This window comes from Sebastes fasciatus, chromosome 8 (assembly GCF_043250625.1).
Source record: "Sebastes fasciatus isolate fSebFas1 chromosome 8, fSebFas1.pri, whole genome shotgun sequence".
NCBI classification, from domain to species: Eukaryota; Metazoa; Chordata; class Actinopteri; order Perciformes; family Sebastidae; genus Sebastes; species Sebastes fasciatus.
Genome location: NC_133802.1, coordinates 12832950 through 12893897, shown reverse-complemented (window position 1 = coordinate 12893897; position 60948 = coordinate 12832950). Strand labels below are relative to the sequence as shown.

The 60948-nt window shown below is 43.6% G+C and overlaps 2 protein-coding genes across 5 annotated transcripts in view; both read right to left on the bottom strand.

The window, feature by feature from the left end:
- Positions 1–857: 857 nt before the first annotated feature.
- iqsec2b (IQ motif and Sec7 domain ArfGEF 2b) lies at positions 858–34283 on the bottom strand. 4 transcript variants are annotated; one of them, XM_074643518.1, is made up of 14 exons: positions 33627–34283; positions 10647–10944; positions 10179–10496; positions 8938–9992; positions 8689–8850; positions 8249–8371; positions 7955–8121; positions 5905–6044; positions 5697–5822; positions 5507–5606; positions 5249–5410; positions 4928–5113; positions 4663–4712; positions 858–4357 (listed from the first exon to the last, which is right to left on the bottom strand). In XM_074643518.1, the coding sequence occupies exons 1-14, from the start codon at positions 34136–34138 to the stop codon at positions 3170–3172; spliced, it is 4587 nt and encodes a 1528-aa protein (XP_074499619.1). In that variant the 5' UTR covers positions 34139–34283; the 3' UTR covers positions 858–3169. The 4 variants fall into 4 exon arrangements, with proteins under 4 accessions (XP_074499619.1, XP_074499622.1, XP_074499620.1 ...); XM_074643521.1 differs by lacking the exon at positions 33627–34283 and adding an exon at positions 18387–18526; XM_074643519.1 differs by lacking the exon at positions 33627–34283 and adding an exon at positions 11943–14468.
- A 6970-nt stretch (positions 34284–41253) lies between these two features.
- The window catches only part of magixb (MAGI family member, X-linked b), a 41243-nt gene continuing 21548 nt past the window's right edge, over positions 41254–60948 (bottom strand). The window contains exons 5-18 of the mRNA XM_074643514.1: positions 58711–58884; positions 55738–55933; positions 54389–54459; positions 53277–53438; positions 52066–52591; positions 50796–51354; positions 50429–50492; positions 49914–50327; positions 44593–44793; positions 44431–44507; positions 44167–44313; positions 42443–42581; positions 41971–42074; positions 41254–41453 (exon numbers count right to left, since the gene is read on the bottom strand). Coding sequence (XP_074499615.1) covers positions 41385–41453; positions 41971–42074; positions 42443–42581; positions 44167–44313; positions 44431–44507; positions 44593–44793; positions 49914–50327; positions 50429–50492; positions 50796–51354; positions 52066–52591; positions 53277–53438; positions 54389–54459; positions 55738–55933; positions 58711–58884 — 2903 coding nt within the window. The 3' untranslated portion in view covers positions 41254–41384. The remainder of the gene's footprint in view (positions 41454–41970; positions 42075–42442; positions 42582–44166; positions 44314–44430; positions 44508–44592; positions 44794–49913; positions 50328–50428; positions 50493–50795; positions 51355–52065; positions 52592–53276; positions 53439–54388; positions 54460–55737; positions 55934–58710; positions 58885–60948) is intronic.

Sequence of the window (60948 nt, the reverse complement as noted above, 5' to 3'; positions counted from 1 at the left end):
ACTCATTTACTGCATGGCTGATTGACAATGTTTGGTGACAAATGACACTAACTTAATCAGTCACACCCGATCAATAACCTTCTAACACCAAATATCCGCTGCTGCTGTTATAGATTATAATTCTTCTTTAATGCATTTATGCATATTTTTGCACATTTTTATTTTATAATTTAGTCTTTAATGCACATTTTTTGTAATATGTACATATCATCTGTCCCTTTATGTACATATTGTAATATGTACATACCTGTCACTGTAAATATAAATCCTACTCACTGGACATACAGTATATAAACATCTCCACATGCTGTACATAATCATCCAGTCCATGTATATCCATCTGGTATTTATTTCTTTGCACAACTGTATTGTATTGTTTACAACTTCCAAACACTTGACTTGTATATAGACATTATATTTTATTTTTGTATTCTTTTATTCTGTTAGGCCTATTTATATTCTGTGTAAGTGCATTGAGAGAGCTGCATTAAAAACAGAGTCAAATTCTGATAAAAACCATTAAAAACAAAAATATTTTCTTTTTTGTACCCAATAAAAAACTAATGAAATAGCCTACTGGGAAATTACGCTAAATCAATTGATTACAGAGTAAGAAGCCCCTTAGAAACTGTGGGTCTCCCTCTGTTTTCTGGTATTTTGCAGCATTTGCAATCATAGGCCTACTGATATTATCATCTTAATTTTTTATATGCAGCCTGCATCTCATCATATCTTATCTTTAATGTATCATGTTCCCCTTTATCTTCTGTTATTATGTTAGAAACAGTTCATTATTAAGAGCAATTTAATGGTGGAAGCAGATGTTACGTCATATTAAAAGTACACACAGACCAGTTCACTGCAAGGACACTTTAATTTATCAGAAGCAATAAATATTCACATCTCAATTCTCTATTCTTTCAGTACACATAATACATACACAAAGAAAAAAAATGTAAATCATTTGCTTTAAATGATATCAATAAGTGCACTGACATATAAACTTCTTTTAGGCTTTAATTTATATCATGGTAGCTCATTCTCTCACCTTCAGTCAGAAATAATAAGAAAAGAAAAAGAAGTCAATATTCCTTGTGGCCAACATCTCCCATCCCTGTCCCTCTTTTATATGTACATACTTAGTGGCACTCACATGCACGCACCTGAATACGGAATGGGAGTCGTTCGTCCCATATAGTTATGATAAGAAGCCTATGTATAGTATAATATGTACATTCAGATTTATACAGTACAATCTATTCAATAAGTGCAGATATATTCATGCAAGACGAGTCAAAAAAGGACACAATAAAAAGAAAAGGCTAGCCAACACACACTTATAAAATCTTCATCTGACATTCTCGACTTTCTCCAAACCTCCTTAAAATCCTTTTTGTTGAGGATTCAGATCTTGAACTTTTGCCATCTCTTTCAGTAGTTTGTTATACTTTGTCATCGCCCATTCATTCTCTCCTAAATCTGAATAGTTTTCCCTTGGTAATCGATCAATGGCACTGAAGGTAAATGACATCAGTGCTCAATTACATCCTCCAAAAACTGCAGTAGCAAAAGGGGTAACACTGACACAAGGCCCACAGAAATAAAAGGGGAAATACATTATGTACCTGTATAGGCTATTTTATATTCTTGAATCTTGTTATGCCGCGGCATCAGAAAAATTTAATAAGAGATTTCTAAAAGTGGCAGAAAAAGGAGGATCAGAAGAAGGCCATTTCTGACTTAAGACATCACGTGTGCAAAATCACAAAACCTCATGTAAAAGCGTGCTTCTTCAAAACAGAAAAACAGAAAATGACTAAATCTGATGACTGTGAGGAAGTGAGCCATGTATAATTATGAGGGACTGGCATCTTCCACTATGCTTTTCCAATTTCCGCAACCATATTTAAGCCTTTTTCCAATACTGGGAGCCTCATAAATATATATAAATAAAAATGAAACATGAACTCAGATCCTTTCTTTCAATTCAAGTTTTGTTAGTCACCCCATTTAAGAAATTGTGCCCCACCAAACAAAACAGAATATTGTTGGTGTTCAAATCAATTTGAACAAAACTAAACCTCATTCATTATTTTCAACAACCAACAATACTAATTATCAAAAAAAGATGAACTCAATGGAAAGCATGGTACTATGGAAATAAATCACACTTCACATATCGCAACGCCCTCTAGCGGTTATGGCGAACTGAGGGGATTTATATGTGCATATACTCTCTATAACCATGTACAAACATCTGCTGATATAATTAATCACTGATCAAAACAAGTATCGTACAATATTCATCATACATAGCAGGTATATCATAATATCGATAAAACGGCAAGAAGCTTCAGAAACATTCAAAATATGTTATTGATTGTATCGTTAATTTCCCATATACCCCACAAGGAATGCATTATAAAGCCAGGCGGCTCCTGTTGACATGTAAAAGACCATTAAGCAAAAGACTGTCAGGAAACCGTGCACTGGTTTTTAGAAGTTTTAAGACAAAGCAACATATCTGAGGTCTTCTTTAGAAAATAAGATGCCTGTCAGCAAAGCGGAACCTGCAAAAATGGACAGAGACATTGTGAAGCCAAGTAAATTATTGCAAAGTCAAGGGACGTTTTTTGCAACTCTCTGCTCTTTTTAATGCCAAACTCCGCCGGAATGCATTTAGTCGTTATTTGTTATTTACATCCCCATGTAAGCAGCTGGATTTATATGGTCTCCATTTTTTTCCAGTGTCACATTATCACATCTTGGTACTGTACATATAAATAGTCTCATACAGCCTCAACTAGACTTCAAACAATTAAAACTGAGGCAATATATCTAGATATAGATTTAGTTTTAAATTATATGGCTATAGATTTTTCTTGATATTGTGTGTGTTTATTCATATGGATGTGTGTGTCTTTCTGTGTGTGTGCAGGTTTCAAAGATGTATGCACATACTATTTAGCTGTAGCCGTGCTCTTTATCTCCACCTACATGTGTGGGAAACGGAGGTGAAAGTAACAGAGACGAAGCAAACTGCGTTTCCTCTTGTCACTAGCGCTGCTGCTGTTACTCTCTGTCCTGGCAGACTTGGTCCTGGACCTCGCTCTGCCCACCTCCTCCACTCTATAATCTGACCTCTGACCCCTGGGGCCCCACATCCGGCTCACACCACGGTACTTATCCGGTTGATAGGCTTGGACTTGGAGCTGCCCCCTGTACCTGTCGCTCCAGCCCCCGTCACCTGCGGCCCCTGCTGAGGCAGCCCGGGGTGCTGGGGGGGGAGAGGGGAGAGAGGTGTAAGAGGGGTAAGGGGGGACGAAGGGGGGGGTAAAGGGGAATGTGGTGGGGGAGGGGGGATAGATGAAAGAGGAGGGTACTGGGGCAGATACGGGCCGACGGTAGCTGCGTGATGCGCATTGACGGAGGCGGACGGAAGGTTGTGGGGCAGTGTGCCGAATATGAAGTGTGTTTGGTGGGTAGAGTGGTTGGCTGGGTGTGGTGTGTGCACGTGTCCGGGGTGGGTTTGGGAGTGTGCGTGGGGGTGCGGGTGCGGGTGGGAGTGGGACAGGGTTAACGGGAGTTTGGTACCAGGGACGGCACCCCCTCTGATAGAGTGTGTAGGCTGCGCGTGGTACAGGGTGAACTGTGGGTTCTGGGAATGTTGGGAGAGAGGAGAAAGGGGGGGGGGACATCCCACCACCATGTTGGCGTAACGAACCGGAAGCCCATGCTGGGAGAGCTGGGAGAGATGGGCCAGCTGCGGGTGCTGGCCGTGCAGGGGGCCAAGCGGTGCACGACAGGGAAGCGGGCCTCTCTGTACAGTATGAGGGGGCACCCCTTGCAAGGGAGGAGGGATAGTTTGGACGTGGTAGCGATGGTGATGGTAGTATGGTGGCGGGGGCTGCGCGGTGGCCACGTGACAGTACTGTGCGTGCAGCGCCTGGATCTTGGAGGGTCCCCCGTCCAGCTGGCACAGCGATGATGGGGAGTGAGGAGGGGGCCCTCCCGTAGTCGGTGGGGGTACAGGTGCGGGGTAAGGTGGCCCCGGTGGAATAAGGGGCCCTGGTGGTTTGGCGCGTTTGCTGCCAAATAGGGAGCCCAGGAAGGAGCCGCTGTTGTTGCTGCTGCTCCCCCCAGGGACACTCCCCGCTCCTGCTCTCTCTACACTGCTGGAGACTCCCCCCACTCCTGTCCCAGCAGTGGTATGTTGCTGCCCCGGCCCACCCCCCACCCCCGACCCGGGGCTCAGGATGGGGCGGTGAGGCCGAAAGTCTTCTGTTCCATAGCAGCCAGGCACCACGCCTGGCACTGTGTAGCGTTGGTGAGGCTGTGGGCTGCTAATGATGGAGCCCTGTGAGGATAAAAGCATCAGCATGTTTTAGAAAAATCACTGAAGGATTGCACTAAAGCCCCACTTACATCATCATCACACACAGGACATCTGGAGGTGGAGGTCATGCTTGGGCAAGAATGAACACACACAGCCATGCAGAGGGCGTCAGTGCAGGACAGATGTGGACACACGCATGTAGACGCGCACACCATCTATACGCACACTGTACACACAATGAGCGTGCTCGGGAAGATGAGGCACCAGTAAGGGGAAATGAAGGTCTATTAAAGGTTACAGGTCAACATCTAGTCTTTGAGACTTACTTCCATGGTACTGTCCAGAGAACCAACACTGTTCCTGCGACCACGTTTCCCTGCACCCCACCAGGAAGAGTCAGGTTAGCAAAGAGCGCAAGATTGGAAAGTTTGTTCACATGTGTTTTTGGAAAAAAAGATAGGAACCGCATAAGCTGAATGTCAGCGAGAGAGAGGAACAGGATGTAATAGAGATAAAATCATTGTGGAAGCTACCCGAGCTGACAGAAAGGAAGTGGAATTGAACCCCGTCTCTGAGGTGCTGTTTCCTCACCTGCGTCTGATAGGTCCCTGAGAGATGAGCTGAGCGCCGTGCGTTTGAGACCCTCGCCCACTGAGCAGCTGTCATCAAAACTCGTCCGTCCCAGGGTGCCGTTCACAACATCGCCCTTCACGCCTCCGACCACACCTCCAGTGAGCAAGCTGGGCCGCATCACACCTTTCTGTTTCTCCAACTCCGCTGTAAACAAACACACAGGGCACAGGGGGATTTCAAATGAGAGGCATACCAGCACTCCATTTCTTGATGTTGAAAGCTGTACAGAGCATCACACCCACTGAAGTTACAGTAATGACCAGTAGATGGGGTGCTTACATTCCACTCTGTATTTCTCCATCTCTTGCACTTCAGCAATACTCTCCCTGAGGTCGCTAACAAAGCGGGTGCGGTCTTGCTGACTGGGTGCCATAAAGACGATAAGAACCTTCCTGTCCCCGCCCAGGACTGCTGAGGTCAGGCGGATACCATGAGGGTAGTCTAAGACATGCAAACAGAGAGAAATAACATACTTTATAATCATACAGGGGTAATTAAGAAGAGTTGAAATGTGCAAACGGCAAAACGTCTTCTTACAGGAGTTCTGGAACATGTGCACTTGCATCTCAACCAACGGGAAAGATTGTCTGAAACTATAAGTCACTGAGGTTTTCTTCTTCTGGAAGATTTTGGTCACCTGATGGGATGGATAGATAGGATTTTTTTTAACATGGTCCTTTAAATCTTATGTGCCATGTCTTTAAAAAGTGATGAATGTGAGTCTTACCACCAGAAGGTCGTTAAAGAGGAAGACCTCTCGCTGGTGCACTCCTGTCCTCTGAGGTCTGTTGGGGTCAGGGACCTCGTAGAGCTGGCAGCAACACACCAGCCTACGATGGGGAAGGGACAGCACCTATATGGACAAATACAGTACAAAATGAATAAACCTTTAACTCGTAGTGGCAAGATATTGTAAAGCCCTGTATTTTGCTCACAGGCTTCTTGCCCACAATGACTCTCTCCACTGCCTGCACTTGGGACACGTGGTCATCGTTGGTCCGCAGCTCCCATTTCTGTATCCGCTGGTAGATCCCAACCAGTAGGTCCCTGGGTATATCCTGACCATTGTCTACGCCTTGGGTGGAGACACGGAAAAGGGAGGGTTTTAGGAAATGATACACACAAAACGGCCTGATTATACTGATGCAAGCATTCTTGTGATATTAACAGTTTTCACACACAAGAGGCAGCATTTGATAGCTGACAAAAAACACTTAAAGTTCAACTGAAATCCCATTTAGTCATCCCTGTTTGTAGTCCAAAATATATATATATATTTTTCTAAATGTATTGTCAATAGTTTTTTAATATTAAAAGGAAGAAAAAAGGGTTTTGGGGAAATATAAGAAGTACTCCTTTTCATCTGAATGGGTGTTTTGGCGTCGCTGTGTTTGATTGACAGCAGCCTGGCAGGCTACCAGAGCGGCGGTGTTCCAACCGAGGGAACAAGAGACAAAGGAGACAAACTTGCTCTGTAGCCTACATGTCATAGGCAGACAGCATGTTGTTAGTGATACTGAAGAGTAGAAGGACCACACCAGATCAAACACGTTGTCTAATGTGCTTCTGCTGAGCAGTTAATTGGCTATCCAGCCTGCAAACTGACATCAGCAGAGCACTTCTCCACTGTGAATGTTTGTTCGGTGGCTCGTTCAACAAGCTGAGGGGCAGGATGTGTTCATGTTTGTACGTTAAATAAGAACGAGACTGTAGCAGGAAAGCTAATGGGGGTTGTTGTTCAGAGTCTGTGGCTATTGTGTTGTGAAGCAGGCTGCTGTCCGGCTCAATTCTGTCAAATGTGTGCATGGTTGTATGTAAGTGTATGGCTGTATTTGTAAATGTGAATGTATGAGTATGTATGTTTTTAATTTCTATGATGGAAAATCATATATAGATCTCTAAGTAACACTTTATAATAACCATCATTTATAAATGGTAAATTGATAGATCATTAAACTTAGTTAATAGTTATTTTTCTGTTCACAAACTAAACTAAATTAATAATTAATAATGTTTACTAATTCTTAGTAATGATATAATTTATATTCTTTTAACAGTATATTGTTGCAAACGTATAAAAAATGTATATACTATATACAGTATATAAAAGTAACCTTTAACCTTGTTAAATGGTTGATAAATAATTTGTAAAGCATCTATAAACAATATTTATATAGATATTTAATACTTTAATATTGTTAATATGTAATGTTTATAGATGCGTTGCAAATGATTTCTTAAAGATTTACAAATCATTTGGTAATTATTAATACTTTATACAGTATATAAAATGTTATAATGTGTGCAACAATAAACTGATAATAAATTGCTTACTAATGTAATCAGAATGTAATTGTTATCGTCTCTCATCAGCTATGATACAATATATAATTTATAAACAAATTATTTCATATTACACAAACTATTGATAAAATAACTTAAATTATAGAATTACTAATAATTATCAAATATTATTATCATTTCATTGTGTGAACAGTAAAATAACTATTAACTAAGTTTAATTATCTACAAATTTACCATTTATAAATGATGGTTATTATAAAGTGTTAGTGATTTCTATTTTTATCAATGTAAATTCTGCTTCTAGTCAGTTGTCAAGAAAAAAAGTGACCATCTGCTCTGCCTGTGATAGCTCGCTGACGTTACTGCTTTATGCAGGATTTGATTGGCTGTATCAAAAATAAACCAAAACCAGTGGGCGCCATCATGAAAAAAATATCAAATAAACAATTCTTCCTTTTGTTTTCTGATTTCTCCTCAAAGGAGAACACGTAACAAGTGATGTACAGAGCAGATATTTATCGTAACAGACAAAAACAAAAGCTATTTAATTTCAGTTGGACTTCAACACTTCTCCTTCCTAATATAATGCAACATGTCCATAAAGACAACATGTTAGAAAGACAACATTAATACTGCCTAATGTGTGTATCAAGTGTATGTGTCTTTTGTGTCTGGTAGCACCTCTCAAATTCTTGATGAAATCCTCTAGCTTCATCTTCCTCTCAGCTTTGACATTGGGACTGTACATGTCCGTGTTGAGGAGGATGATGGCAAAGGCCAAGATAAAGATGGTGTCCGGGTTCTGGAACTGCCGGACCAGCGTTGGATTACACACACAGTATCTCTGACTGCACAAGAGACAGAAACAACGTGTTCAAACATTAGATGCTGCAGCCATGGCTGTTAATATTCAGTGCATCTTTATCACTCAGGCCTTTCTCTATTGTAAACCCACTGTGTCCAACACACACGAACCTGAAAGCCTCTATGAGCCGCTCCACTTTCTGGGCTTCTCCTTGAACTTTAATCTGAGCCTGAAACTTCCTGAGAGCGTCGTCCAGGTCCATCCCTGAGAAGTCCATCTCATCCACCACACAGCTGAAACACATAAAGCAGAGGTCACAGTCTAACCTCTCCTGATGCACAAACTCAGTAGCATCCATCATGTCACATATCATTACACACCATGTTTGTGTGTGTGGGGAAGGGATTGGTTTTGCCTCAAGGTTGAATCCATTCAGACTTGGCATGAAATATGTGAGCTGAAATGTGGTGTGCACTTATGCTGATCTGTGTTCATTCGTCTGGATCTTTTTGACATGTCTGCATATTACAAATTCTATCTATTACAATGGTCCTTCTAAAGAAAAAAAACTGCTGATGATCTCTTCTGTGCTTTCTATTCCCATACTCACTCTAAAACATCTTTGTTGAATTGTTTCTGCCGGTTTCCCAGGAACTCTCCAATCATCTGCCTGCTGAGGCCCTTTCTCTCCAGGATGAAACGAGCAATCCCAACAGGAGTGTCTGATACAAAACCTCTCTCTATCAGGTACTGGATCCCTTTCTCTGGCTTCCTGTAGTCAGTGAAAAAGAACTTTCTCACTACAACTTCATAAAGTTGAATTACCATAAAAATGGCACTTCAGTTTTAAGCATCTTACTTGTTGAAGAGGTTGAGACCTATGCGGTACTGGCGTCTCTGCACCACATCGCTGTTGAAGGGCGGGGAGTCCCAGCTATGGCGGCTCTCTCTCTGGTAGGTCTGCTTCCCCAGAGGTGGAAGAGGCTCCCGAAGGCTGTCCTGAGACGAGGAGCCCGAGCTGCAGTTGACCGTCTCGTTGGAGTTGGTGGTGGAGTTGAGCGAGTCGTTGTCTCCGTCCGAGCAGCACGGCTGCTCCAGACCGCCGGGTGGCAGAGCTGTGGAGGAGGAGGAGGACAGAGGAGTGGTGGGGGGCTGTTGTGGGGAGGAGGACGACGATGGCGTGTCCGGGTACTGATGGTGGTGGATAGGGTGGTGGTGATGGTGGTGGTGTGCCGCCACCTGGTGAGGGATGTGTGTGGGTATGGGTCTGCCAGGGGCCCGGGTCTGACCCTGGGCCGCTGCCGTGGAGGAAGGGCGGGTGCCCGTGTTGGGGGAGTGTTTGACGGTTCCCTGAGGGGAGCCAGCCCCTACCCCAGGCTCCTGCTCGTAGACCAGCTGTCTTGTCAGAGAGCCACGATCTGAGCGGTCGCTCATGTCCACCGAGCTGTCGCTGGGCGGCTCGATAGTGAGGAGAGGCAGATGTGCGCCCCTTAGTCGATAGTCCCTGCATTCGGTGCACGGGGTGCTGCGCCGACTGTTACTGCTGCCCCCTCCCTCAGTGTCCCTGCTGTCCTCTCGGCCTCCGACGCCACCACCGGGGCCCCAGTACTCCGTATCTGTGCTGCTGGGCGCCCGATCCAGGGACAGCGGGGATGTCGGCATGCCATCGTCCATGTAAAGGGTGACGTCACTGTACGAGGTGGCGGTGCTGTCGCCATGCATACTGAGTCCTCCTCCAGCACCCCTGGCTCGTTCTCCCAAACCTCTCTGGGAGGAGGGGTTGCTGCTGCTGCTCCACACGCACTCCCCGAAGTCTTCACTAATCCCTCCGCCCTCCCTGCTGCCCTCCTGGGAGTCATCGCGACCCGCGCGGCAGGTGAGGGCATCATCTATGGAGTCAGCTAAGGACTTGACCTGGAGGGGACACAACGAGTTCAGCATTGAGGGTCTAAGGCTGATGGTGCCGGGTATTGTTGACAAGATTAGATACGTCTTTTAGTTTGCTTTGTCCAGTTGTTTGAGGAGTTTTTTAAGTTCTGCTAGTAAGAGAACTGAGACTGTCATGTCATATGAGTTCTACAAATAAATGAACACTGTTACCTGTTTGGAGAAGGAGTCCTCTAAGTGGGTGTAGTCTCCAGGCCGGTCTGGGTCGGGGGAATGAGGAGGCCCTATGGCGACGTTGTGGGTGAAGTTGGTCTGTGTCTGGGCCTGCTGCTGAGGCTGTCGCTCATCGAAGGAATACTGCAGTCTCATGTTGGACAGGATGATGCGGCGTGTCATGCGGCTTTCTGACGCGGAACTCCTGAGGCGCTCAAAGTTCTTGTTCATGCGATACTGCCTGAAGGCCGTCTGAATGATCCTAGCTGCTCTGCGACTTACAAAGGAGCCACCATACTTTCTCTCCAGCATCTCCACCTGGCAAAAGGTGCAAGAAAAGAAGAACACAGATTACAGAAAAGGAATCCATCATCTGTTTGCTGGTGCTCATGGCTTCTAGGAAACACCAAAGATTACAAACATTTGCACACCAAATCCTCTGACCAACAGTATTCCCATCATTGGTACCTTCTTATCCTGCATATCCGTCGATAGTTCATAGCTGTCTGAAAGGACCTTGCATCTCTTGTTCTCCTCTTCCTCTTGTTTGCGGAGGGCCAAACTCGCAGGTTGGTGGCGCGTTCGCAGTGCCCAGGCCAAGCTGGCTGAACTGGAGGCGGACACGCATGAAGGGTCCCTGGATGCGGAGGGTGCGCTGCTGGTGCTGCTGTCAGTGTAGCGCTCTGAGCCGCGCAGGTAAGGCGCCTGGCTGAATGAGCTGTCTTTGTGGGTGCCCGTCTCTGGACACTGGGAATCCCCTTCCACACTACAGGAGAAGATGAGCAGCAGCTTTTAGAATGAGTCACAAGTAGCTTGACACAAAATGTTACACCACCAAACACTTTGTGTAAAGTGAAAATTAGAGACTGAATGAATTATTGAGTGAGTTCAGCGTCACTAAATTACGTCGAAGTACTTAAAGGTACAGTGTGTATGACTTGGCGGCATCTAGTGGTGTGGTCAAAAAGTATAGAAGCAAAGAGACAAAAGCCGCCATTTTGGACTGAAAACGCGTATTATATTTATAACATTTCATTGTTCAACACAGGACATTTCGGTAGAAAATAACAATAGAATAGAAACAATTTTGTTTTACTTTTGTATGACACTTTTTAGGCGGACGTTTTACTGGCGTCCGGTAGTCGCTTTCAGTCCAAAATGGCAGAAACGTATCTTTGCTGATGGGCGCTGATGTTGCAATGGAACGAACAATTGACTTTAACTTCTTAGCAATATACGTTCTTTGGTGTGGTTGCAGATTGCAACCAACTGAGTACCCCTCCGCTCACTCCTCCCTTTCCAAGACTGCGGTAATGTGAGCCAACAAGTGCATAACCATGGTAACGCCGTTCGCCTTGCTCAAAGGCCATCCTTACCATAATAACACTACTTTAGGAGCAACGGAAGTCAGATGGTGGCTGGCGGTACCACGGTTTTACACACTGCGGCTCATGCTACCGCAGTTTCACAAGTCGGAGAACTACGGTGGCCTTCAGGTAACGTAAAAACGTGAAAGGCTCTCTCGAGAGCCAGTGTTTGGTTTGTTCGTTCTGGGCTACTGTAGAAACATGGTGGAGAAACATGGCGGACTCAGTGAAGAGGACCCGCTCCCTATGTAGATATGAAGGACTCATTCTAAGCTAACAAAAACACAATTCTTAATTTCAGGTGATTATACACTAGAAAACATACCTATATTCCATTTCTGCCAATAGATCCCCCAAAATGCAACACACTGTTCCTTTAAGAGCTATAAAGACTTACGTGTAAACTTTAGAGCGGCGAGGAGATAACCATCTCTTAGTGGAACTCATGGCGAACGAATAGCTTGTAACTTCCTTTTGCTTCAGCTGTGCCAAAGCATGAGATCTGACAACATTCCTCCTTGTCTACATGGTGATTTGATGATCCAATAATAGATATAAAAGGTCTCTGACCTCTATCTCCTTCTTTTAATGAGTCAGGAGGACGAGTTAATATACTACAACGTTTAGCCAAACCTACTAGTGTTCATGCACTGCCTTAGTCTGCTTCTCACTTTCTTGTTCCCTCTGTCTGTCTCTCAGTGTATCCTTTTGTCTGACACACAACAGTGATAGCACATTTTGAGGAGTCACCAACCACTAAAACACACTCATCCAGTGCCACATACCAGCAACACCATCCTGACAGGAAAGACCAGGTTGTTACGTTAGCAGCAGCAGGTGTAAAACAGGCACTTCAGCTCACCATGGAATATCGTGAGACAAAACACATGACAGAGCACACCTCCTATCAGATTCACTACTCTCACTCAGTCTATTACACAAAAGCAAGCAGCTAAGGTTTCCACCCAAATGGAAACAATGATATTTGCAGCCAGCAAAGCAATAACCCAAAACTTATCAGGATTCAAGTAAGTCCAGAGATCCTACAGTCCAGTGTCCCGTTGTGCACGTTTGCCCAGACAAAATCCAAGTCAATTAGTCAGTCTGTGTTTAGGAGAACAACCACAGTCACATGTTCCTGCCTACATTTCCTCCTTGTGTTAGCCGCACCCCCTTCTGTCAGCTGTCCCACAAAAACAAGGCGTACAAGAAGTAGAGAGCCAGGGTTAGGGATGTGTGGGAGCGTCACATTCAGCACATGGAATAGGCAAATCTGGCATCGCTTGTGTGGTTTCTACCTTTTGCATGGCTTCGGCACACATTCATGCAGAACACAAAAACAGGACTGAAATGGTGCCTTGTTTACTGTAACCACAGTTTTTTCTTTGAGTTGGGTCAGCTCATGTCCTCCTCCCTCCCTCATTGTGGTGTAACTGTTCCACTGGATCGCACAGACTTCCTGTGTTAGTGTTTAGTTGCTACCAACAGAACAAGAAGTGAAAGGCTTCTCAAGGAACAAGGAAACAACTTGTAGGTATTTTAATTTGTTAGTTTTGATCTGGTAGGTGATGCTGAAACACAAACATATCACTTAGACTCAGAGTCTTTGCAGTGGACTGAGTGGGGGAAACGTTTACAATGCAGGACATCCTGTGCCTACAAGCAACACATGACCCGGCTAAATTATTGTTGTCAACTCCATTATGTTGCATAACGTAAGAGTCATGCAAAAGCCCAGTTATACAAAGACACAATTCTGACATCTGCAGGAAAGCACACATCACTACAGCTAAGTTGTAAATATTAAACTCCACATATTTTTATCTATGTAATGTTTGCAGGGAATTAATCAAACATTAACAAGCGTTATGTGCTTCGTTTCCACTTAGAGCAAATTAATTATGAGCAACAAGTTGTTGCGCACAACATCCATCTCCTCTTGAAAATGTGTTTTTATCTCTCTCTCTGTGTGCAGCATCATTTATCATTCCTCCTCCTCTGCTCCTTAAATAGAGAAACTTAGAAGCGGGAGGGGGTTGCTTGGTGACGGTTGCTGTGGGACCTTTGTGGGCGGCGAGGCAGTTGTTAGGATGAGAAGCGTAGTTGCCATGACAATGTATTGACTGTTATCACCGCTGAGGTGGGTGTTGAAGATGCTCCACAGGTTGTGCATGACAGTGTGCATAATACTTCTCTTGTAAACAGATAAAATAACAGAATATATATATTTGCGCAGAGTGAACCAGCGTTGTCTCAACATGTTTGTTTATTAAGAATGGAAGCCTGGATTAATCATCTACTTTTAGTACCTATTTGCACATTGTCTAAACTGTGTGAATAGAGAATTCTGTCTTCTTCAGAGCTGCTTAAAACTGCTCCTTTTAAGGAATGGAAACTAGCCACATGAGGGCCTTCTGCTCATTGCCAACAGGTAGACACAAGCAGGGACTCGGCTTCACTCTAACTTCCTGCCATGCACATCAGCAGCCAGGAGCAGATGGTATTTTCATTCAACTGAGTCACAGAAACCTAAAATACATGCAACGCGACATTAGGGAGTCACAAGCCTGCGCTCATAAATTTCTCTCTGAATATTCACAGCTGTTGCCTCCATAATAATCCTTATACATTTCAGCTGCTGTGTTCACACCAGTCATAAAGACGGAAAAAATGTGCTTTTCTGCAGTTCTTCCTCTGAGCTTTATGAGGACGAGTTCAAGTTGAGAGACACCTATTAAAACTCTACAAGTTTCATTTGAAATAAAAAATTAATTCTGTTCCAAGATTGATTTTTTCCTTCCCTATGCGAGGCTTTGCAACCCACCTCCAAGCGTGCATGCATTAAACAACACTATCATTTGTTTTTTGCCCGCAGCGAGAGCCAGGCAGTATAACATGGCGGTGTGAGACGAGGTGAGGATGATATACGAGTTAAAAAAAAAAGTTTGTTGTATAAAACATGAGTGTGGCCATATCGCAGATGGCATCTGTACCTCATTACTTATGTAAGAAAGCCTGTATTCCTGTTACAGTGCCAGAGAGAGAGGTTCTCCCCAGAGGCTCCATCATAAAGAGCAGCCCAGAGTTTCACTACCTCCAACCATTTAATTGGAGCTTGAAACAGATGGTTGGAATCTAATAAACAGGAAAGTGATCGCTGATGGTGTTATGAGAATAAAAGAAGACGTGGGCAGAAATTGACAAGAGCTCCGGTGAGAGAAATTGAAAAGTGAATGGGGGGTGAAGTACAATGTCAACTCCTTGCAGTCCCCTGCCTCCTGTGCCTCGCTCATACAATATTGATGTGCTGACGGTGTGTGTCTTGTGTGTGAGAGAGCGGCGGTGGGTCTGAGTGTGTCATCGAACCCACAGCAGGATAAGGAGGCTGGCTGGGGGATTAACCCGCCACGGAGGAGCCAATAATTGCATCGATCTGTCTGTTGACTCATTTCCACTCGAGCATTGACTCAGAGTAGTTATCTCATCATATCCTGTCTAATTTCCTCATCTCCTACTTTTGTGTCATTTTGCCATTTGTTCCAAAGCTTATCATCCAATATAAGTGACCCCTGTGACACAATTGTGGAGTATGAATGATTAAAGGAACAGTGTGTAACATTTTGAGGGATCTATTAGCAGTGATGGAATATATATATACAGTATGTCCAGCCCAAACGGGCTTCTGAGACACCATTATTTAGAAAATAAAGAAAAGACAATTGCAGAAACCAGAGTAGCAGCATAAATTACGAATAATACAAAAAAAATAAACCATTCTGACATTTTTTCCAAGCTTGAGAAACAAAAGTAGCCAAGCATTCAAATTAAATAGTCATTCTGTTTGGTCATCATCCGAGCACCAAAACATTTCTGGATTTTGGACATTTAAAATAGAAGTTCTTAACTCATCATAGTATGGACAATACAAAAGAAAATGTGATTCATTTTCAACTTCTCCTAACTTGCATACTTCGCACAACCTGTTGTCTTTCTGGATGTTTTTAAATCTACCAATTTCAACGGCCAAAGGAAGGATTCCTGTTCTTAACTGTGCAACTAAAGAGTTTGCTGTAACATAAGATTCAGTGGCATAATTGTGCTTGATTTGAATATATGTTCATAATTTTGGTTTTAACAATATATCTTTCAACCATATTTCTTCAAATTTAGCCAGTAACTTTCTTTCTTCTAATTGTGTCCATGCTGCATGATGAATTATTACTATACATATATTGCAATTCAGCCTCCTCAAAAATAGCATGAAGTTCTGTAGCCCATGGAGCATTATGTGATTTACTCCAAAGAAAACCCTTCTTATTGATCCTGTATTGTGACATATTAAGCAAACAGTTCCACAGTCTTATCGTTTCACATTTTCGCATTATTGATCTAGGAATCCATCCCATAATCACCCTGAACAGCCAAAGTATAGGAGCAAACTTATGAACACCAAAAAACAGCGTGCAGCTCTGTTCTGTATAGAGTCTGCTATTTTACATTAGCTAATACTTTTATTACTTACTTTAATACATTTTCATAATACACTAATGAAAACATAGTTATGAATATTATAGTCCGTCACCTATATTCCAGTTTCAGTATCACCTGAAACTAAGAAGTGTTGTGTTTTCTTTAGATTAGAATGAGCCCTTCATATCTACATAGGGAGTGGGTCCTCTGCATGAAGTCTGCCATGTTGTTCCGCCACGTTTCTACAGTAGCCCAAACCAAACACTGAATCTAGAGAGAGCCTTTCATGTTTTTACGTTACCTGAAGGCCATCATAGTTTGGCCACACGCTTGTGAAACTGCAGTAACATCAGCCACATTTGCATGAGTGCAAAAACGTGGTACCGCCAACCGCCTGAGTTCTGTTGCTCCTAAAGTTGTGTTATTTAGTGATGGAAAGATACCGATACTCGATCGGATATCGGGCCGATACTGCCTCAAATAGCTGGATCGCGTATCGGTGACAATAAGGCCAATCTATTCAATTAAATTTTATATACTATATACATTATATACTGTAATTTTAATTCCTGTTTAAGTTTTGAATGATTTGTTGCTGCATTTAAAAAGTTTACATTTGAGTTGTAATTCCTGTTAATTTTTAAGATTTTTATCAAGTTTCTGGTGTACGATTTATTATTTTAATAATAAATTACAATTCAATAAATTTATATCTATTCATTGGTCCCATTTTGTTTTAGGAAATCAATATTTAAGTCAAGCCTGACACATAAAAGAATGATCCCAGTCTCTTCCACACAGTGAGGCATACAGCTTATTCATTTAACACTGGTATCGGATCGGTACTCGGTATCGGCCGATACCCAAAGCCCAGGTATCACTATCGGGACTGAAAAAGTCAAGATTGGTGCATCCCTAGTGTTATTATGGTAAGAATGGCCTCTGAGCGAGGTGAACGGTTTTGCACTTGGCGCCTCTCGTTACCGCAGTCTTGGAAAGGGAGGAGTGAGCGGAGGGGTACTCAGTTGGTTGCAATCTGCAACCACACCACTAAGTGTCGCCAAATCCTACATACCGTCCCTTTAAAGGAGCAGAAAGGCCTCCAGAAAGATCTCAGCTAACTACAAATTTTTACCATCAATGTCAGGACTTAAAGAGATCAAAATAAACGGTGTTAATAATGTTTTCAATGTTTTCAATCATGAAAATAAATCTGCTACCGGAACAACAATCTGTATTCTCTTTGTCGCATGTGATCCCATTCTTTCAACTGAACCAAACTGAAAAGAAAACAATCAAATCATTCATGGGTCGGATCGGAGCATTCCTCCACCGCCAACACTCTTCTGCCACTTCACGGTCTCAAGATGTGAGCTTCACATCACACACGCACACACACACACACACACACACACACACACACACACACACACACACTGTTCACTTCTTTCTGTGACCCAGACCTTCCAGTTCAAAGCTCAAACAGGCTTTATTGTTTTGTCAGCAGAGGATGCCACTTCCTGTTGAATCCAGTTAGTGAACTAAGAGATAAAAAGCCTAAGTTGTACAGCTGTATTGTTGCAGGGCTGCAGAATGATTGATATCTGAAGATTGGCAGTGTTTTGTACAAGCAAAAACTTATCAGATAATCTCTGGCACATGAAGCAAGAAAGAATGAAGAGATAAGTCTTGTATATACATGCGGGAAGACAAAGTAACGTAAACTTCATCAGAAAAGGACTTCTCCTTTCTCAGTGTACAGTCTGTACTGATGTCCACTATTTTTAGACTGGTTTCAGTGCATCACTTTGACCTTTTTGGACTGATTCACTTCCAGATGATCATTTGGCTTCTACAGAACTTGTGCTCACATGTCAAAGTGCTGACTCCACTGTAGCTGACAAATCCTCCTAGTTCAAACTAACATGACAAATATTTTTCAAGAAGTAATTATGGTACAGTATTTGCTCTACTTCTGTATGCATTTGAGTGACACCCATGACAGTCTGGCAAATTATCCAAATGACACGTACGCTCTGTCACACACTCTCCTGCCAAATACAGGTCACTTCTTTCTGTTAAGCACATGACATGTTGTACAAACTACCATCATTAATCATCAGCACTCAACAGACACTAGTTTACCTTTTGTCTTTTGCTGTCTGTGTCTGTGAGGATTCAGTTACATTTTTGCACAGCACACAGACTGGTGATCTATGTCACAGTCACTACATCATCGCAGCGTGGGCCACCATACAAACACACACTGGTGTAACAAGCAACGTCATCTCTCGCTGGTGCCAAACTAAATGCTCTTTTGTGACAGTTTACCAAGTGAAATGAAAGTGGAGAAAAAAAGCTGAGTTCTTACCATGCTGCTACTGTCAGAGAAAGGTCCCACACTAACTGGAGCAGCGTAATAACATACACACCCTCTCTCTGTCTCTCTCTCTCTCTCGCACACTTTCACATTGGCTCGAACTCGCCCTGCAGAGCTATACAGGCTACATTCTTGACAGTCTTTTGACAGCTATGAACTTCCCTCCACCCTGCCCGGCTTTCTTTCCCTCCACCCTCCCCGCACCAGATCACTCACACACGCACAATTACTTTTATTACAAAATACAAAACCAGACAAAAACATGTCACGGCAACAACAGGAACAGACGAAGAGACACATAGAAGAAGAAGGGCATTAATTTATTGAAAAAAGGGGTGAGGAGGAATATAAGAAATGTTTGGTGTTTTCTCTTTTGCTTTTATATTCCCACTGTACAGTGACACGTCAGTGGTTAACCTCGAGGTATGTGCTGTCTACACGGAAGCAGGTGAAAAAAGCAAGGACACATGGTGTTAAAGCACCAGAGATGGACGACACAGGAGACATAATCAATATGGATGAAAAAGCTAAGGAGGAAAGTTAGAAAAAAAAAGTAATATATGCATGAAAATATTGTCAAATAAGAATTTTCTGTAATATTAAATATTAATAGGTAAGTAAATGATGCTCTCTGTGGTTCAGTGGTTCATATTGCTGCAGTGTGCACAGATAATAAATGTCCTGAGAAACTACAAAAGGTTTAATGATTTATCTTAAAATGAAAGCTCACACACACACACACACACACACACACACACACACACACACTTATGGGGTACATACTGCAGGAGAAAGTATTAACGTTCAAGGAATATGCGCACCAAACAAACAATCAATATATAATTGAAAACATAATTTGTATAATTACTTTTTTGCCTTTGTGTGGGTACATTTTGCCCGAGGTGGAGATGAGTGAGGTGGGTGTGTACGAGCAACGTTCCAGCATGACCGAAAACAACACAGAGCAACTACAGCAACAAATATTTCACCTTCGGACATTTTAAAAGACAGAAATGAAGTGTCTTCGGGAGCTAGAGATCTTTATTTTGCTCAGAGATAAACCAACAAGATGAATCTCTTTATGAATAAACAGATGTGACAACAGATGTGTAGGAACAACCAAATGAACATGTTTTACAAACTGCATATGGTTAATGTCTTTACATCACATAGGAGGCTATAGCTTCTCTGACATTGGGTAATGGGTGGTGACAAGACTTTAAAGCTTTTTGAAAAGATAAGTGACTACTGAGCACACCCGAACTGACGTGACTCAACTAGTGGTTTTCAAGATAAGCGTGAGCGCGACAGTAATGGGCAGACAAAGTGATGGTGATGCGTTGCGACAGCTTGTTATGGCTGCAAGAAAAGAAATGAATTGCAAAGAATGCAGAGAGAAGAAGACAACATCAAGAGTCCTTAAAATGTAAATTAATGCACAAACAGTAATGATACATGAATAAATCAACATATACCGACTGTCACAATGGCTACAAGTTGCATGCATTTCTATTTTCCTGCTAAAATGCAGCAAGAATTTTGGTACACAGTGAGGTCTCCGTTTTCTGGCAGCATAGACTGTGATAGGTTTTTCACAGGTAAATGGGCGAGCGAGTCGTTGTGCGGTCGGTCAGCTCAGCGAGAGGAGGGGCTGCTGCAGCCCGAGGCAGAGCAACAGAACTGATGGGCACCCTCGTCCTCACCCTCCTCTCTTGGAAAGCAACACGGGGCGAGTCACAACACAGAAAGACAAAACACAAGGAAGGCAGACAGGGACAAGACAGACAGAGAAAGACAGACAGAAAGAGGAGGACAGTGTGAAAAACAGCACGAGACACAAAAAGAAAGCAAAAACTAGAAAAGCCTAAAGCAGGCTGCATGTTTAGCTGAAACAGGGGCATCTTTTTTCTTTTTTTTTAAATGGTGGAAGTATGTGCACATCACAGCTGTCTGATGCCATTAGGTGGCAGTGTTGGAGCATCATGCGCTGATGTGTCTGAGAGCAGCATCAGGTGGAGGATAAATGAGGGGAAGGAGAGAAAGGAGGGTGAGAATTCGCCAGGTTCGCTTGTGACTCAGTCCACCTCGTGTCCCATTGAAGATGACTGCTATCCGCTGGCTCCCTGTGAAGGAGCTATGTGTTTTTCAAGCTGGTAGAAGGGCCTTTAACTCCAGCTATTAGTCACACCTGGGAGCGGTAGGAGACTGAAGCACAGGCGCTTACTTAGGATTAAGAGGGGGTGGGCATAGAAAGGTAAAGGATGAAATGTAAAGAAAGTGATAGTGCGTGAGGGAGAGATATCTGGAGGTTGTTGCAGGTGATTTGCAAGGCGTCTTATGGAGGTTGAAGTTTTTTTTTTATATTCTTACTGTATTCAGGCCCTGCGGTGGCCCTTACCTGTCCTCCTGCTGTAAGCTTTGGTCAGTAGCGGGGCAGCAGTACTGATGGAGACTGACGAAGCTGTGAACGGTCAGACTGGTGGGGAATAGAGCGGCAAAGGGAGTCGCCGCCGTGGGAGTGCTGGGAGCCGAGGTGGGCTGCCCTGAGATAGACAGCGGCCGGACACTTTGACAGGAAGGACCAGAGACGGACGACACACACATAAGAGACATGGAGAAAGCAGAAGAGACAGACACACAAACAGTCAGCGGCAAAGCAGAAAGAGAGACGGAAACAAGAGAGAGAGAGAGAAGCATTGATCTGAAGCTGCACATTGATAGTGACAAATCATACAGCGTCAATGGTTGAACAATGAATGGTACATGTAAAAAGGAGAAAAGAGAGGCAGATGTGTGACAGACTCTGACAACAGCAAGGTGACTAACATCTTCCAGAGACGTGCCGTCACAAACACCACAGGTGTTGTTGAAATCGGCTCCTGGCGGATAGGTAACAGGTGTCTGAAGATGGAGAGTTGAGTTCAATGTCTAAAAATCTTCACAGCCAGAGTTGTTAAATGAGAGCTTTGTGCGAGAAACTTCCAACCACTCTGATGGATTACATAAAAGCTCTATACTGGTCTGCTGCGGGGTTCTTCTCAAAATGTGAAACCACTTGTGTGTTCCATCTGCAGCTGAAGAGTGAGCAGTGGTTGAGATTAGCATTTAAATGGCTGGTTTCTCACTAGGGCCAGCTGCTGTCAAGGACACACAGTCCCCGTCATTTTAACATTGGAAACACTCAGAGACAAGACGAGGCAGAGACAGCGAGAAAGGAAGTGAGATGCTGCAACACTTCAGCAGGTCACCGTAGTTAACCAGCTTGTTTTATGGCCAGCTGTGCGAGGCGAGGCGACCAAACTGAATTTCAGAAAGTGTTATTCACTTGGAAAACAAGCATCACAGAAAACAAATTGTATTAGAAGCTACAAACAACTCTGTTAAAGGATAAGTTTGGTGATAGTTCTCTTATTGTCAATTAAAAGACCAACCAACAGTGAATTGATCCTACTAACAAGTGTCACCTGCGTAGCCAAAGTCTTGTGTTGCCCATTTTTGTCTGTGCCATATAGAGCTCCATTGTTGTCCAAAAACTATTGAAAGCATATCAATTAGCCACACTGTTGCACCGGGTAACATGTTGCTTCATCACCATGAACATGGGCAATGTAGTTTATTTTGAGCCAAACCCACATACACCATCCTGCTGATGTAAATACTGACTAATGCACCAAATCCGCAGCTGAAAATAGTCCCCAACAAATACAGTATTTACTCCTGTGTGAGTAACGTCTGCTAAAAACTACAGTGCCCCGCTGTTTTAGGAAATTACAGAGAATTTACAGAGCTTTATATTGAGTTTTAGTTAATTGTTTGGCTGTCCGACCCACAACTTTATTGTTTTGGTTCACTCTCACCGTTATAGAGTAATTTTCAGACACAACAGGAAGCTGTTTTCAGCAAATAAAAACTCTAAAAACTCACTTTACACTAGGGGTGTAATGATACATCAATCTGGATTGATATATCGATTCAATGATCAACAATCCAATATTATTGGTGAAAACATTGATACATTATTGATGATTGATACATCGTTATTTTTAAGATACTCCTTTATTTTGAAAGTCCTAACTGATAAAAAAAGATTTGCTCTTAAACATGAGAAATGTGGCACTTTATAGTGAACAACAGGGTACCTATTTTTTTTAATTAGTTTTTCATTTAAATGTCTGGAAGAGCCCAGTAATAAGATAAGAGAAAGAAGATTAATATTGTCAAATCATAATTAAGTTGCTTTTTGTGAGTTATAAATGTAACTGATTGCGTTAAATGATATCGTCTCTAATTACACAGCTTTGTTGAACACTCGATTCTGATTGATTAATCACGGCGTTCTACAGTCTGTTATTTCTTTCTGGTGGACCATTTTGTGTCAAATTATCGATTTCTTAAGTAGCCGTGTTATAAGCAGGATAATGTACAGCTAGCGTATCATTGCTGTAAAATAAACCCCTTCAGGACGATACCGCATCGCCCTGTCGGGGTTTATTTCACAACAATGACCGGCTCGCTGTACATTATCCCTTACATATCGATCGCAGGCCCCTGATACAAAATCGTATCGTGGCAGAATTTGTTATATCAGCAAATCATTGTCCAAAGACTCAATATAATGTTGTATCGTGATGAAACTGATTTACACCCCTACTATACACTACCTGCATAGCACCAAACAGCAGACACAATTAGTGAACATAGCGGAGCGTTTAGAAAGTAAAGAGACAGACATTTCTGTCAGGAGTCGATAGAGACCAAAACCAGAGCTAAAAGAGAGTGAGTATTGGACTTACATTCATCAGGTGGACAGAAATACGACTCAGAATGAAAGATAATGTTGCTCCATAACTGCTGGATGTGTAAATAAGCAACAGTTCGGTAATATGTTAGTGTTAGCTTGTTTCTACTGCCCCCAAGTGGCCAAAAAAAAAGAAATCAGTTATTGAAGATTTAAAGACTAATCTCCTGGAACAAATGGGGCCACAGACAGGGAAATTGGAAATAAGAGAAAGACTAACGCACTGCCGGTTTAGACCTTTTCATGGGATTTGTTAAAAATAGCAAAAGCGCAGTATATCACCAGCCTTATCATTTAATCCTACTGATCATAAACTGAAATACAATTCACGTTTGACAGGATTTATAATTAAGACTCTGCCTTTTGAATGTTTGCAGCGTCAAAGAAGATACAAGTCTGGCCCACTGAACAGGGCAAGAGTTCAAGGGTTTCTTTATAGAGAGGAACAAGAGCAGTAAAAATTAGAGTGTTTAGGGATCTAATCGTGTAGGCGGAGCGCTCGTTAGCTTAGCATAAATGATAAAAAGTTCCAATTAAATGTGAATAAGCTGTGGGAATGCTATTTTAACTGGGGAGTGTGGAACAGGAGCGCCTTGTTCACTCCTATTTATAAAGATTACACTGAGGTTGCAAGACAGCATCTTGAGAAGTTTCATGCTTCATTTCCAAGCACAGATTCTATAGTGCTGAATATCCTGACAAGATGTGACCTGCGTGTTTGTTCTGTTTTAGGTCTCTGTAACACAAAGAAACTGAATATTTCTGAAAACAACTGAACCCGGTGACCCGCTCAGCTTTGGATGGAGATGTGAAGAGATGCAGAGGTGCAGTTACGTGAGCCCGAGCCAGGCGTGTACACACTGTGTGGTCTCGCACTGCCAAGATTTGTATTTTACCAGCGGTAACCATTGCCTCGTGTTAGAGCATCCCCAGCGCGGCGAGCATTGACAGGCTCATCTAGGATCTGATTTCTGCTTCATGAGCAGTTATGCTTGTACCCCTGTGTGCCATAAAAAAAACAGACACAATCGCCATTTCTCCTCCTCCTTCTACTCCTCCATAGAAAAACAAAGCACACATACACAACCCACACACACTCTTGACATGTATACATTTCTCTTTCTGTCATTAACAGACGCACACAGATAATAAAGACATCAAGATATGAATCAACAGGTCAAAGGGTGTTGGCGTGCAGAGATGGACACAGGAAGTCGAGGCTAAAAGAGAAAGTGGTACATCGGGGGAGAACGTGTGAGGTGGCGTGTATTTAAAGCAGTGAGTTGACAGAGGCTGGAGGCAGGAAGAAGAGTGGGAGGAGAGCGAGCTGTGTGAGAGTGGGAGAGGTTGAATACGGAGGAGGGCAAGGGTGAAAATAATCAAGAGAGGAGGAATGGAGGGAAGAAGGATGGGGAGGAGGGATGTGAAATGGAAACAGGATGTGGAGCGATGGTTTCGCTGCTGGAACCAGTGTTTCCTCGAACCTGTGCAGTGGCACGGGGGTGTTGGCGCGTAGGTGAGTCTATGTATAGATGAGCGAGAGAGAGAGAGAGAGAGCGGGAGCAAGGCTCACATGCTACGATCACAGGAGGACATCACCTGCACTACATGTCGTGGTTTTTTTCTGTATGCTCATACACACCACAACAACTGTTTGGTGAAGCAGCTCACAGGTCAGAGAGAAACATTTACATCCATGTTTCTGTGGGGTATAATTTGAAAATCAGTCCGTCCAATTCCGCCACGGTACGAGCCACTTCAAATTGTGCTTTCATTGGCTTTTTTTGTTGTTTTTGCCATTGTCTATGAAATAAGAAAGTGTGGGAGAGCACTGCGTCATTCCACCTCCAGCGTGTGACCCGCACTAACTCCCGCTGACAAACAGAGACGTTTGATAACCACACACGCTGCGTTGTAGCCTAAAGTTAAGTGTGTTTTTAATACACCCCCCCTTCCTCCCCCCGTTCTCCCTCCCATTCCCGTTCCCTTCCACCAGTCCTTCCACAACCAACCGCTTTCACTGCGAGTCTCCTACTGCTTGGCAACAGTGCGGACTGCCTGTGTGGGCGTTTTGGCGTTGAGTGCCAGGCGAAAAGCACTGACAAGGAGGGGCACACAGTTACTGTTACGACTCAACTACGCACACCAGGCACCTGCTGTGCCCTGTGACTTTGCGTGCACAGGTGTGTGCGGGTGTTTGATTTTAACAGGATATGAATCATCCAATGAGGACCAATTAGACTTTGTTTAAAATGCGATGTGGGAGACGCAGAAGGAGTAATTCAAGAAAGTGATACCCTTGCAGATCACCAAAGGGATAGTCTGTAAAGTCTGAAACAGATCTCGGTCATATGACTAAATGACTAATTGTCTGCCGGCCAGAGGAATCACATCCCAACTTTTCAATGAAAGAAAAACCTGTAACACGTGACGAATAAAACAGCGCTCATCTGTCTTCAGTATGTCTCATCCATCCCCATCAAGCCGTCATTCAATCCTGCTTCTGTCTTTCACCCTGCTCCTGCTCCCACTCCTACCCTCTCCTCTCTCTTCTCTCCATCTCTCTATTCTGTGTCTCTCGCCCACAGAGTTCTTCACAGAACAGCTCACAGGGTTCCCACGGTAACCAGTCTCCCTATTCTGCTCCACAGAACGTGTGCGCAAGTGTTTGACAAACATCCCGCCTCAAAAGTGCCACTTATCTGCATCTGAATCGGAAAGACATTGAATAAAGTCATAGTAACAGCCGGGAGATGAATATGGAAAATGCATCTGTGTCGATCAAATGCTGAGGGAAACCTGCACACACTACGCAGGCGGGGAGGGGGGGGGGGATTAGATCCACAGTGATGTTTAACCCACTGATGGACAGAAGGCTTAGCGATCTGCCCTCCTCGCTAATAACAAAGCAAGACCGCTAATCTCTGCGCTAATTTACCACGGCTGTTGTTTCGACACGGCACAGCTGCCATTTAAAACAAAGCAAAAGATGGGGGGCAAAAGGGGGAGAAGGAAAAGGGGGAGGAGGTTGTTTCAGGATCAGGACTCTTCCTCTTCCACCCCTGGATAGGTGAGGTGAGTTGGAGGTGGAGGCGATGCAGGGGGGATGGTTGGACGGAAATGCAATATTGCAACTGCCTTGAGGACAGCTTTACAGTTTCCACAGCAACTACATCTCTCACAGCTCTCTGTGAAAAAAAACTTTACATCACAGCTATTCACTTTTGAACCATTTCTAGAAAGACGTGATGTGATGGAATAAAGGCAGCACAGATAGAGGGAGAATGTAGACAGGTAGGTATTCACTATGAATGGCAGAGGCAAGGTCATGTGTCTAGGGGTAGAACAGTATGCGGCCTTGTCGGTCATAAACCTTGAGTTTGTATTCTCACATGCACCCATCTGTCTGTCTGTCTGTCTGCTGACATCAGATCAGCTGCTGCCACATCTAGTTGTTTCTGTAAAGTTAAACTGTTCAGGGCAGTATATGCTGCCAAGAAACGGTTCAAAATGAATCAGAATCAGCTTTATTGGCCAAGTATGAACATATATAAGGAATGTGAATCTGGTACATACTGTATGTACTAGGGCTGGGACGATACGTCAATCTGTTGATTCAATACTATCACGATACTTGGGTGCTGATTCGATATGTATTGCGATTCTACAAGTGTTGCGATTCGATATTATATATTCGATATTCGATTTTTGTAACGTCAGCTGGTTTGACCACGGAGATGCGAGCGACGGCTGGCTTGACTGCCCGTTACTGCAATACGATAACATTTCCTGTCCATGACAGAGTCAGCATGCAGCTCTAGCCATCATGTCTAACTCTGCTTTTTCCTGGCAATGTGTGAAACCCAAAGTGTTTCCATACTTTACTGTATGTGTAGTGATTACCACTCTGGATTTAACATGCGAGGGTGCAGGTCGTATCCACGCAGACCCTCCGCCCTCGACTTTGTTTTGGTTTTGGTTTTTGAAACGGATATGATGTCGTTACTCGGACTACAGGCGCAATAAGGGTGGTAACTTCCTTCTACCGACGCATGGACTGAAATTAAACAAATATATCGATTCTGACATTAAAAAATCAATTTCAAAATCGTAAAAAAAACAGAAAGGCGATACATATGTGAATCGATTTTTTTTCCCACTCTAATATATATATTTATATACACTAACACACAACACTAATTTCATTGTTTATACATATACACTAACACATATACTGTATATATACATATCTATACATGTATACATACTGTAGATATACATATACATGCATATACATACATATACATGTATACATACATACATAAAGTATATATGTATATACAGTATATACAGTGTGCTTGGATTTTTATTTGACAGTGATGATATGAACATGTTAAAAACAGTTTGAACTATAAAAATATATAATTTACAAGTACAGTGGATGCTTGGTGTGACAGGGATCAGACATCAGATGAAACGTGACACTACCACAACATATGAAATCCAACTGTACAGCCTGTGAATCCTTCTGCCTTCACATGGAATATGCATGTTAATAAAAAATAGAGCTTGTGCTTTAAGCGTAACATCCCGAGTGCCTGATTGTGATGAATCTGACCATCTGCAGAGAGAGAGCCAAAGCCATTGGCCAGCCTACTCTCACTTTTCATTGGGCCCCTGACACTTGAAAATGTGAATCCTCATGAATCCCGAGCAACATGTGACTAAATATAAATGCAAAAAAAATAAAAAAAATCATTTGCACACAGTGTATGAATCCATGAACACTCACCGCACTCAGGCGAGGAGAAGGAAAAAAAAAACACCACCCACGTACACTCGCCTCCCACACACACATCCATCAATTTACATTTACGTCAAGCTACACCGCATCACAGTAATCATTAGCACTGTTAGCACTGACATTCTAATTCTGGCCCAAATTAAACAATGTTTAATCCACTACGTATCCTGAAATAGAAAACATAAATGGAGAGCAAGCAGATTGGGTTTCTTGAGAAGCTGCAGCTTCACTGTATTTCTTCTAGAAAGTCCTGGTGAGTTCCTGAGAGGATAAATTACCTCCCATCACATCACACAGACTGTTTGGAGCAGGTCAGTGCAGCCGAGCTTACCCACACATTTGCCTGGGGCCAGTTCATTTTTTTCCCAAGCTGCATCTGCGCTATCTTAGCTGCTATGGGATGTAACATGCTAGACAAAATTAACACATATTATGAGCTCTTTATTCGCGCGAAGAAAGAGCATTCAATCGAGCTAATCGGGAACAATAACTGTGCTTTGGTTTAAAAGCAAGGAATAGAGAGCGGGCGAGCAAAGAGGGGAAGAGAAAAGAGAATAGCACAAAAGTAATTTCTGCAGCTTCTCTGAGTCATATCTGCAGCAGTGGGAAACAGAAACAGCGAGGGGGAGAGAGTGAGTGTGTGTACGTGGGTATGTGAGAGAGAGATATAAAGAGAGAGACAGAGAGAAAGAGAGGGAGTGGGGGGTTGTAAAGGGGATGGGGTTACAAAGAATTAGCAAATTAGGCTCCTTCTGAAACAAAAGTCCATTACCGTTCTCCATATTCCCCAAAATTAATGTAAATTTCAGAGAGAGCACAGCCCACAATGCCCTGCGTGAAGAGAGAGAGAGAGATATATACAGGATGGATAAATGGAGACACAAGCACCTTCACAGGGCTCTTAGGAGCTTCTGAACATTCCCATTGTGACAGTGAGAGTGAGTGAAGAAGTGAAGTGGGAAAAGATAGCTTCTTTTTTTTTTTTTTTTTAGCTGTTATGTAATAATACCGCTCTGAGTATATCGCCACCGCTGGGGCTGTCGCCAAGACCTCTAGCTGCCCCTGCCCCTCATCCTGTGAGGACGGCTGCATGCGCGCAGCACATAATGAAGGATCTCTAACCACATGCAGCGAGGACTGTCACATCACCGTGGCATGACAGCCCATATGGCCGGCTGCAGGGTCAAATTAGCCGCCTACTAATGGACAACCCAGGTGATATCCTGCAGTGCACACACACACACACACACTCACAAAAAACACACATGTATATATGCACAGCAGTAATTATCACCCCTGGGCCAGTGGTAATTATACACTGGTCACACTAATTAATCTCTCATGCACTCTGTGCGTACCTCCCACCCTCTTTCACACATTTTTGCACAAGCACATACATTATATAAAAGACACAGGCTCATCCACTAGGGTGACCTCTCCCAAAATAACAACAACAAAAAAACATCTGCCGCGCTCACAGCGACTTGTGGCGATGCCCTCGACCCTGCTGCTTCTCGGAGGAGGGACTTGATTATGGCAACATTTAATAGCTAGGCTTGACTATCTGGATTTAACATTAGAGATATCCACAATTGCATTGTGACTAGTCGGAATTCTTATTCAAGATATCTATAACGTCATTCTGATCAGTCAAAACGACACGTAGAGATGTCTGTATTTCAGTTTTGACTATCCTAAATAACAGTTACAGATATCTGAAACGCCATTAAGACTAGTCAGAATTGTTGTGCATAACGTTGCTCATGCAAGGCTTCCCATTGGATATTGGCCCAATAAACCGAGCCCCCAGGAAGAGCGCCGGTCGTTGAGCCCAATTTTTGTAGTGGCCAAACGGCGGTACTGCAACTTCCGTGTTCGTCACGTGATGCCATCGGGCCCAAAAATACTTTTTCCCATAGACCTACATTGGGAAAGAGACGTCTGTACCTCGTTAATTTCTTTTGAGGTGAATCAACTACCCAGTACGAACACTCTAATAGCACTTATTTAAATCATTAGGTCCTAAAAGTTGTAAAATGCATTAATAGCCGAATCCAGAGTCATTTCCCTTCCTCCGTTCATGTAAATGAAACCCAGACCGAGGCTGGAGCGAGGGCTGGAAGGCGGAGTTAGCAAGCCGTGACGACACCGTGAGGGTTTTGACCCCGTGACCGAGCCATGTGACCAAGCGGACACTACTGCACCTGCTTTATGGGCCCAATGGATGCGGAAGACTGCCGGAAGATCCGGATACTTTTCCAGTCAGATGTCAAGCCATTTTGGCGTCATGCGCCACTGAGCACCTTTCATAGGAGTGAACGGGGCCCCGCCTCCAACGCTGTATCCAGTTCTCTTAATACATCAATGATTTGAACAGTGTTAGCAGAAGCTTTTGCTAACTTGGATGGGTCGGTAAACTTGGAAAGATATTCACAGATTCAAACTACCCGGATCAATAACTCATAAGCGAAACATTGTCAAAACACAAACGACGACTCTTTCTAACCGTAGTAAGGTAGACAACAAGCTACAACCTCATTTTAATCAAAACGAGTCATCCTCCGAGCAGGACACATAACATTGGTCTCTATGTGCAGCAAGCTGTGAGACGAGTGGTCGGGGACCGCTGTGGATAAGATAGTTAGAAAATGCCATGAAATAGAAAGAGCTGATCGTCAAGGAATTTGTGGCGAACGAGAGCTTTGTTCGATAGAGAGTTGTGGTAGAAATTTACAGCGTATTGTAGATTTATTGTCTCCAGACACACTTTATAAACCCATACGGCTGCAGTGCAGCGCCATAGTATGTTTGAATCAATAGCTTCCGCCTCCCATCCAGTGTTGACAGATCTCGCGAGAGAAACAAGCAACCAGGTCTATAGAAACAAGCCCAAAAGAAGCAACTACCCCCCACCCCCCAAAAAAACAAAAAAAACAAGCGACCTTACCTACCTACCACAATATGAGAGAGAGAGGCGACCACTCGATCACTTCATATTCTGTATATGTATGAATTTATTTTGGAATGCATGCATTTCATGTAATTTTTGCATCCATTTTTAGCTTGTAACTTTACAAGATAAGATCTAGATTTAGATCGGGGTTGCGTACGGATCCTGCAACAGGAAAAACTAGACCGGTATAGAGGAGAGAGACGGGAGCCCAAATAAGCAACTACAATTTAGAAACAAGCCAGAAAAACGCGACTACCAATATTTGTAAGCGACTTTCCAGGAAAACAAACCCAAAGTCGCTTATAATAAGCAGACTTGGTAACTCTGCTCCCATCCCGCCCTCTTCTGACGTAATTACAGATATCTGCAACATCATTTCGCCTAAAGTCAAAACTCTAATTCTAGATATCTGTAATTACATTTTGACTATCCGTAACCCCAGTTTGAGATATCTATAACGTCATTTTGACTAGTCACAATTTAATCTTAGATATCTAAAAAGGACAACGTAGATATCTTCAATTGAGGGGGAATTAAAGATATCTTGAACTGAAATTATGACTAGTCAGAATTAAATTGTAGATATCTGAAACTGGAATAACGACTCGTCATAATTCAGTTGCGGATATCCACAATGACAAACCCCATACTAATGAATGGCAAAAGTAGTGTGAATCGTACTAGTCAAAATGTAATTACAGATATCTTGAATTAGAGTTTTGACAAGGCAAAATGACGTTGCAGTTATCTCAGTCTAGCTATTAAATGTTAAAACAGCTTGTTATACTTGACGTCAAAAAAGGATTTCACCCCGAGGCCTCTCAGACTTGCATTGTTCACACTGCCATTAACAGGAGGAGAGGGATGAAATAGGGTAGCATTTGGGACAGCTGTTTACAGCGTGCCGCTGGGAGGAAGGAGAAGAGAGACTTTGTTTTCATGCAGTTGCTGCATGCATGGCTAAAAAAAAAAAAAAAAAAAAAAAAATGGAGACAGTAAGTGTATTCATTCTTTGTCCAGAATCAAAATTGTTGGTTATGTGAGGAACAGAGAGCGCAGAGGACTCATGCTGGAGGAACAAAAACTAATTGGACAAAATCAAAAGGCAGCTCTCTGAGCCTTGCCTTCTCTGGCCCAGACCTCCTCCTCTCCCTCCTCCTCTTACGCACCCTGTTGACAGATGGAAAATCAGTGTGTGTGTTCCACCTTTTCTCTTCTAGTCTGAGGCACACTGAGTAAGGTCGCTCAGTCACTTTCCTCACCCTTGTCATCTCTTTCCTCCCCCATCTCCCTTCTGTCTCTCCCTCTGATCTGAGCCACATTTAGAGTGTCACGGCTCTACTGACGATGAAGAAATCCATGTTTGCATCTGATCTGTTATCAGAGGGAGAGTTTTTTTTTCTCGCTGACCTAAGCCAACAGGCCAGTTTTGGGTTTAGGCTGAGTCACAGCCAGACAGGGACAATATGGCCTCTGCTGCGCGGGTGACTCTTTATTAAATGTGACACTTCATATGATACGCTTGTCTGAGCCTGGATCCAAAGTCAGCTACAGCCGCTACAGGCAATTAACAAGGGAGGATCAGCAAGAAACTACATTTACAATTCATCGCCGCGTTTAACGCCTACATAAATAACTAATATGTGCTTCAGTCTAATGACTAAGTCACCCCCGGGGATGCTGGGAGGGGGCCGGAGAGGCAGACGGCGGAGGAAAAGACAACTATAATCGATAAGGGATTTGGTCAAGACTGAATTAATTGCTGGCAAGAGGATTGAGACCATAAGAGAATAGATAGGGAACGAAATCCAGTAATAATTGCTGAGATTGTAGAGAAATGTTATCACATTATCGCACAAGAACCACTGGTTTCTGTCACTAAGGCTGCAACAATATAGTCCACTGTGTACTTTTTCCTCACATGAATTGCTGCCTACTCACAAAAGCGTAATGCTTCCTGAACAAAAGCCGACTCTTATCCCTGTGTGTGTGTGTGTGTGCGTGGTTAAGTAAAAGCGAGGACAGATGCACTTGCTGTTTGCCAAAGCTGTGTTTGCTGCACTCTAACTTCAGGTCAGCCTTGAGTTTGAGGGGTGGGGGGATGGGGGGTTTGGACACTCTCTCTTCAAAACCCAATTGGCCTACAGTTCAGAGAGAAGACGGAAAGTAAAAACACACTTTTAGCATGCGGTGGGCGGATTTTTCATACCGAAGGGCAACACTGGTCCAGAAAGTTTAGATCACCACGAAAAAAGACCCATAACCCTCGAGTTTTCCTCAGCACGCTACTATGCAACTCCCACGCACTTCTCGTAATAGACTCTAAACCCTTCTGCAAGCAACAATCACACGCGGCACGATGAAATGGACACCTTGAGCACTTGTCACTCTACCCATAATCCTCCAGCACTCTGCATAATTCCTCATGGTGGTGTATTAAAATATCCCTTCTGAGGTTTAGAGCCATTACTGTGAGGATTATCTGTGATGACTAGAGAGGCTGCGGCTGCATGTCGTTAAGTGACACATTGGGTGCCGTGCAGATTGTGGTCGCCGCGACAATTTTAGAGCACCCTGGACGAAGATAGAAACACTTGACATGTAGCCACGCTCATCATTCATTGGTGGGAGAATCAAACCACAAAGGAGGCTTGTGTGTGTTAGAGAAGAACTTACTTTCTCCGTATGGTGGAGCTGGTGTTGGTGTCGGTGCTGTCGGTGCGTTCGAGCCGGTCTCGCTCGGTGGTTGAGGAGCTGCAGGAGACACCTCTGGTCAACCTGGTGTGGGTCCTCCTCTCCCTGCTGGGCCCTGGAGCTGTGGATGGTGCAGCCGCCACTTGAGCCGTTGGGGTGCTACCGTTCCCACTGCTGCCCCCGCCACCGCCAACACCTCCACCACCTCCACCACCTCCACCACCTCCACCACCTCCACCACTGCCATGATGGATGGGGAGGGATAGAGGCTGGCTGTGGTTGTGGTTCTGCACGGGAGTGTCCGAACCAGGCGTCTGCGGGCTGCGATCCTGCCTCAGGTCCTGGTTCTCTTGGCTGACCCGGTCCAGCTGGCCCTCCAGCTCCTCGATGCGCCGCCGCTGCGTCTCCAGGAGCTTGGCCTGGCTCTCGATGATGTTGTTGAGCTCCAGGAGGTACTCCACAGCCCGGTTGGGGCTCTCCGGGCTGGTCTCCATGGCGGGAGCCCTGCCTATGGGGGTAAGACCACCACCACAAGCCGCCGCCACAGCTTCGACCCCACGGGGGCCGAGATCCACCCCCCCCACCAGCCCTGAAGAGTGGGGGGGAGGGAGGGAACGACGAAAGGCTCTAATGGAGATAACTGATGGCTTCAGATGTTCAAAAACAGGAAGTCACAGAGATTAAGAGGTTGAGAGTTTCAGAGTGACTACATATCACCCAAATCTGAGGGCAAAAATGATCATTAGAGCATCTTAGTGGCCGTTAAAGATATTGCAACGCCGGGAAGAGAGTTCAAACAGAGTTGTCTGTTTTGCTGAAGTTACAGTCATTTTGAAAGACGGTGCCAAATCAGCACGGAGCGGGTCAAGAGTTTGGGGCGTCATGATGAATATTAAAATGAAGCAAAACAAACTGAGATTGGATGGAGGAGGGTGGAGGGTGGAGGGTGACAGAGGTAAGTATTGTCTAAATGAGGCTGATCAAAGATATATAATGAAATTGCTTTAACAAAAATATACATAAGCAGAATATGAATTTATCCACTGACAAATATCCTGCTCATTAACTTTTAGTAGAAAACATCTGACATACATTAAGCACTCTTTAGCTTCATACAGGGATAGGGGGGATAGGGGGGATGGAGGGGTGATGGAGGGGGGGTGGGGTGGGGGTGATGTTATTGATGATCTACCAGTAATTATCAGGCACTGTCAATCATTACATAACACAGAAAATGCTGCTCCCTCCCACGTTGAATATCCCCGCAGTCTATCATGGTCGCTTTCAACCCATGGCTTGATGTGTCTTTATAGCCCAGAAAGAAGTAAGCAGAGGTGGCTCACTGAGTTCATTCTCCAGGTCCGGATCCTCCAACAAAAAAACAACTACATCCTAGTGCTTTCAATTCAGATTAGTTCCCAAAGTGAGCTGCGCCTCTGGGCTTTTTCATCCAAGAATAATGCAGAGTTTACTTCCACGTCACGCATTCATAAACAACACTGGGCTCCGAGATAATAAAAACTTGTCACCTTCTTTAGGGATTAAATACACTATCCGGATGATTATTGACCAGATGAAAGTCTCTATAATAAGAGGTGGTAAATCTTTGAGGTGTACTTTGGTGTTTGCTGATCTGGAATCGGTTTAAAGGAACAGGTTGAGTTATTTCCTACTTATCTGAGGCGAGTTTCGGCCGCATCAGGTCGGTAATCCACGCAGCAGCAGAGAGAATCTCGAAGCAGGTGAATCTGTTTTTTGCGGTGGCGCAGAAACACACAGAGGTTTCGCTCCTCGAGCGTCTGAACTGCAGCGATGCGTGCGGCTGTTTCCTCCGAGCGCGTCACCGTCAAGAGAGAAACGGTGATAGCACACATCCGGTCAAGAGCTTCAAAATAAAAGAGGAACTGCATGAACGTTATAGCCTAGAAGGTAGTTGCAAATAATGCACTTTAAGGAAAAGATTCATGAAAACAATGGATGAATGAATGGATGAATATATATAAATGATAATAAAATTATTATTATGTCATGCATACAGCTTGTATTGACAGCACCACAAACAATAGTATGGAAGCCCAAAAGTAAAAAAGAAGAAAAAGTTTAAAGGGACTGTATGTAAGAATCAGAAATTGGTTGTAACAGCGACACCAACCACAATATCACTCTATATTTCACCTGCTTGGCAGTAATGTTAGCTGACCAGACGAAGGTCTCTCCATGAATCACTGCTGATCCTAGTGTTGGCTTTTTCCTGCTTCAGCCTCCCGACCGCGGCCGGAGGGAGCAGGGGAGACACCGGCACCCGGTCGGAGACGATAATGTTACTCTCTGCGGAGCCCCGTCACTTCACAAGACACGGGAAACCTCTGTTGGTCTGGAGGAGCTGCAGCATTTATTTCTGCACAAACGTCCACTTCACTAGATATTCTCAGAGCTACGAAGTCTTCTGCAGTGTGTAATGTGCGCGCATGCACGTGAGGTGGAGCGAGCTGAGTGAAGGCAAGCAGGCAGAGGAGCAGAGTACAGCAGAGACTCCGGTCCTGGAGACCAAAGCTACGGTCTCCCCCGCGTCCTCCGACCGTGGCCAACACTGTTTTGCAAGACTGGCTCCACTTGATATAACTTTGAGGTTTTGGTGCTTCCGTGTAGTTTGTGTTGGAGTCTGAGTCTGAACAGCGTAGCCACACGCGAGCGCACATGGGACACCGACCCGGATTGATTTATACAAGTAAGAAGTTACAAACAGTCCCTTTAACAAACAAATCATGATATCTGATTTTCAGACCTTTCACCATTCATGTCTACAATAAAATTGTTAAACAAAACTAACAAACAAACAAATCATGAGTCTCGCTTTCCACTTTTCCTTAATCATGCTGCTCACAGCACTGGTAGACTTGTAGGCTGGGGGGTTGCCCACTTGGAGGCCCCCTATGTGCCCTCTAGGGTGACCTTCCAGTTGAGAAAATGTGATACAGCATCATAGGCTGCCCAACATGCTAGAAAACTTTCTACGCACTTGTGCCTTTTTTTTTCTTCGCTGCTCATGCCCCTCATTGAGCCTGAGTACACCACTGTTACAGGTGCACCTTCATTTCCATCCATCCATTATCTGTAATTGCTTATCCTATTCAGGGTCGCGAATCAACAATTAACCTAACCTGCATGTATTTGGACTGTGGGAGGAAGCACCTTAATTTGTATTAAAAAAAAACAACATTTCATTTTCATTTAAGGTGCAAATTCAGGGGGTTGCTCCACATTTGTGGGGGTTCATGCCAGATGTCAGGTTAATGAATAAATGGATTACAATATACTAAAGGGTATTATGTCCTCTACTGTTTGGGCTCATTCAAGACAGGCCTTTTCACAACAAGACACACGCTTATGAAGTCCTCTGAGGGCTGACAGAAGTGTAAAATACAAACAGGTGGGATTTAATCCCACAAATCTCCAAAACCTTTTCCCACCAGCTGGGCTAACAGGAGTTTATGAATGAATGAGTCTCACATAGAGAAGAATAGGTTTTATGTCTGTGTGATTACTCTCTCAGCATATATTCATCATTCATTCATTTCATTCAACAATGAACAAATTCATCCAAATTATTGGGGGAAAGACCTTGTGGTCAAGTGTAAAGAATAAAGATGACATTTTATTTTTTTATTTTATTTTATTTTTAAATTTTTTAAATTTTTTAAATTTTTTTAATTTATTTTTTATTTTATTTTATTTTATTTTATTTTATTTTATTTTATTTTATTTTATTTTATTTTATTTTATTTTATTTTATTTTGAAGGTACAGTCAGAATGTCATTTTGCATGGTTGTTTGTAACTTTGCACACTGCAGGAACCCTGTTGAGCGCCTAGAAAATCACAGCACACATGTAGAAAACAATAATGCAATGCGTGTAAAACAGCTCAAGTATCATATTCAACAAATCTCTATAATGTATATTTATGATCTTGATTTGAAGTGGTTTGAATAGTTGAATAGGTCTTCTTATTGACTCCCATCCTGTGAGTGCAGCAGCTGATCTGTGCTGTTATTACTGCGGTGATGTATTTCTTTTTGACGTCTCTGAGCTGACATGAACAGAAGGATGCGGCTTAGGACAACATGGGAGGAAGGCAGGCCTCGGAGCGATGTTATTTTTAGTGGCAGTACTTAAGTGCTCATATGTGAAGTGAGACACTGGCTATAAATTCACCCACTCCCACTCTCTCTATAATATAATGGCTCACACAGGTGATGCTGCTCTGCTGTACAGTGTATAGGAGACTAATATTAGACTGAGTGCTGAGCGTGCATGTGGAATGTAAAATACATGTTCTCGCAAAAAGCAGCTTTAATAATTGATCTGTGGGGAAATGATATGATTTTTCAACCAAGGACAGGGTTTTAAAATCTTTAATTTCACACCCTATTTCTGAATATACAGCCAATTTTATGGGATCCTTAAAATCTATCTCTTTCTCACATTCATCACATCAAACCCCATCTCCATCTCTCCTAAAAATACTGTATAGCATATCATTTTGCTGCCATCTGCTGTCCATTAGTGTTTTTTCTTCTGGAAGCAATAAAAGGAAGACATGCTTGACCACCGAGGAAATTGGTTCAGCAGTTTATTTGCAGTTTTATTAGAATGTGTTTACAGTCCGGCCATATAATCCCCTTTAGGAAATTAAATGTCTAAAAAAAGAACATTATAGCAAACGTTATAAAATAAGTCTTACATATAGGCTATACCAAGCTACTCTGTATGGTCATTGGTTGGGGAGTACAGTAGGTTGGTTTGGTCACTGTGCTGCCATATCTGGGCAGAACAGCAATGCAAACACATGGGCAGGGACAACACCGAGCAATTCATTTCAGTTCTGTGGTTTGAAGGACTTCACTTACAGTATATATTATGGGCTGGTAACAAACATCCGTAACAGTCTGCATCTCCAAATGCTGCCATAAAGAATCAACACAACATTGATTTTAACATTTAAATAATATGAAAAATGGTGTGAAGTCACTTTGTAGCTTTTCTTCCTAATGGCTTATCTAGAGCAGAAAACCTGAGTATTTCAAAAAAGATAATTTCATAGAAAAATAACATCTCACAGTATCCATTCAGCCTGTATTTCTTATCATAACAAAAGAGGAGCAAAACAAAATGATCTGCTATTTTGCCATCTTAGACGCGACACTGAGCTCAGATTCTTATGAGGCTTATGATTATTATTGTTATTGTGGATTTACAGTAAGGGCCTTTTTTATTTGGCATGACTGAAATGACTTAACGTCCTGCCCTTCTCTCTTGTATTAGAGACCTCAGAGCGAAGGGTTTTCACAGTAAGAAAAACCAGTGGTTAGGATAAAGTGGTTTATGTTACCAAGGCAACTGTACGTGGCACGACGGGCACAGAGCACTCTCTAGTGTTTTTGTTCTGACCCCACATACACAATATTAACAGTACTGGAAATATGCACACCGGATGCATATTTTTGGCATCTTTTTGCTGACTTTTGAAGTAGGGTACGACATCCTAATCCACACTCAAGCAGCATGTTACAAAACATTCATTTATGAATAGGGCAGGTACAATATATAGTTCTTATAGTCTGTGTTTACATTTTGAGCCATCACGAAAGCTATATACCAATTTAAATTTTCTCATCACACAATAATATGACTGGGTAGCTGTATGTAATATATAGATATACTGCATATATTCATATATATATATATATATATAGATTTATCATGATGTATCACAATACAGTAATACACATCAGGGCTTGGCTCCAGTTAGTGTAGTATTTACAATAGGTTCTGTCATTTATTTCTCTACAAATATTTACAGAATATAGATTTCACACCTGCTGCTGTCAAAAGGGATTTGCATTGTCACAATCAAATATTCAGTTATATGGAACAAGGTTACAAGTGTCCACATAAGACAAAGAGGATATTGTACAAACACACTGTTTCCTCTCAGACCAGATCGACGTGGCGCAGGATGGAAATGGATGGCTGATAGTCTCGGACAGTTGCATTATTATTGCTCAGTATCTTCATGAGGTATAAGTGAATGTCTATGCAGTCTTTGTACAGTAGGGGGCGGCAATTCAGAGAGGATTGCTCTGCTGAAGTGGCGTGAAGACAGAGGTGCAGAGAAGTGAGTGAGAGATAGGAAGTAGGTTAAACCAAGGTGTCTGAAATACCTTGTTGTCCTGGAAACAGCTATAATAAACGTTAAAAGAGGAGTGAAACATAATGAGGTGCCTGAGGTAAAAAAAAAGACAATGTTATCGTTGTTTCACCAGCAAAACAGACATAATTACTTTACCATGTTGGTGTCATTTACAAGTTAAATATTGAACATTTAACATCAGCCAGAGGTCAGCTGTAAAAAGGCACAAAGAATATGACTTCATACTACTGTAGATATCAAAGTGACAGAGAAAATGTTGGTAGTGTGGGTAGCTGCAGAAGTCGAGGTCTAACAGTGTGATACTGATAGAATCGGATCATTCAGCTGCTCTACTTCCTGTTAAAAAGCCGAGAGAAAGCGCTTCTCCCTCCTCCCCGCCCTGTCCGACTGCCGGGACGCCCGTTCCCCTCCCCCGAGACCTGAGCCACCCTCTCCCGGCTGGGTTTGAGCCAAGGGCCCGGGAGCACCCCGGCCCTGCGCCCGCCAGCTTCCGTCGCGGCCAGAGAAAGGCCTGAGATGCTGGCAGCAGCGGACATGCTGCCGTCAGATTGGCTGCCTCCAGACTCTGACTCATCGTCGTCCCCCGGCTGCTCTAGGGACAGTGTGGAGGTGAGGAAGGAGAAGGGCTCTCTCTGTGACACCGGATCTATCACAGCAACGCTTGGTAAAGGCCCCTCGACACGCCAGCTCTGTGCATCGTCGTCTTTCAGTTCTGTCTCTCTACGTTCCCTGTAATCATCCCGTGGCCTGTCCTGCTCCATCTCTTGCTCTTTCCTCAGTTCCCTGTACTCTGCTGCCAAGTCCAAGTTTTCATCGTACTCCACTTCCCAGTTTTCTTTGGGTCTGGGAAGCTTTTGGTCAGGACTTGGAATGGGTAAGATAACATCCTCTTCACTCCCGTCTTTCTCTATACTCACTCTCTCCTCCACCTCTTCCTCCACCACCCTTTCTTCCACCTTTTCCTCAACAGCAGGCACCTCCTGCTCCTGCTCTACCTCCTCGGTCTCCTCAACCTCTGCCTCCCTCACCCTCTCCTCACTTCTACTTTTCCTCTCTCTGCTTTTGCTCCTTCCTCTCTCCCTCTCCTCACTTCTACTTTTCCTCTCTCTGCTTTTGCTCCTTCCTCTCTCCCTCTCCTCACTTCTACTTTTCCTCCCTCTGCTTTTGCTCCTCCCTCTCTCCCTCTCCTCACTTCTACTTTTCCTCCCTCTGCTTTTGCTCCTTCCTCTCTCCCTCTCCCTTTTCCTCCCCCTCGTCGTCCCTCTGTCTGTGTCACTGTCGTCATGATTCCTGAGGGCATCTCTGGGTAAACTCTGAGACTCTTTTTTCCTCCTCCTCCTCCTCTTGTCTCCAGCTTCCCGAGAGCTCTCTCCCAGCTCGGAGACGGGGCTCTGTAAACCCGAGCTTCCTCCTCCCTCTGAGCCCCGTCTTCTCCTGCTCCTTCCCGTCCCTTTCTCCTTCTCGCGTCCATCCGAAGACCTGCTTCTCCTCTTCTGCTTGGAGCTGCGCCCCTTCCGCCCGGTGGAGTCTACTGCAGCCAGACCCTGCTCCTTGGGGTGATGCAGGAGGGAGGGGGAGGCGATTCTGTGCTCACGGCCTGGACACACATTACACGGAGAGAGAGGGAAAAAACAGACTGAGTAGGCAGGTAAAAGAGAGGAAGAGCAGAGAGCATTATGTAATCTGTTATTAAAGAGCTCTGATATCCAGAAAGTGTTTTTTTTGTTTCATGCTTTTTTGTTAGTGCATTAGATTAGCTTGTGTAACGACAGCTGCTTTTCTATTTTAGTGCAACCTTCAGATAACCTTTCAATGGAAATACGACACACATCTGATCATCAATGTGCTCCACAAGAATGTAATTGCACCATTTTCTTCGTTAAAGACTTAGAAATTGCATAGCTGGTGCAGCCTGCTCAGAGGTAGGTTTGAGGGGAACTGAATTGGGCAGGAAATCGGTATAATATTGTAAATGTCTGCACCATTATTTAAGTTGATCATCTTATAAGCAGGAGGACCAACACACAGGCTGTAAGGTATCTTTCACTACAAGTGAAGACGGCAGTGGTGACTGAGTAGAGGAATGTAGAGAGACAGAAAATGGGAGAACTAACAGGAACCATTACCAACCGCGTATTCTCTGTCCGTCCAATGACATAGAAGCAAGGCTCGCCTAGCTTGGAGTTGGTCATACATAGAGACAAACTGGAGAGCTCCACTGAGAGAGAGAAAAAAGAAATGGAAGAAGGAGTGGAGCAGAAGGGAGATAAATGTTTGGAAGAAAAGGAAAACCAAGACAGGTGGAAGAAACGTTGTGTGGGAATGTTAAAAACAAAAAGGATCGGATGGGTTAAAAGGTGGAAAACACCACAGAAGAAAAAGAAAGAGTAAAAGGGTAGAACATGTTAGTTAGAACCAATCCCACAGGTAAAGAAGAAGAAGAAACACACACAAGAAAAAGGCATCACATGCAAAATACAGTTTTCAGTCTTGTGTTTCAAGTTTTACATATTCTCATGCTTACAATTTCCCACATAAACACAAGATGGTCCTGAAATATTCCTAAATCTTCTCGTTGTGTCTCACCATAGTCGGGGACGTAGCCGTTTCCTCTCTTAAGGACCAGGTGGATGCGGTGGCCTCCTCTACGGATCTGCTCCACCGCCTGGCTGTGGGTCATTCCTGCTGTACTGTCCCCATTGATCTCCACAAGCTGATCACTGACCTGCAGCCACAAACACAACGTCCACGACATTACTTTAGATATCACATCTATTACCTCAGTAAAATAACGGAATATTCTGCTATATAAATGTGCCACAGTAACGAAGATACAGCAGATATTTTGACTTATCATGGCGGGAAAAGCACAGGTGATATTAGTAACATTAACAATGGCTCTGTCCTAGTAGTCCATGACAGTGTGACAGTGAGCCAGCATGGATAATACCATCACCCTGAAACTGAAGCAGCTAAATGGAATTTATTTACACCTGTACTTTTCCTACTGTGACAAGTCAAATTGTCTTCAAAATGGCCTCTTGTATTGTGATTACTTACTTTCATTACTTGACAGTGGATAAAATGGAAACAAGACTAGTCTATAGATATGCTGCTAGCGGCTCTGTGAGACTGCACTAAATGCTAACGCTAGCATGGCCACATTCTCACAATTATTGATGTTTAGCAGATATAATTTCACCCTCTTAGGAGGATTATTCACTGTCAGTCAAATATGATCAAACCACATCCATGCAGTCCTGATGAAGATTATTGTTAAAGGTGCAGTGTGTAGGATTTGGCATCTAGTGGTGTGGTTCCAGATTGCAACCAACTGAGTACCCTTCTGCTCACTCCTCCCTTTTCAAGACTGCGGTAACGTGAGCCGCTGAGTGCAAAACCGTGGAAACGCCGTTCGCCTCGCTCAGAGGCCATCCTCACCATAATAACACTACTTTAGGAGCAACAGAAGTCAGACGGCGGCTGGCGGTTCCACGGTTTTACACTCTGCGGCTCACGTTACCGCAGTTTCACAAGCATGTCGAAGAACTACGGTGGCCTTCATGTAACCTAAAACATGAAAGGCTCTCTCTAGAGCCAGTGTTTGGTTTGTCCGTTCTGGGCTACTATAGAAACATGGCAGAGCAACATGGCGGATTCTGTGAAGAGGACCCACTCCCTATGTAGATATGAACGGCTCATTCTAAGCTAACGAAAACACGATTCTTAGTTTCCGGTGATACTGAAACTGGAATATAGGTGATGGAATGTAATATTATAAACGAATGAAAACATAATTATGAATATTATATTCCATTTCTGCCAATAGATCCCCTGAAATGTTACACATTGTTCCTTTAAACGCTTTATCAATAACACCTACTTTTTTTGTTGTTGTCAAAACTGTAATTTTTATCATTGCTCATGAATATTTTATGTTATTGAGAGAAACTTCAGATTTTAAATCACATTTTCAAGGATTTTAAGTGTCTTTGCTTTAACTGAAAAGTTTACCAAAAGAGAGTTAAGGAGCAGAATACATAATTGTTTGTATTTAGAAGTATTTAGTGTGGCATTAATCAACCCTGACTTCATCAAATGTCTGTTGGAAGTGTGGCTGTGAATTATTCAAAAGAAAGTTTGAGTACGACTGCACATGCTCACTCACAGCAGTGCAAATAACAATAATTGGATTGAGACGACGATACAGAGAATAATGCAGATATGCATACAGTATATGGTATGAATACATTAGAGTAAAAGAGTAGTATACATATAGACAAATTGTGAAATGCACACAGCCAACACACCTGCATTTTTAGACTCCGTGAGGCCGGCCCCCCCTCCATCAGTCCCAGGACGTAGAGGCCCATGTTGTACTCGCTGCCCCCTCGGAGGCTGAAGCCGAAGCCTGAGTGGCCACGATCCAGGTCCACGCTGTAATACCTGGAGTCACGCTAGTTGACGAGAGCAGAGAGAGCAGAGAGGGATGACTGAGTATCATCACAGTAGGGAATATTATACTCAGACAGGCAGTGGATAAGATGAGCTACAGCAAAAGTCCAGTCGCTCACCTTTGGACGCGACCTCTGACCTTTTTTGCTTCTGTGACCGGGGTCATACTCAGTGGTTTCTGAAAGGCTTGAAGAATCTGAAAAAGATTATGATTGAACTGTGAGTCAATACCCAGGCAGTGTATTTGTGTGCGTTTCCTGGATATTCATGTGTATGCTTACAGGTGCTGGGACGGGGGACGATGGTGAGGCGCAGCGTGTTTCCTGCTCGACGAAGGATCTGAGCGAGCTCCCGATGAGGCAGGGTCACCACCGAGCGTCCCTCTACGGCCTCTAATCGATCTCCGGGCCGGATCTGACCGCTCTTGGCCGCCGGGCTGCCTCGACGTACCGTCACAAACCGGTGGGGGAGAAGTGAAGCAGCTGAAGAGGACAGAAAACATCAAACAGTCACTACTACTTTAAATGACTTGTTGCTTGTTGTTGAGTAGTTCACGCTTGACTTGGAACACGAAACTCCATCCAGCCCCAAAACTTTCCTTTTAACTGAAGGAAGAGAGTAATAAGTGGGGTCAAATGTAGATAAATTTAAAAGCAGGAAGATTTATTTCACCGCTGGGTTTGCCAGCATTCCTAAAACAAGCCGAAATTAAGCTTTGGATTGTTTTTGGCAGGGTGTACTTCGTAAATTACTTCCCACAGAAGCCTTCCTTTACACCTCCCCCCTACTGTCTCCTTGAAACACTCTCCTCTCCCCCTTCATCTTCCCATCTATCATCTCCATCCGCTGACACAACAGGAACGGCTTTTCACTGTTCAATGATTTGTCTTCCTGCTCAAGAACAAACTGTGATGGAAACACAGGCTTTACAGCAATATTTTTATGTCCCAAATCTGTCAAACTGCACATAACAACAGACTTTAGATATTTACACATCGGTTTATACAGTGTTTGTGACTTTTACGCACGGCTCTTAAAAGATCCACAAACTTGCAGTCCATCTGCATTAGTATGCCTCTAGCATACACAATAAAAACACACGCTGCAATATTTAGTTCTTTCTGCTGGCACCACAAAATGTCTTTCTCCTCCATGTGGGAAAACTCTGGCCGTCATCTCCCACCCCAAACGCACCACATATCACTCCTAGAAAGCTGTTGTACACAGGAGAGTGAAGTTGACTCAACTGACCTCTGAGTTGAAGTGCGTGTACAATGTGAGCGAGGACAATTAGCTGCATGTATGAGACAGGAACTCAATTTGTCTTATCTTCTGTACGAGGAGATCGCTCACAATTAAGCTTAACTCTGGTCGGTGTCTGAGGTTGATGAGAAAAATATTGAGCAGCCTAAAAATAAATTTGCTTCCATTAATCTCATCTTTTTAGCTGGATTGTCTCTGTCTGCTTTGTCTTCTAATTCTGATCTTCTGTTCCTCTTTCTGTATCTCAGTAAACCCCCTATTGCTCCATCCCTGACCCCTCTGTGGGGGTACGCTGTGCTTTGGTGACAGCTGGCCCCTCTAGAGCCTTGCCAGTGGCCTTATGTAACCCATCAGGGAGCGTAAAAAATGTTGAGACTCATTCAGCTGAGGTACATCGCCCCCTCAGTCTACATCCCTCCAGGATAAAAATAGCAAGTTTAAATTGTCTTATGGAGCGCCGTGAAATTGAAAATCGCTAGGAATCTGAGATAAAGTGTATGTCATATTTAAAATGCTAAAAGGTCCAGCCTATAATTCATGAGTCCAGAGTCTGCATCTCCAATCTGGGCCTAATCTGGGTGACCCAGGCAGAAACGGCAATCAGGTCAAATCAAAGCCAAGGCAGCTTTACAAATAGTCTTCTTATCATGCATAAAACATCGGCCTGACATCAACAGTCGCCAAAACACGTGAATACACATGCTCACACACGCACACAGCTCCATCGTGCACCACATACACAGTGACTCACGCAGAGGGATTGGGACAGATGTACTCAGCACACAAACACACACACACACACACATACACACACACACACACACACACACACACAGATGCATCCAAATGGACTGCTTTATATCGTAGTGTCTTTTCCTCTGGCTCTCCATGTTCTCCTGTCCAGAGTAATCCCACTGCAGTATGCCCAGCAGCCAGCCAGCCAGCCTCTGACGCTGGCACTGATCACAGCTCAGGAGTGGGAGCTGCCCCCTCCTCCCCCTCCACCCCCTCAACCCACCACCGTAAAATCCCCCCTCTGCATCAAGCCAGTGCAGACCTCCACACAGCAGCCTGCAGATGCCCAGTACATGCCGAGAGACTGGGGAGAGAGCAATGTTGATCTTGTGTGTGTGTGTGTGCAGGGTGGTTAATGCTGAACTCAGCACTGCTAATGCTATCTGTTAAATCCATTCATGTTGCTGCCTGTGGAGCTGACTAATGGCTCTAATACACCACATCATGTCGTATGCTGCTTTAAGCCTTTCTGGGTTAAACATATCTTAAATTTCATACGTTGCTGTCTCTGCATCATCCAGTATAACTGTAAAAAAAAAAATACCCACAATGCATATCGATCAGTTTCATCAACTATCTAGACATCTAGAACATGTGGATCTAACTTTCATACAGCCAGAGTCAACATCTGACAGAGCAAACTTTAGCGTGCAACACAGATTTATAACCTCTAGCTCATCATGCACACAGCTAAACAACTAAACAGTGAAACACTGCACCAAACCAATACCCTCCCCCCTTTTTTTTTTTTTTTTTTAAGTAAACATGAAACAAGAAGTGGAGCAAATAATTACGTCTGGACTCCTTCACAGTTTTCAAAGCAGACTGTAGTCTCTCCAGCATGGCTCTTTGATTAGCATGCGCAGAAAACACAAAAAAATGAATCCTAAATCCCCTTGTTGGGCAGCTTGGAGGTGTTGAGATTCACGTGTAACGGTCAACAGGAGCTAAAACACAGGTTTTGCCGTCCCCTCTGTTGCTCCTCTGCGAGGGAAATGTTCAGTGTGAGATTTCTCTTGAGCATTCAGAGAGCAATGGAGAGGTAGGTGGGAGGCGGAGGGAGAGATAGAGAGAGAGAGAGAGAGAGAAAAGGGGAGAGTTTTAATCTTTTGAAAAACCAGACTGGACGCTTTTACTGCAGAGTACAGGGGTGTGAGGGAGAGAGAGGGAGGGAGGGAGTAGGTGGGTGGGTGGGAGCCTGTGAGGGAGATAAGAGCGATGGAGGGAAAGACTGATGAGAGGAAGAGGAAGAGGAAATGATAGAGGATAAAGGCAGATATGGAGGGACAGAGAGGACTTATTTCGGTGACATGACAGGAGTGAAAATGAAGGGGAGAATGAGGACAGAGTGGAGGGAGGGATGGAGGGGGTCCCTGTGCTGCAGAGACAGGTGCACCTACAACCTTTATCTCACCATGAAAACATAAATGTGTGTTCGCTCGGGCCATAAAGCTAATTGGACTGCATCAAACTGGAACAGAGGGCGGCCAATGCGAGACAGAGGAAGAGGAGCGGGAGGTAATTCATCATGGGGATGCTGCGGTTAACCGGCTATTCATAAGCACTACACTAAAAGCTAATCAGGGCAGGATGTGTTCGCTTCCCAGACAGAACATAAACAAGCCTCAATGCGCTGTCAGGTCAGAGAACATTGGTCAGAGCAGATAGAGACACGCAGAGGGAGATACTAGTGATGTGATACATTTTTGCTTTAGACTAATTGAATTTAAAAGATATACTGTAGATGTAAATAACCTGTTAACTTATTTAAGGAATATTTTGACATTTGGGGAATCCACTTATTCAGTTGGATGAGAAGATAGATACCACTCTCATGTCTGTATGGTCAATTTGAAGTTAGTTTAGCTTAGAGGAGAAACAGCTAGTGTGGCTCTGTTCTAAGGTAACAAAATCGACCTATCAACACCTCTAAGCCTTACTGATTAACGCATTATATCTTGTTCGTTAAATTAATATAAAGATTCAAGATAATAAATAAGGCCTAATGATTCTTAATTACAAAAGTTCTGATCAGTCAGGAAATATAAACCCCCTGAGACCCCACAGAGTCTGTAGCAGGTTCAGTTTAACAGTTTAAGTTTAGTTCAATAACGCTCCAAAGTTAGGCTACATTTTGGCGAGGAAAAACAGGCATGGACATTTTCACAGGGGTCCCTTGACCTCTGACCTCAAGATATGTGGATGAAAATGGGTTCTCTGGGTACCCACGAGTCTCCCCTTTACAGAAATGCCCACTTTATGATAATCACATGCAGTTTGGGGCAAAAACCATGCAGTTTTTTGTATGCAATATAAATGTGTTATTATCGCCTATTCTAAAATGGTGTGTTTGAATATTTCTGCATACTGGGGTCCCTAAACACTTGGAATGGCATGAATATTATGATGTATGATATATGAATATTACTGTAAAGCTGAGACTCTTGTGGATCCAATGAGCCCAATTGTATTCATGTGTGATGATGTTAGTCCCCATAGTAGCCATTTCATTGTAGTGAGACCATTTTTTTTTTAAAATTTGACCTCACTAAATAAAATGACCTGTGGTGACCTCTAGGATAATCACAGCCTCATTAAACTTTACAGCCACAAACTAAAGACCTAGGGCATTCAGAGGATGGATGGCTTTTCTAGGTAGATTGACAATAAGGGGGTTTCTGAACAGTTTCTAGAACAGAAGTGCTCACCATCCAATTGTTGAAAAATGCAATTCTTGCAGAAATCTCAAAATGTCAAAAGTTTTTGATACCAAATATCCAAATTTGCTGCCCCCTTTAAAAAAAACGTTAATAGCTATTTACAGACTGTGTGGGCTAAAAAGAAGAAGCCTAATTCTCCTTTACATAATTCACTACATGTTTACAATCAGACAGGCAATTAAGATCAGTGTATATAATGTAATAGTGACATTAAATTGTGTCAGAGGAACCAAATTTGGGCTTTTATAGCCAGAATTTTTTGTATTTTTTTAAAAAGGTATATATCATATTTCCTCTCTCTTAATCTCCCTTCATTTCCCCAGCTTTAATGTTTTCAGGTAGTGGCGTGGTTGGTAGGCTATACATATGAGGACCTCGAAGGTGGGTGTTGTGTGATAGATTGTGGTGGGCCGGTCTGGGCCAAAATGCCAGGGCCCTGCTCCTAGCTAGCCAAAAGTGAACTCGTGACAATAGCGGATGCCAAAACGGATTTCCTTCAACAATTCAAATAAAAACCAACCTGGGGAAAAAACGACATGTTACAAGAAAAGGGTTGATGATGCATCATGACTCATCCGGTGGCATGTCGCCATGGTGACCACTTTTTAATCTGTAATTACCTAATGGTGCATCTGTCCACAAGGGCATCCAAATGAAACCTGTTTTCCCGGGCAGATAACCAAATGGTTCTACTGGGCCAGAGAAGTTCAACTAATGCTGCGTAACGCCCGTCCACTTCTACTTCACATCAAAATACAGTTTCATAAACCAATATGTGCTATGTTTAAAGCATTTCACTTGCTTTACATGTAGTTGGCTCTCACCTTTGCCATTCTCCACATCCTGAGAGGCGATGACGAATCCAAAGCCCTCTCCCTGCTTCCTCCTCAGCTCCACATCAAACCCTCGGAGCGGCCGCGTTCGTTCGCCACCCTGCCTCTCCAGACCCGAGTCAGGCACCGTGACACCGCCGGCCTCGTCCTCCAGGCCCGTGTTGATCCAGTCTTTGGGCTCCATGGTGAGGGTCACCGGAATGGACTCCAAGAAGCTGGTGCTCTGGACCAGCGAGGAGCGCATCGGGGCTGGGGAGTTAGGGGCGCTGACGGAGGTACGGGGCACAGGCAGAGCTTCTGGGAACAAAGAGGAGTTGTCTGAACCGACAGGTGGAGGAGGGGGGCGGAGGAGAGGCGGAGGGAGTCTCCGGTGGGAGCCGGGGGAGATGGTTGAATGATAGACACCTGATAATGAGAGAGAAAATAACTGTGAGATGAATTTAGCCACAGTGGATGCTTGTTTGTCAGTCACTAGAATGACTCTACGACAAATGTGAATCATTTACCTCCTCTGTAAACCAACAAGATGACTTCTGCCTGTTTGGTGTGTTCCTGGAGAACTGTTTGTACCTGTCAACAAACATGAATATATTGTGACTTATTTTGAAATTCTTTGGGTATATTTGAGTGTTCATCTCTAAATTTGATTGATTAGCATGTTTTCAGCCAGTGGTTGTCAATCTGGGGGAAGGGAGATGAATTCTTATGAATAATTTTACTCTAAATTGTGGTAATTTTCAGACTTCTCTCTAATTTTATTTTATTTTGTGAAATACTGTATAGTTTGATCTCTTCAGGCCACAAAAACATTATTCAAATGAACCATCTGAGAAGGGAAAATCATGCTTTGATTGAACTTTGGTCCTCCATTACCTGTGCAAAACTAAGACTCTGGACATCTGCTCCGTTGATCTTGACAATAGCATCCCCTGGCTGCAGGGAGCTGCACTGCTTCCTGTCCCAGACTCTTTTCACTATAGTCATCCTGCCTCCTGGACCGCCAGCCATCACGCTGAAGCCGAGTCCTCCGTCTCCTTCGGTCTGGGCCAAGGCCACTGGCACCAGCTCCCCTCCGCTGAAGCTGCCAACTCCGCTGCCCACACTCAGCGCCCCGGGAGAGGACACGCTGCTGGGACTCGCAGTGGGGCTGGTGTTGCCATGGAAACCGTTGAAGCCTCTGTGGTGGCGGGGGCTCTCAGGGGTGGCGGGAGGTCTGAGGTGTGAGGGCTGCGGTCTGAAGAGGCGGGAGTGGGCGCTGCGGGGGCCGCCGGGGGAGGACGAGGGCCTCCCCGGGGACTGAGGCAGGGGCAGCCGGGACCCCGACAGGGTGCAGGTGGACAGGTCACTCTCAGACGACTTGGACGTGCCGTAATGATAAGGATGAGGGGGCGCTGAGAGGGAGTTATTGTTGTGATTACGGATCATTGAGGCCCTGATGGAAAAGAATGTGAGGAGTAAAAATCAATCGAAAATAAAATATGTCTTTGCTTTCACACATTTCCTGGTACTGAAATGTTCAGGGCTGCAACTAAAGATTATTTTCATTATCAATTAATCTGCCAATTGCTTTTCTCAATCAATCGTTTAGTCTATAAAATGTCAAAAAAGATATTTCATTGACTATCATATATGACAAAAAGCATCCTTACATTTGAGAAGCAGGAACTGTCTGAAATTTGGAATTTTTGCTCTAAAACAATTAATCAATTATCAAAATAGTAATAACATAATGTTATGATTTGAGCATATTTTTTATGCTAAATGCAGTACCTGTGAGGGTTTCTGGACAATATTTGTTATTGTTTTGTGTTTTTAATTGATTTCCAATAGTAAATATTTTCATACACCTACATAAAGCAGCATATTTGCCCACTCCCATGTTGATGAGAGTATTAAATACTTGACAAATCTCCCTTTAAGGCACATTTTAAACAGATACAAAATGTGTGATTCATCGTGATTAAATATTTTAATGGATTGACAGCCCTAATTTGTACGATTCAAAATCTGCTTCAAATCACTGCAATCAACTGCTAATTGTTTTAATTACACACTTGAGGAGGGCATTAGAAATTCAAATGAATGCAGCTCAAAAGCACATTTCTGCAGGAACCAATTTGTGCCGTATACGTGTAGGTGTTACCTGTGTGAACCAATGGCAGAAACAACTTCGCTGTCACTCTGGCTGGCGAGCGTCGGGTCGAACGACTGCAGCCGGGCTAGACTTCTCAGCGAACGAGGAGGACGCACAGGTGGGGGAGAGGGCGCGTTGCTCATACTGGAGCGTCTGTACGAGGGCAGTTGTGTGGTAGCGAAAGACATGGCGTTTCCATTGGCATCAAGAGTCACGCCTGGCTCCATGTAGCTCATGTCGCTGTGGACCCCGTTGTAGTTAAAGTGCTGGGTGTGGGGAGTGGGTGTCGGGAGGCGAGGTAGTTGGTGAAGAGGCTGAGGCTGGGTGGTGGTGGGTGGTAGGATGGGGTCGCCGCTGTCCAGCAGCCTTGGCGCGGGCTGCTTGGGACAACCATCGGGGTTGTAGAGCATGGGGTAACCTCTTGTGACCTCTACGTCCACACTGTGGCCCACTGACACCGACTTGAGCATCTCCACCACCTCTTTGTGAGACACTCCCAACACACAGACGTCATTGATGTACACCAGGATGTCCGCTAATAAAGCACAAAAAGAAAACACATAGAGATATCATTATAATACTTTTAATCATCTGCCGTAAAAATTACACACCTTTGTCAGTCTTACTGCTTCACCATTTTCATATGCTTGAGTGTGCAGATAAGTGTATTTTGCAAATGAAACACTGTCTGTGTGTTTTGTGTGGGTGCGGACTAATCCAACCAACTAATCCCTCTAAACCTATTAACAGATATGAACTAGATCAGCCCCTGCTGTGACAGCTTGTGCTGTGGCTTCCTAGAGTGGTAGTAACTGCCTGTATGGGCATTTGTGTGCGTGTGTGAAGTGGATGCGTATACCGTTGCATATGCGTGAGTTATGATAGCTTGATTATGGTGCGCTAGCCTCGAGGATTAAGGACTGATTGTGTTATACATTTGCTGCGGGAGATCAGAAAAGGTATAATCCCAGAGAGTGGAGACAGAAAACTGGAGAGATGTTAAGACACCGCTGATTCAAATATTTCAACTTTTTGCAAGATTCCAGTGACCGTAGTTCTCAGTCTGCAGATATGTTGTGTACTATTATTAATAATATACCAGTAAGTATTGTCTTTGTGTCTGAGAATGTGTCCCCTCCGGTGTCCAGTTGATGTCACCTTTTTTACATTTCAACTAGCTTCCTCATGCAGTAATCATCCCTGGTTCGTTGTATATTCACCTGTCTTGAGTGCTGAGGGTCCGCTTGAAGTCACGCTGTAGACCTGGAGGAACTCTCTTGGCCTGCTGCCCCCGACAATGTTGAAACCAAACCCCCTGGAGCCCTTGATCAAGTGTGTGTGCACGGGGAAACCCCTGAGCTCCCCGGGCTGCTCCGTGAACCCTGGTAGTCACCGAAGATATACAGTGACAGAGAAACAGAGAGAGAGATGATGAGGTAATGATGATGCTTTCCTCCAAGGAAAAAAGTCTTCAAGGCAGCAAGGATTAAAAAGAATACCACCAGAGTAATATCAGAGAAAGAGAGTTTCAGTTCCTGTGTGTTTATAAAACTAAATGATTAAATAGACACGCACACAAACCAAAAGTGTTTGGTGTAAAGATTGCATTAAAAGCAGAATGCATTACAGACTACCTCCTTAAAATCAGACACGTAATCCTTTAGATTGACCCAATTCAGCTCTGCAATCTGGGTCTTTTTATTTACGGTTTACTCTCACTTTTGCATCAAAAAAGTTTACTTTTCCTTCTTATTTTTTGGCCCTATGTTTGTTTGTGGAGTAGCATTCTTTCCAAGTCGCATACATTAAAACACCCTGGCACATTTTGAGCGTCAGATTTTACAGTAATCCTTTCACATGCAGTTTAATTCAGACCATAATGGGGATTATATCACCTTCTGCTGGTGATGGAAGTGTACTGCACTTTACTGGGATTACAGCACCATAACAGATGGGTTCCTTACAGTTCAGCCGTGTCAGACACACATCAAAAAGTAGATTACGTCCTTGTTCTTTTAACGACGAATCATGTGACCAAATTATGAAATTAAGTTGCCAGTCACATGCCGTCCACGTGTCGACCCTGCCAGCCTCAGCAGTGAGTCTGGCTCACAGCCAGCAGCTCCGAGCTTTAGGCCCTAATCACTTACACGTCTCCGTTCAGCTAAAAAGCTCATTCCATCTCATTTGTCTCGAACAAGCTGGCTCTGTCTGCTACTTCCGTTCTCCACAAATACGTAGCTTCATTTAGGGCTGTTCAACAGTTAAATGTGTCACAAGTGTTGCAATAATTACATCCCAGAGAGAAAGGAGGACACAAAAAGAGGCTCACATTCATTTTTGTAGACGGTCTCCCTGCTTGAGGCTCGAGGACTCTGCCAGTTGGTCCTCTTTGGGGTGCGGCTTGGAGAGACAAAGCAAAAGAAAAGATTCCCTCTTCAGAAACATAATAGCGTTGGATATAATATGAAATGTAATACACTCAGAACAGAGATGCCTGCCACTGATAGTATGTACTGATGTATTCTGATCATGTTTAAAGGAACGGTTTGACATTTTGGGAAATACGAATATTCACTTTAGATGAGAAGATTCATATCAGTCAATTAAATATGAAGCTGGAGCCAGGAGACAATTAGTTTAGCTTAGCATGAACACTTCTGATCAGCACTTCTGAAGCTATAACATACTATAGCTTTTTTTTTTAAATGTTGTATCCATAAACTTAAGGGCTAAAACAATGAGCTATGGGAATTTACGGTTTCGTTTCGAAGTTTGTTTCACCTTCGAATAGTGTTTCCTGTACCGTTGACCTCCGTGGTTGGGGTTAAGGCTTAGATTAGGTTATGGTTAGTCATTGTAGAGTTAACTGGTTGGTGTTGGGATATGTTCGGGTTGAGGTTAAGCATCGAAGAAAGCAGCTTGTTAAAGGAAAAAGATTTAGCAATGAGAGCTAGCGTTTAAAATGGGTAACAGCAGTCCAAATTCCAAACATTGGAGCCGTGGCCCGTCCGCTCCTCCGGTGTGACTGATAGGAGTTAGCCCAAGTTTACACAATTTGAGGGTTACCTCCTAGACACGATCGCGTTTGCCGCTGGCCAGCAGTAGTAGTCGGAATCACTTCCACCACAGTGGACGGGATCACACTGGCCAAAACAAAAACAGACGCTCCGGACCGGAATGGAAATTTCCAAGGAGAACATCTGTTGTCAGAGAAGCCAGTATTTCAATTTAGCATGTTTCCTTAATCTCTGATGACTTATCATGGTCATTTTATGATTTATTACAGGAAATATATTACATATTGATCCTTTAAAGTTAGGGATACATTTGAGCTCAGGTGAAGGTAAGGGGAATCACAAACCGGTGGGGAAACAGACGTTGACACAGAGGAGGCAGATTGCAAAACCACAACTTGTTGTTTTTGGACTTTAGTTTTTGATATAATGTGTTAAGTCAGTGAGCTTTAGAAGTGCTGGTAGGTCAGCCTAGCTGCTTCCTCCCTGTCTTTATGCCAAGCTAAGCTAACCATTGTGTGATTCCAGCTTCATATTTAGTGAACAAATAAGAGTAGTGTTGATCTTCTTATCTAGCTCTCTGCAAGAAAGTAAATAAGCTTAATGAGCACATAATGTTGAACTATTCCTTTAACAGATTTGTGAAGAACAGGCAGATACTCACTCTGTGTAGTGAGACTCTCCGGGGTCACTGAAGGCCTGGTCCCAGTGATCAGGCATCACACCTCTCACCCTTGCACCGCTTCTGCTGCCGATGATCCCGTTCTCTACGACGCGACCATCCCCGCTGCTGGACGCACGGGGTCGCCCGGGAGACCGATGACTAGGAGGGACGCTGCTGCTGACACCTGCAGAGCCTCCTGAAATTGTAGAGTGATATGAAGCTTATGCGTAAATTCAGTCAGGAAGACTAGGGGTGCAATCTCATTCATTCTCATTTATTCGACCCTCCACCATCCCATCACCTCCAGATTCATCACATCAGAGTAATCCTGCTCGTCTTTCTTTCATTGGATCTGCATCAATCTTTTCACTACCACCATCACCAGTGTCTAAACCCGGGGGGAATAATCAAAATCCAACTACGGCATCACTTCCCCCTTACTATGTCACATTGGGTCTAAATCGCCAAAGACTGTTACTATTCATACATTTGTGCACTTTGTAATAAATAAATTACCATTCAATTCATACGAGTCTCTCCTGATGGAAATATCATTAAAAGTTTCTCCTGCAATCTGTAACGACCTGATGCTGTCAATACCATGTCAGGCAAAAAGACCTGAGGTCAGCATCTCAGCCAGCTTTGTCCTCCCTCTAAGGGGGGCAGAGTGTGTGACCATGCATATCATACTACCAGCTGAAGAAAAATAAGCTTTTTCTTTTTTTTTAGCCTTGCTGTCCTTGTAGCTGTCCTTCAGCTCCAGCATGGATCTGAGAGACACAGGACATAACATGGGGTGTCCTGAGTCCCGCTGTACTCGACAAGTCCTGCCGAACCCGTCCACCCACACGGTATCACTTCAGAAGGATGACTCAGCACAGGTCAGAGTGTTGGATGGCTCTCTCTAACTCCATCCTGCCTGAATCCTGTATTCACCTCAAACCCCCCCCCATCAGGCCGCCTGCTGCCCTACCTGCCTGTTTGGAGCACGTCTCTAGCTATCTGGATCTCTGCCTGCCTGTGTTTCTCACCTCCCACTCCTGCCCGCCTCACTCTTATCTGCTGTAGCATTCTGGCTCCCTGCCTCCACCTTTCCTAACACTCAGCCTCCCTACCTGCCTCCATCACCACCCTATGTCGCTGCCTCACTCCCTTACCCTAGCCATCTAATCTCATGCTCGCCTTCTGTTCAGCTCGTGTGCTCTAGTTTCTTGTTACCGTCTCTTCTCCAACTCTACAATACGCTTTTTTTCTATATAGATGACGTGATTAACAGTGGTGGAAAGTGCAGTTTTGAGGTACTTGTACTTGAGTATTTTATATTGTTTTATGCAATGTCATTTAATGAAATATTGTACTTATTTCTCCACCACATGTATGATTGCTAAAATGTTTGCACACTTTGGAGATATTACATAAAAACAACATTACATAAGCTTTTCAAATACCATGCATTATCAAAAATTAATTTCAGTGGTTCCCAACCTATTTAGTTTGTGATCCCTTACTAAGGGAGTAGTTGGGGTTCCTTGTCACGTTTCCAAGTTTTTAGCAGTTTTGAGAGAAATTTCCCCTCTTAACTGAGGCCCAAAGAGATCAAACTAATTAAAAAGAGGCAAAGAGGCAAAGATTAAAGAAACACCCACAAAATGAACGCCAATGTTTGTGGCAGAACTTAGTTTTTTCTTCTTTTCAACCCCATTAATCATCCCACAACCCCCCTTTGGAGTCTCTCCACCTATATCAGTCACGGGGGGCATGTTCCTGCGAGACAAGTACTTTTACTTTGATACTTAAATTGCATTTTTCTGATAATACTTCTGTACTTTTACTTAAAGGGACAGTGTATAGGATTTGGTGGCATCTAGTGATGGAGTACCCCTCCACTCACTCCTCCCTTTCCAAGAGTGTAACGTGAGCCGCATAGTAACGCCGTTCACCTTGATCCGAGGCCATCCTTACCATAATAACACTACTTTAGGATCAATAGAAGTCAGACGGCGACTGGCGGTACCACGGTTTTGCACTCTGCAGCTCACGTTAACGCAGTTTGACAAGCGTGTTGGAGAACTATGGTGGCCTTCAGGTAACGTAAAAACAGGAAAGACTCTCTCTAGAGCAAATGTTTGGTTTGTCCGTTCTGGGCTACTGTAGAAACACGGCGGACTCCGTGAAGAGGGCCCGCTCCCTTTGTAGATATGAAGGGCTCATTCCAAGCTAACGAAAACACAACAATTCTTAGTTTCAATTCATAGTTATGAATATTATATTCCATTTCTGAGATCCCCAGAAATGTTACACACTGGTCCTTTAAGTAGGATTTTGAATGCAGAACTTTTACTTGTAATGGAGTATTTTTACATTGTTGTATTGCTACGTTTACTTGAATAAAGGATGTGAATACTTTGTCTACCACTGGTGATTAATAAGCCTTTAAAACGTTCTAACATAATAAACCACATCTGGTACAATGAGTCATCCATCACAACCAAAATAGAAAAAGTTTTGCCTCATGAGAGAACAAAAATCCATATCGACCGTGTGTTGGCTATTCCAGTGTGAGGTGAGCCTAATGATCTAATTCAAACACTTGTCACATGACTCCCTCACCTCCATGTGTGCACACTTGCCTATCTGCTTACCTCCTTGCCTGCTCGACCTAAAGGCAGCCCGACCTTCCTTTGGAGGTGATCCAGCGATCGATGAGGCCACCGCCCCACTGAGAGTTTAGAGCATACTAATCGTGATAATGATTGATTAATTTGGGTATCAGAGACTGGAGCTATAGATAGAGGGACAATGCAGTGTTTAGCTGCTGGCCACTGTGCAGGGCTTAAGAGATAGGTTTTCCACCGTCGATATGTCTGAAAAACTATTTTAAAAAAGGGCGCCAATGACTATTTAATACTCCACTTCACATGTATGACCTTGCCCACAAATGCTGTCACACAGACCAGGTTTAGCAACACTTGCCTGACAGGCCAGAGTCATCCTCGCTGTTCTCACCGTCCTCTGCAGCCTTCTCCAGGTTGCTGAGGGATTTGCTGCGTGTGCGGAAGTTTCTGAGCAGGTTGCGGTGTTCTTGGTAGGTGATGGGGGGGCTCTCCGCGCTGATGTGAACGGGCCGAGGCGTGCCGTAGTAATTCCCTGAGACAGAGAGGGACAGGAGGAAGGCGTCTTGAGTAATGGCTTTTGCAATGAATGAAAAACTGTAAAAAATTGTGTGGAAACGCCGGTGGTCAGCAACAGGACACAGTCTGCATTAACATGTTTATGAGTTCCAGTCTGATATGAAATAAAAGACTATATATTCAGGGATTCAGTAGCAGGGTGGCTTCATGTCATTATGCACACAAACAGCACAAACTACATGCCTGCATGTACAGTATGTGCATTATGTCTCCCCTGAGATCATCTGCTGTATATTATTGTATATTCTCAGCTCTAGCCATCTGCTCCAGCTGCTAAAGAAGAAATTAAATTACCTCCACCCCTCCATTTGGCTCATGGAGACCCAAATGGGTTGAGGGGAAACATTAGATTACTGAACTCCACAACAAGGTCACCAGCCTGCAGGCTACGGTGCCGCGCACAATGCTGCTGATACTCCCGATTGCTTCGCTGTAGCGACGTGTCCGTCAATGTCGCATGGAAGGTAAGTGAGGATGACATTTATACCTCCCATTAAACTCTTATAAATTATGGATGCTAATGTATGGAGGCTTTTTAATCAGTGGCTGCACTCTGACCCTTATGGTGGGGAGAGGAGGAGGTAGCGGGGTAGATACGAGCTGAGCAACACCTGATGGCATCAATATAAAGAGATGGCAACTGACTGTCCTATTATGAACTATTTAAACCTCATTCATCACAACAAAAAACTGTTTTCAATATGTATTTATAACAGCTAGACTGGCTCTGTCCAAATGTAACAATCTATACCATCACCTCTAGAACTCACTAAAATGAACAAGTCGTTTTATCTTCTTGAAGTCTTTGCATCACCCTATGGTTGCCAGGCGACCAGCAGAGACTCCAAGAAGTCACTGCACCCGGCCAAGAAACAGGGCTTTTCTCAAACCACTCCCTACACCCTCTCCCTACCGACTTCCACTCCGTTTGCACATTGAGGGTCCGCCATATTAAGTACACATCCCCTAGAATATATTTTTGCACATTCCTGCCAAGCTTTCATTTTAAACAGATACATGAAAATAGTAGGCCTATTTTTAAATATCTGTATTAAGGCTGTCAAAATGAGCGCGATAACAAGTGTAAACGCAAATTTGTTAACGCAAACGATCTTTCAAAGGTTGTAGCAGGCTCAGTTTTAAAGCTAGAGGGAAGAGACTGGCATCACATGAAACTAGAAAACGTAAGGAATCCATCGGTACCAACCATGTCATACTAGCTTGTCGTGAAGGAGGTTAAATAACGCTCCAAACTATTTTAGCGAGGAAAAACTGGCATGGCCATTTTCAAAGGGGTCCCTTGACCTCTGACCTCAAGATATGTGAATGAAAATGGGTTCTATGGGTACCCACGAGTCTCCCCTTTACAGACATGCCCACTTTATGATAATCACATGCAGGTTTGGTCAACACATAGTCAAGTCAGCACACTGACACACTGACAGCTGTTGTTGCCTGTTGGTCTTGAGTTTGCCATGTTATTTATACTCAATGCAGTACCTGTGATGGTTTCTTGACAATATTTGTCATTGTTTTGTGTTATTATTTGATTTCCAATAATAAATATATACATACATTTGCATAAAGCAAGCATACTTGCCCAATCCCATTTTGATAAGAGTATTAAATACTTGACAAATCTCCCTTTAAGGTTCATTTTGAACAGATAAAAAAAAATTGTGATTAATTTGCGATTAATCACGATTAAATATTTTAATCGATTGACAGCCCTAATATTTATTTTAATTTTTCTACATTTACTGTATGATTCTTGTTTATGCACCAAAACACCAAATTCCTTGTATGTGAAAACCTTGGCAATAAATATTATGTGGAGTGAATGTAATGAGTCTCCCACCTCTCTGCCCACATTGTTACTTTTGTAGCTTATTATTAGTGCTGTGTATAACAGTTGATACGAAACCATGGTTACGAAACGTTCTGTTTCCGACGAAGAGAGGGAAGTTCGTCCAAAGCTTGCCGCTGTATTTGTACCCTACACCTTAAAGAGGGGTGCTTC

What these genes read in the sequence shown, in the direction of transcription:
- iqsec2b (XM_074643518.1), bottom strand. Translation starts at nt 34,138, where the DNA reads ATGGAGACCAGCCCGGAGAGCCCCAACCGGGCTGTGGAGTACCTCCTG. An exon ending in TCATTGTGGGCAAGAAGCCT is followed by an intron (nt 5,823 to 5,904) that starts GTGAGCAAAATA and finishes TTGTCCATATAG; the next exon opens with GTGCTGTCCCTTCCCCATCG. An exon ending in GCACATGTTCCAGAACTCCT is followed by an intron (nt 5,411 to 5,506) that starts GTAAGAAGACGT and finishes TGCATGTCTTAG; the next exon opens with ACTACCCTCATGGTATCCGC.